We start from the raw sequence: 72,089 nt of genomic DNA, 5'->3' as shown, positions 1-72,089 counted from the left end.
ATGAAGCCCTGCTGGCTGGCCTGCGCATCGCGCACAAATTCGGAGTTAAAAAGCTAGAGGCCCATGTTGATTCATACTTGGTAGCAGCACAGGTCAATGGCCTTTATGATGCCAAGGAGAACACCATGCCTCTGTATCTAGAGCAGGCGAAAAAGCTCATCGAGCAATTTGACTGCTTCAGAATCATTCATATTCCGCGCAGTGAAAACAAATCTGCCGACGCGCTGAGCAAGATGGCATCAACCAGCTTTGATCACTTTGGCAAAGATGTCAGGGTAGAAGTAATGAGCAACCCGTCGGTGGGAGCGAAGTCTGTCCTTGTAACTCATACAACCCCTTCATCATGGATAACTCCAGTAATGGAATTCTTGAAGGAGGGAAAAGTACCGGACGATCGCGCACAGGCGAGGAAGATAAGACACAAGTCGCAGAACTATGAACTGCTTGATGGTACACTATATCGACGCTCTTATCTTGGACCGCTCATGAAATGCCTAGATGCTGAGGAAGCAAGCTACGTGATCAGAGAGATACACGAAGGAATCTGTGGAATACATGCTGGCCCGCGCATGGTGATTACCAAGGCAATGAGCGCAGGTTACTATTGGCTAGGCATGTACTTGGACGCTTTAAAAGAGATCCAAAAATGCAAAGCGTGTCAGAGCTATGCGCCAAACACCATGCGGCCAAAGAACAACTTGATTCCGGTGACCTCCGCATGGCCTTTTCACAAATGGGCCATCGATATTGTGGGCCCCCTACCGCAAGCGCAAGGGCGAGTAAAATTTTTGGTAGTGGCAGTAGACTATTTCACAAAATGGGTTGAAGCCAAGCCACTAGCAAAAATCACAGCCGAAGCGATGAAGCAGTTTATCTGGAGCCACATCATATGCCGTTTTGGCTTGCCCATGGAAATTGTGAGTGATAATGGCAAGCAATTCACTGACAGGAAGATATCCAGCTGGCTTAAGGAATTGCGCATCAACCAAATCTTCACTTCAGTATACCACCCTCAAGGGAATGGCCAAGTGGAGCGCGCGAACCAAAGCTTGCTAAATGGGCTGAAGAAAAGGTTGGAGGGAGAATCCCATTCTTGGGTCGAAGAGCTACCTAATGTCCTGTGGGCACACAGGACATTAAGCAAAACCAGCAATGGCGAATCCCCGTTTAGCCTAACCTATGGAACGGAGGCTATGATTCCAGCAGAAATTGGGTGCCCATCCCATAGAGTGCTCATGATGAACAAGATTGATAACGAGCGCGAAAGGAGGTTGGATCTCAACTTACTTGAAGGGCGCAGAGAGGCGGCTATCATCAGTGAAGCCAAGTACAAGAAAAAACTGGAAAAATATTACAATCAGCGCGTGAAAGAATGCCACTTCAAGAAGAATGATTTTGTCCTTCGAAACAATGAAGCTAGCCGCGCGATACCCCCGGGAAAGATGTCCCCCAATTGGGAGGGACCTTATCAAGTCTCGGAAGAATTGGGAAAAGGCGCATACGCTTTAAAAGATTTGAATGGAAAGAAGATCCCGCGCGCATGGAACGCGGCACAGCTTAGAAAATGTTTCATGTAAAATTTGTAATCAAGGCTTTTTAAGTCATTATGAATAATGATACGCGCTATCTTCTCTTAATGTGGATTCTACTACCTTTTGCATACATGTTTCACACTTCCCTTTATTAATTTTGAGCAATATGACAACATTGTATTGACATCAAAACAAAATAAAACGAAGTAAAACATACATGCGCGAGCTTCAAGCTCAAACGCGTTAATGAGTCTTAACTCTAAAACGTCAGGGCCTTAGCCCAATAATATGAGCCTTAGCTCAGGGCCTTAGCCCAATAATGTGAGCCTTAGCTCAAATCACTCAACATCCATCCTACATGATGCGCAGCCTGACCATAAAAATACCTAACCACAACTAAGGCAAAGCACATGCCAAAACATAGTTGTTAAGGTCTCAGGTCGAGGTCGCGCATGAAATTGTAATGGATATCTGAGTAACACATACTGACACGTAAAGGCTAAAAAACTCATAATTCCCTATAATAAATGCGCGATAACGTCGCGCAAAAGAGGAATAATGAAGCGCCAAAGCACGTGTCAACATAGTCAGGATATTGCAAAATCACTTACAATATGACAAGGATTAAGTATAATAATTTCCTTACAACCTTGTTCTTATTTCAACGTGCAAGCATATCTTATATTCAACAAGCAAACATGCAATTTAAAGAGATGAATGGGGAATGCGCAAGATGCGAATAAGGGAAAAACAAAGTTTCATTCCAAAGCATTGAAATTTACAAGTTCACAAGATGATGAGATACAAAACTACAAATAAAAAACAAAAAAAAAAAAAACATGAAGGGTTTCTCAAGTCTCCACGTCGACGTCAACCTCTTCATCGTCCTCATCACCGCCCTCAGCATCTAGCGCAGCCCACTCCTCGTCATCTCCAAACTGACCATAGTCAAGATGTTCGTCCTGAATGGAGTCGCCTTCTGTCACAATAGTGTCAGGAGCGGGTCCTTTGGCCACGCCAGAGCCGCTAGCAGGGGCAGCATTCCCCGCGCCATCATCGCCGCCACCAGCCCCTTCGCACTCGTCAAGTAATTTCTTTAGCGCGCCGAGATCGGGCTGGTCAGCAAGCGCGGATATCTGCAAATCATAAGGAAAAATATGAGTACAAAAAGACTTGGAAAATAAGTCAAGGTAATCTCATTAAGGTTAAAATACCTGCGCAAGGATGGGAATGGGAGTATTCAAATACTTCTCCCCCATCTCGGCCATGTCCGCGCAGGCAGCGTCGCTCTGATAAGGGTAGTCGGATGGGTTCTTCTTCAGCATGCCATATTCATAGCCATCCTTAAACCCTTCAGCTCGACCCACCAAGCGCGCGGCAGCGTTGCAATCCATCACAAGGGCCTGAAACTCGTCTGAGTATTTCATCGCGTAAGCGCAACGAGTCATGCCCTGTGAGATTAGCCATTGGCGATCCTGCGCGAGGGAAGCAACATACGTCTCAAGAGCAGGAATCTGAGAGTTTAACAACTCAACAGTTTCCTTAGTCTGTTTCAGCTCCTCTTTGTCGGACGCTGCTGCCGCCAAGTATTCTTCCTTTTCCGCTCGCGCAACATCTAGTGCTTCCTGGCTAGACGCTGCCGTCACCAAGGCTTCATCTTTCTCGGCCCGCGCGGCCTCCAGCTCCTTCTTCAGGCGCGCAACCTCACTCTCCAATGATGATTTGTCAGTTATAGACTGAACAAAGCTTGGTCACGCGCCTCCGCGTCCAGCTCCAAGTCGCGCACTCTACGCGCGTACTTGGCCGCGTCCACCTCGGCCGCCTGTATCTTCTCCCGCGCTGCCTGTAGCTCAAGCCCGCGCTTCACGAAGGCGGTGTTGGCACTTGCTCTGTTCTCGCTGAGCTCTGCTTGGAGTTTCTCAGCTCTCTCTCGAGCATCAGAAAGATTCCAAGCAGACACTTTAGCCTCTTGCTTGGCTTCCGCAAGAGCATCACGTACCTTTACGTAATCATAGCGAAGCTCTTGGGAGGCAGCAAAGAAAGCCGACCCAGAAAACAGATGATCGTTGAGCAAGTCATCGCGAGCGCGGTGCTCCTGAAACCTCCTTTCAGCTGGAGGCACAGAATGAGCCCAGAAGTCCTCCCACACACCCATGGACTGAAATGAGCTGTCCTCAGTAATATTCCATCTCGGGCGGTAAATGTGATCGGCTTCCTGCAAACACAAAGTAATGATCTAAGTCATCAAAACACTAATATGGAAGTCCGTGCAGCGGAGCAAAAACGAACTTATACCTGCGGGGATGAAGCAGAAAAGTCAGCGCCAGGCCCACGAGAAGACGGCGCCGCGAAACCTCGTGGCGCTGCAGGGCTGGCACGGCCGCTGTCGGAGCCTTCAGCTTCAACCTCCTCATACTCCTCTGAAACAGGCCTTTTCTCCTACGACCTAGAACCAAAATCAGTATCGCGAGGAGGGCTGCGCGCAGGAGGAGGTGAGGGAGGTCTCGACGCCGCCAGGTCGGCGCGTAAAACGGCCTCCTGCTCCTTAGTAATCCCGATGAGGGGAGATTCAGCGCTTGCAGGAGCAGGAGCAGAATCAACGGCGCTGGCACCGGCGCCGGCAGTGCCGCCAGCAGCTTGTACGCCAGCAATGACTCCTATGAAAAAATCAACAAAAAGAAATGGTTCATGACTTGATCTAAAAGAAAAAAGTCAGAAAATAAAAGCGCAATACATACCTTGGTGCAACTCCGTTCGCGAGTCAAACATCGCCATGAAGTCCATTCTCCCCTTTTTTGAGGGTAAAACAGGGGACTTCGAAGCGACCTCCGGTGCAGGCTCGGCACCTTGTTGCGCCTGAGGTTGATCCACCAAGGTCGCCGGCTCTACAAACATTTGAGTGAGCAAAGATTCATTAGTAATTCTATCAGAATCGCGCTCATAGAACCATAAAGGATAAGCAAAGTATACCTGTCGAAGAGGAAACGGCAGGCGCAACGCCGCTCCCCTTTTCCGCCGCGCGAAGGGAGGAGGTAGTGACACCATACCTCGTGTGGACAGGAGGTCTGCCCACTTTTTGAGGCAGGGAAGACAAGGAAAACTTGGTGGTAAACACCTGGGTTTTCTCAAGTCCCTTCGCCTGAGTAGGAGGATCCTGAACAACAGGGGCATCATCTTTCTTCTGTTTCTTACTGGCCCCTGCGCCAGTTTTCCCTTTAGCCTTACGCTTTAGTTGGGGCGCCTCAGCCTCCTCCTCCTCCTCCTCTTCCGCGATCTCCAGCTCGTAGTTCTCAAGCGCGTCTACAATACACGCAACAGAAAGGTTAGCCAAATCTGGTATTATAAAGGCATAAGCATAAGTACAAAGGCTTACCAGGCGCATCGCTGTCAAAGAGAAATCCCAGATCAACAGGGATGAACATGTCATCGAAGCGATCGGGGAAGCCAACCTCCCCAGCGCCCAGCGCGACGGAGCCACCCTCCATATGCTCATCATAGGCGGCGTGGACATACTCCTTGCTGACTGCACAACACAAGTCAAATGATATCAGCAAAACGAATTATATTCGCGCAGAAGTAAGGCAATGAGATTAACTTACACAAGCCGTCAACTTGGATAACGGGCTCACTCGCGCTGTCGGCCCACCTCCTGCTCATACCAACCCCCACCAGCGCCTCCTCGCAAATGTTCTTGGCGGGGGATGGTTCGGCAGTCAACTTTTTTACCCAGGCGCCAGTTGGGTTCTTGAAGACGCCCACATCCGCAGGCGCAGAAGAGATCACGCGCATGGTCATGCGGATGGGGATCACACCAGCCCTGATATAGAAAAATCTCTCAGACCAGTCATGAAGGCTCTTGAATGAAACAGTGCAGCACTTGACCTTCTGACTGCGAGGAATAAATGAGAACCAAGAATCTTGGATCTTGGGCTTATAAAAAAACTGAAAGCGCCGAGGGGTGGGCTACTCGCGCTGAGATTTGCACATGAACTCAAAGTGAGTCATGTGCACGAGTCCAAACGGATGGACTTGGGATATATGAATCCCATAAAACCTAAGCAGCGCACCCACAAACCTTGTCATCGGGAGACGAAGGTTGCAGTGGGTGAAAAAATGACAGTAAAGGGATATATAGCCGGTAGGCGGGTCCGCCGCCGTTTGCCCGGCCGCCGGCAACATGCAGCCATACTCAGGGAGAAAACCCTGAGAGGCGATAAGGCTGTCAAAATCGGACTGCCTCAGTTTACAGGGGATCTCATCCCACTTCTTCACTGCCTTGGTTTTCCCCACGTCCTCCGATGAGGCCTCAGCAGCCCTCTTCCCCTTGCCGGTCTTCTTCAACGTATACATTACTAATGATTTCACACGGCGATGGCTGGGGGAGGTTGTGTTGTCTGAGCTATCAGACATACAACTGTAAAATCGGACAAAGGATGCTTCTGAAGAACAGAGATCTGGAAGCAGAAGATAGACAATCGGAATAGAAAGAAAAGCTCTGAATAAACAACAAAGAAGATGAAGGATAAAAAACTCAAAAGGGCTGGCTTTTATAGGCCCAGGAGAGAGAAAAATTGGTGCTGATCGGACTTCACGCGCCCCCACTCGCAGGTGTAAGCCAACGTGAGCGCGACACGTGTCCCTGACACTATGTGAGGGGACACGAAAAGAAACTATACAGGTGCTGCCAGAGTTCACGCGCCACCACTCGCAGGTACGGACCAACGCGAGCGCGACACGTGTTCCTGACACTATGTGAGGGGACATGAAAGGCAACTGTAGCACCTCGAGCACACGAAAGGTCTGACACGTCTCCATCACTGACGCATGTTAGCAACAACCAACCACGTACAGGGACGATTCGTTTTCAACAAAAAGGATAATGAGTAATAAGAAGAAAAAGACAAACCCCTACTAAAAGAGCAAACTATTAAGTCTAATATCTATCTTACCTCGCTCGCGCGAGACAAGACACACATTAGACTGGGGGGGCTTGAAGAGGTATGTACCCGCCTCAACACCGAGCGAGGCGGGTCAACCCACAAGATATAGACAAGAGGCTTGAAATCAAGACATTATGAAGGCACAAAGCCAAAACCTATGCGCATGGCGCATATCACATATGCTCACGCATATCACATATGCTCATGCATCACATGCTCATGCATCACATGCTCAGGCATCACATATGCTCAGGCATCACATATGCTCAGGCATCACATATGCTCACGCATCACATATGCTCACGCATCACATATGCTCACGCATATCACATCTGAAAGTGGCGCATCCGCGCGTGGCGCATATCACATGCTTGAGCATATCACATCTGCGCATGAAACATCTGCGCGTGAGAATAAAGAGAAGACATCGCGCATCCTCAGGATAGGCGCATATCACACATGCACATAATCAACCTCGTCCTTATCCAAATTAGGGTAAGGACAACCTTGATTGTGCACGTCAGACAACCTTCCAGAAGGTATCTTTTTAAGGAATAAGAATATGCTGATGTTGACAGCTGCCAATGAAAGGTGGACAACTCAGCAAAACCCATGTGCAACTAACCAATGAAAAAGCACCAGGTGTCCCAAGGACACGTGGCGCGAAGCTATAGGAGGAGGCCAAAAAGGCCCTAATTGGGTCTGAGCCCAATCATTGGAAACCCTAGCACTATAAATACCACATCAACTCCACAAGGAGAGGCACATCCTATTACAGAGTATTCAGCTATATTAAGCAATACACTCCAATTTCCTTACTCTCATATTATTATCTTCTCCTACAAACTCTTATTCTCACACCGGAGGGTTACCCCAAAGAGAACCCCTCTGTCCCTTTCTGAGGGGTAAGTTTACGGTGCTGTTCATTTTGTAGGTGGAAGAACCCAGATCCCAGAGAACCATCGGTGAAATAGCATAATCACACCCGTGGAAAGTAGATCGTCTACCAGTGAGTCGATCCACGTTTCTTCAGGAATTGATTGAGGTAAATGGATGCAGCCTTTCTGCATATAGTTCTGCAGTGGAAATTCAGAAAGAGCAAGAAAGTGAAGGAAACTATATCTTGAAAGTCCATGGAAAACAAAACTATTAAGGCACGTATGTTAAGGTTATGTGATTGAAATCTTCTCATGTAAAACCTTTTGTGGGTGTAAGCTTTTAGGTCATTGAAGTGTGTTTTGTATCTGTCTCAATGCAGTCTCTAGTAAACAAAAGCAGTTTAATTGTAAACTCTATAATCTATATATAAATATAAAACGTTACCTTTGAGCTAAATTTGATGAGGTCCAACCAATGAGTCAAAACACTCAAACACACAAACTGGTGAATAGTATAGGACTGAACTTGCACTTTTCTTGGTTGTATACAGCTTCTGTGTACACGTGAAACAGGAGTGAGAGGACTGGGTTGCTGCTTACAAAATCAAACTTTTTTTTATTTGTTATTTAATATTTAATATATATAGTCTAGTTGCCAAGCTATTGTCACTAGTGAAAGTTAAATAAGGTAGTCTCTTTTATTCAATATATAATTTAGTTAGGATGCGATTGTCACTAGAACATTAAATAAGACAACTGAAGAAACGTGGATCGACTCACTGGTAGACGATCTACTTTCCTCGGGTGTGATTATGCTATTTCACCGATGGTTCTCTGGGATCTGGGTTCTTCCACCTACAAAATGAACAGCACCGTAAACTTACCCCTCAGAAAGGGACAGAGGGGTCCTCTTTGGGGTAACCCTCCGGTGTGAGAATAAGTGTTTGTAAGAGAAGATAATAATATGAGAGTAAGGAATTTGGAGTGTATTGCTTAATATAGCTGAATACTGTGTAATTGGATGCGTCTCCTTGTGGAGTTGATGTGGTATTTATAGTGCTAGGGTTTCCAATGATTGGGCTCAGACCTAATTAAGGCCTTGTTGGCCTCCTCCAATTGCTTTGCGCCACGTGTCCTTGGGACACATGGTGTTTGTTCATTGGTTATAATCACGTGGTAGCACATGGGCTTTGCTGAGTTGTCCACCTTTCATTGGCAGCTGTCAACATCAGCATATTCTTATTCCTTAAAAAGATACCTTCTGGAAGGTTGTCTGACGTGCACAATCAAGGTTGCCCTAATCCTGATTTGGATAAGGACGAGGTTGATTATGTGCATGTGTGATATGCGCCAATCCTGAGGATGCGCGAGGTCTTCTCTTTATTCTCACGCGCAGATGTTTCATGCGCAGATGTGATATGCACGAGCATGTGATATGCGCCACGCGCGGATGCGACACGCGCATATGTGATATGCGTGAGCATATGTGATGCGTGAGCATATGTGATGCCTGAGCGTCTGTGATGCCTGAGCATATGTGATGCCTGAGCATGTGATGCCTGAGCATGTGATGCGTGAGCATGTGATGCCTGAGCATGTGATGCGTGAGCATGAGCATATGTGTTATGCGTGAGCATATGTGATATGCGCCATGCGCATAGGTTTTGGCTTTGTGCCTTCATAATGTCTTGATTTCAAGCCTCAAGTCTATATCTTGTGGGTTGACCCGCCTCGCTCGGTGTTGAGGCGGGTACATACCTCTTCAAGCCCCCCCAGTCTAATGTGTGTCTTGTCTCGCGCGAGCGAGGCAAGATAGATATTAGACTTAACAGTTTGCTCTTTTAGTAGGGTTTTGTCTTTTTCTTCTTATTACTCATCGTTGCGCGAAATTCTATCCTTTTTGTTGCAAACGAATCGTCCCTGTACGTGGTTGGTTGTTGCTGACATGCGTTTGTGATGGAGACGTGTCAGACCTTTCGTGTGCTCGAGGTGCTACAGTTGCCTTTCATGTCCCCTCATATAGTGTCAGGAACACGTGTCGCGCTCGCGTTGGTCAGTAGCTGCGAGTTGTGGCGCGTGAACTCTGGCAGCCGCTGTATCGTTTCTTTTCGTGTCCCCTCACACAGTGTCAGGGACACGTGTCGCGCTCGCGTTGGCTTACACCTGCGAGTGGGGGCGCGTGAAGTCCGATCAGTACCCAAATTTCTCTCTCCTGGGCCTATAAAAGCAAGCCCTTAGAGTTTTTATTCTTCATCTTCTTTGTTGTTTATTCGAAGCTTTCCTTTCTTTCATTCTATTCCGATTAGCTGTCTTCTGCTTCCAGATCTCTGTTCTTCAGATCATCCTTTGCCCGTTTTTACAGTTGTATGTCTGATAGCTCAGACAACACAATCTCCCCTATCCATCGCCGTGTTAAATCGTTAGTAATGTCTACGTTGAAGAAGACCGGCAAGGGGAAGAGGGCTGCTGAGGCCTCATCGGAGGAGGTAGGGAGGACCAAGGCAGTGAAGAAGTGGGATGAGATCCCCTGCAAACTGAGGCAGGCCGATTTTGACAGCCTTATCGCCTCTCAGGGTTTTCTCCCTGAGTATGGCTGCATGTTGCCGGCTGCCGGGCAAACGGCGGCGGACCCGCCCACCGGCTTTATATCCTTGTATTGCCATTTTTTCACCCACTGCAACCTTTGTCTCCCGATGACAAGGTTTGTGGGTGCGCTGCTTAGGTTTTATGGGATTCATATATCCCAAGTCCATCCGTTTGGACTTGTGCGCATGACTCATTTTGAGTTCATGTGCAAATCTCAGCGCGAGGAGCCCACTCCTCGTCGCTTTCAATTTTTTTACAAGCCAAAGATCCAAGATTCTTGGTTCTCCTTCATTCCTCGCAGTCAGAAGGTCAAGTGTTGCACTGTTTCCTTCAAGAGCCTTCATGACTGGTCTGAGAGATTTTTTTTACATTAAGGCTGGTGTGATCCCCATCCGCATGACCATGCGCGCGATCTCTTCTGCGCCTGCGGATGTGGGTGTCTTCAAGAACCCAACTGGCGCCTGGGTAAAAAAGTTGACTGCCGAACCATCCCCCGCCAAGAAAATTTGCGAGGAGGCGCTGGTGGGGGTTGGTATGAGCAGGAGGTGGGCTGACAGCGCGACTGAGCCCGTTATCCAAGTTGACGGCTTATGTAAGTTAATTCAATGCATTACTTCTGCGCGAATATAATTCGTTTTGCTGATATCATTTGACTTGTTTTGTGCAGTCAGCAAGGAGTATGTCCACGCCGCCTATGATGAGCATATGGAGGGTGGCTCCGTCGCGCTGGGCGCTGGGGAGGTTGGCTTCCCCGATCGCTTCGATGACATGTTCATCCCTGTTGATCTGGGATTTCTCTTTGACAGCGATGCGCCTGGTAAGCCTTTGTACTTATTCTTATGCCTTTATAATACCAGATTTGGCTAACCTTTCTGTTGCGCGTATTGTAGACGCGCTTGAGAACTACGAGCTGGAGCTCGCAGAAGAGGAGGAGGAGGAGGCGCCCCAACTAAAGCGTAAGGCTAAAGGGAAAACTGGCGCAGGGGCCAGTAAGAAACAGAAGAAAGATGATGCCCCTGTTGTTCAGGATCCTCCTACTCAGGCGAAGGGACTTGAGAAAACCCAGGGGTTTACCACCAAGTTTTCTCTGTCTTCCCTGCCTCAAAAAGTGGGCAGACATCCTGTCCACACGAGGTATGGTGCCACTACCTCCTCCATTCGCGCGTTGGAAAAGGGAAGCGGCGTTGCGCCTTCGACAGGTATACTTTGCTTATCCTTTGGTTATCTTTTATGGTTCTATGAGCGCGATTCTGATAGAATTACTAATGAATCTTTGCTCACTCAAATGTTTGTAGAGCCGGCGACCTTGGTGGATCAACCTCAAGTGCAACAAGATGCCGAGGCTGCGCCGGAGGTCGCTTCGAAGTCCCCTGTTTTACCGTCGAAAAAGGGTAGAATGGACTTCATGGCGATGTTCGCCTCGCGAACGGAGTTGCGCCAAGGTACGTATTGTGCTTTTATTTTCTGACTTTTTTCTTTTAGATCAAGTCATGAACCATTTCTTTTTGTTGATTTTTTCATAGGAGTCATAGCTGGCGTACAAGCTGCTGGCGGCACTCCTGGCGCCGGTGCCAGCGCCGTTGGTTCCGCTCCTGCTCCTGCAAGCGCTGAATCTCCCCTCATCGGGATTACTAAGGAGCAGGAGGCCGTTTTACGCGCCGACCTGGCGGCGTCGAGACCTCCCTCACCTCTTCCTGCGCACAGCCCTCCTCGCGAGCCTGATTTTGGTTCTAGGTCGCAGGAGAAAAGGCCTGTTTCAGAGGAGGATGAGGACTTTGAAGTTGAAGACTCCGACGGCGGCCGCGCCAGCCCTGCAGCGCCACGAGATTTTCCGGCGCAGCCTTCTCGTGGGGCTGGCGCTGACTTTTCTGCTTCATCCCCGCAGGTATAGGTTCGTTTTTGCTCCGCTGCGCGGACTTCCATATTAGTGTTTTGATGACTTAGATCATTACTTTGTGTTTGCAGGAAGCCGATCACATTTACCGCCCGAGATGGAACATTACTGAGGACAGCTCATTTCAGTCCATGGGTGTGTGTGAGGACTTCTGGGCTCATTCTGTGCCTCTAGCTGAAAGGAGGTTTCAGGAGGGCCGCGCTCGCGATGACTTGCTCAACGATCATCTGTTTGCTGGGTCGGCTTTCTTTGCTGCCTCCCAAGAGATTCGCTATGATTACGTAAAGGTACGTGATGCTCTTGCGGAAGCCAAGCAAGAGGCTAAAGTGTCTGCTTGGCATCTTTCTGATGCTCGAGAGAGAGCTGAGAAGCTCCAAGCAGAGCTCAGTGAGAACAGAGCAAGTGCCAACACCGCCTTCGTGAAGCGCGGGCATGAGCTACAGGCTGCGCGGGAGAAGCTACAGGCTTCCGAGGCGGACGCGGCCAAGTACGCGCGTAGAGTGCGCGACTTGGAGCTGGACGCGGAGGCGCGTGACCAAGCTCTTGTCCAGTCTATAACTGACAAATCATCACTGGAGAGTGAGGTTGCGCGCCTGAAGAAGGAGCTGGCCGCCGCGCAGGCCGAGAAAGATGAAGCCTTGGCGACGGCAGCGTCTAGCCAGGAAGCACTCGAGCTTGCGCGAACGGAAAAGGAAGAAGCCTTGGCGGCAGCAGCGTCCGACAAAGAGGAGCTGAAACAGACTAAGGAAACTGTTGAGTTGTTAAACTCTCAGATTCCTGCTCTTGAGACGTCTGTTGCTTCCCTCGCGCAGGATCGCCAATGGCTAATCTCACAGGGTGTGACTCGTTGCGCCTACGCGATGAAATACTCAGACGAGTTTCAGGCCCTTGTGATGGATTGCAACGCTGCCGCGCGCTTGGTGGGTCGAGCTGAAGGGTTTAAGGATGGCTATGAATATGGCATGCTGAAGAAGAACCCATCCGACTACCCTTATCAGAGCGACGTTGCCTGCGCGGACATGGCCCAGATGGGGGAGAAGTATTTGAATACTCCCATTCCCATCCTTGCGCAGGTATTTTAACCTTAATGAGATTACCTTGACTTATTTTCCAAGTCTTTTTGTACTCATATTTTTCCTTATGATTTGCAGATATCCGCGCTTGCTGACCAGCCCGATCTCGGCGCGCTAAAGAAATTACTTGACGAGTGCGAAGGGGCTGGTGGCGGCGATGATGGCGCGGGGCATGTTGCCCCTGCTAGCGGCTCTGGCGTGGCCAAAGGATCCGCTCCTGACACTATTGTGATAGAAGAATCCATTCAGGACGAACAACTTGACTATGGTCAGTTTGGAGATGACGAGGAGCGGGCTGCGCCAGGTGCTGAGGGCGGTGATGAGGACTATGAAGAGGCTGACGTTGACGTGGAGACTTGAGAAGCCCTTCATGTTTTTTATTTTTATTTGTAGTTTGTATCTCATCATCTTGTAAACTTGTAAATTTCAATGCTTTGGAATGAAATTTTGTTTTTCCCTTCTTCACATCTTGCGCATTCCCCATTCATCTCTTTATATTGCATGTTTGCTTGTTGAATATAAGATATGCTTGCACGTTGAAATAAGAACAAGGTTGTAAGGAAATTATTATACTTAATCCTTGTCATATTGTAAGTGATTTTGCCATATCTTGATTATGTTGACACGTGCCTTGGCGTTTTCATTATTCCTCTTTTGCGCGACGTTATCTCGCATTTATTATATGGAATTATGAGTTTTTTAGCCTTTACGTGTCAGTATGTGTTACTCAGATATCCATTACAATTTCATGCGCTACCTCGACCTGAGACCTTAACAACTATGTTTTGGCATTTGCTTTGCCTTAGTTGTGCTTAGGTATTTTTATGGTCAGGCTGCGCAGTATGTAGGATGGATGTTGAGTGATTTTGAGCTAAGGCTCACATTATTGGGCTAAGGCCCTGAGCTAAGGCTCATATTATTGGGCTAAGGCCCTGACGTTTTAGAGTTAAGACTCGTTAACGCGTTTGAGCTTGAAGCTCGCGCATGTATGTTTTACTTCGTTTTATTTCGTTTTGATGTCAATACAATGTTGTCATATTGCTCAAAATTAATAAAGGGAAGTGTGAAACATGTATGCAAAAGGTAATAGAATCCACATTAAGAGAAGATAGCGCGTATCATTATTCATAATGGCTTAAAAAGCCTTGATTACAAACTTGACAATTTTTACATGAAACATTTTCTAAGCTGTGCCGCGTTCCATGCGCGCGGGATCTTCTTTCCATTCAAATCTTTTAAAGCATATGCGCCTTTTCCCAATTCTTCCGAGACTTGATAAGGTCCCTCCCAATTGGGGGACATCTTTCCCGGGGGTATCGCGCGGCTAGCTTCATTGTTTCGAAGGACAAAATCATTCTTCTTGAAGTGGCATTCTTTCACGCGCTGATTGTAATATTTTTCCAGTTTTTTCTTGTACTTGGCTTCACTGATGATAGCCGCCTCTCTGCGCCCTTCAAGTAAGTTGAGATCCAACCTCCTTTCGTGCTCGTTATCAATCTTGTTCATCATGAGCACTCTATGGGATGGGCATCCAATTTCTGCTGGAATCATAGCCTCCGTTCCATAGGTTAGGCTGAACGGGGATTCGCCATTGCTGGTTTTGCTTAATGTCCTGTGTGCCCACAGGACATTAGGTAGTTCTTCGACCCAAGAATGGGATTCTCCCTCCAACCTTTTCTTCAGCCCATTTAACAAACTTTGAGTCGCGCGCTCCACTTGGCCATTCCCCTGAGGGTGGTATACCGAAGTGAAGATTTGGTTGATGCGCAATTCCTTGAGCCAGTTGGATATCTTCCTGTCAGTGAATTGTTTGCCATTATCGCTCACAATTTCCATGGGCAAGCCAAAACGGCATATGATGTGGCTCCAGATAAACTGCTTCATCGCTTCGGCTGTGATTTTTACTAGTGGCTTGGCTTCAACCCATTTTGTAAAATAGTCTACTGCCACTACCAAAAATTTTACTCGCCCTTGCGCTTGCGGTAGGGGACCCACAATATCGATTGCCCATTTGTGGAAAGGCCATGCGGAGGTCACCGGAATCAAGTTGTTCTTTGGCCGCATGGTGTTTGGCGCATAGCTCTGACACGCTTTGCATTTTTGGATCTCTTTTAAAGCGTCCAAGTACATGCCTGGCCAATAGTAACCTGCGCTCATTGCCTTGGTAACCACCATGCGCGGGCCAGCATGTATTCCACAGATTCCTTCGTGTATCTCTCTGATCACGTAGCTTGCTTCCTCAGCATCTAGGCATTTCATGAGCGGTCCAAGATAAGAGCGTCGATATAGTGTACCATCATGCAGTTCATAGTTCTGCGACTTGTGTGTTATCTTCCTCGCCTGTGCGCGATCGTCCGGTACTTTTCCCTCCTTCAAGAATTCCATTACTGGAGTTATCCATGATGAAGGGGTTGTATGAGTTACAAGGACAGACTTCGCTCCCACCGACGGGTTGCTCAATACTTCCACCCTGACATCTTTGCCAAAGTGATCGAAGCTGGTTGATGCCATCTTGCTCAGCGCGTCAGCAGACTTGTTTTCGCTGCGCGGGATATGAATGATTCTGAAGCAGTCAAATTGCTCGATGAGCTTTTTCGCCTGCTCTAGATACAGAGGCATGGTGTTCTCCTTGGCATCATAAAGGCCATTGACCTGTGCTGCTACCAAGTATAAATCAACATGGGCCTCTAGGTTTTTAACTCTGAATTTGTGCGCGATGCGCAGGCCAGCCAGCAAGGCTTCATACTCAGCTTCATTGTTGGTGCTCTTGAAGTCCAACCTGATGGCGTAAGTATATTCATGATTCTCTGGATCCACCAGCTTGAGGCCTGCGCCGGATCCTTCGTTGTTTGAAGCTCCGTCGGTGAATAATCTCCACACATTTTCTTCATCATTGGCTCGCGGAGGGTCTACCTCGCGCTGAGCCTCTTCAATTTTTCCTTCGGGGACTTCTGCAATGAAATCAGCCAAGACTTGTCCCTTTATTGCTGGACGGGGCTTATAGGCGATCGTGTGCTCTCCTAATTCCAGCGCCCATTTTGTTAGCCTTCCCGAGAGCGCGGGGCGCCGCAAGACTTGCTGGATGTTGTAACCAGTCAGAACTTCAATGGGATGACCATTGAAATATCTATGAAGCTTGCGCGACGCGTGTGTTAGTGACAAAACTAACTTTTCCATGATGGAGTAGCGCGTCTCAGGATCTGTCAGCACCCGACTCACATAGTATATTGGCGTTTGGATTCCCTTGCGATCCACCAACAATACTGCGCCGATGGCGCGCTCTCCTGCTGATAGGTACAATGTCAAAATTTCACCAGGAAGTGGAGCTGTGAGCGCGGGCAGATTTATCAAACATTCTTTTATCTCATTGAAAGCTTGCTCGGCCTCAGGAGTCCATTTGAATTGGCTTTTCTTTAAGCAATTTCTCAATGTGTTGACAAAGGGGGTAGATTTGCTTGCATGGTTCGCTAGGAACCTGTTGATTGAAACCAATCTACCATTCAGCTTCTGAACTTCTTTCATGGTGGATGGCGAGGGCATGTCAAGGATGGCCTCCACCTTCTCAGGGTTCACCTTGAAACCATCCTTGGTGACCATTACACCTAGAAATTTTCCCTCTTGTACGCCGAAAGTGCATTTGCTCGGATAGAGCTTCATGTTAACTTCCTTTAGGCGCCCAAGGGTTTCTTCGATGTCTTTGAGCATTTGTTTTTCCTCCCTGCTTTTGATCACCAAATCATCCACATAGACTTCTAGGTTTCTTCCAATTTGCTCGCTGAAAACGGCATCCATAAGTCTTTGGTATGTGGCTCCCGCATTCTTCAAACCAAAGGGCATTTTTGTGTAACAAAAAACACCCTTGTCGGTTCTGAAGGCGGTCTTGTCCTCGTCTTGTGGTGCCATTTGAATCTGGTGATAGCCCTTGTAGGCATCCAGGAAACATTTGAGCTTGAATGGCGCCACGGAGTCCACCTTTGCGTCGATGTTTGGGAGGGGGTAACAATCTTTTGGGCACGCTTTGTTGAGGTCCTTGAAGTCAATGCACATCCTCCACGACCCGTTACTTTTCTTTACCATCACAGGATTGGCTACCCATGTCTGGTATCGTATCGGGCGGATGATGTTTGCGCGCAATAGATCCTCAACCTGCTCATTCATGGCCCTCGCCTTCTCATCCCCCATGACTCTCTTCTTTTGAGCAATTGGCTCTACAGACTTGAACGTGTTGAGAGAATGTTGCGCCAGGTCTAGCGGAACCCCAGTCATATCAGAGTGTTGCCACGCGAAGACCGACATAAATGCTGTGAGCAATCTTTTCATTCTCAACCTCGTGTCGTCTGATATCGTAGCGCCAATTGTGATTGTTTGCTCCGGGAATTTTGGGTTGAGAATCCATTCCTCTGGCGCGTTGTCTGCCATTGGAAGTTTCATTCTCCCTTCCCGCGGAGTACTTGTCACTGCACACAAATGATCTCGGTATACAAAAGTTACACCTGTTGGTGTTGGGAACCCCAACGCGCCGTGCGCTGGCGACGGTATGGCGTTGAATTGGGCAATCGTTCCCCTACCCAAGATCATATTGTGGCATGAAGTGGTGGGCAAGACCAAGAAGTTGACAACTTCGGCTCGCTTGTGTTTTTCATCCCCCATGGTTAGTTCAAATTGTATTTGACCTAGGGGATGAATGATTTCATTTGAAACACCAGAGATTGGTGCATTCACAATTTCAAGCCTTGCTTGGTCTGCCGGATCCAGTTTCCTGAAACATTGCTCATACATGATGTCTGATTCGCTGCCAGTGTCCACCAGGACTTTTGACACTTCATAATGAGCAATGTGTGTAGTGATGACAAGAGGACTGCTGATGGAAGGGCCTCCCCTGATTCTTGGGAAGATGACTTGTTGCTCGCGCCAATCTCCTTGGATTTGCGCGCTTCTCTTTCTTGATATTTGCCCTTGCCTTCCTCCCTCGGCTACACAGATTCTTTTGTACTTTTTGCTGGCTGAGGCTCCTTCTGATTGTTCATTTTCTGGTCTTGAGTTTTTTACCAGGTGAGCCAGCTTGCCTGATTTCACATCTTTTTCAATTGCATCCTTCAAGTGGTGGCATGCATCAGTGTTGTGTCCTGTGGACTTGTGAAACTCACAGTACTTGCCACTGTCTGATGGTCCCTTGTAGTGTAGTGGCTTGGGGCTTTTGAACTGGACATTCTCAGTGCTTAACACCTGTGAAGGCGTTTTAGTGAGGGGAGTCCATATTCTTGGCAGAGGTCTGTTAGGATCTCTGCCGCCTTCCCTCTTGTCACCCTCCCCGCGATTACGAACGTCTTTTTGGGGCTGGGGTGAGCTTGGTTGCGCCTGCTTTTCTGCGGAAGAAAAACTGGTTGGTTGCAACCTGGACCATACAGAGCTCTGTTTGCCCCTCCTTTCGTTGCTGCGCGGTGTCTCAGCTTGATGCGCTCTTTCTCTTGCCCTATCTTGGGCAATTTGTTTTTCATTTCTCGCGAATACTCGCGATGCTTCCATTAGTTTTGCCCAAGTGGTTGGCATGCCATCTCTGCTTACGAGAGCTCGGCGGAGTTGATCACTGCGCGCGCCTTGTAAAAAGGCCACGCGCAAGAGTTGCTCAGTGATAACTCCGATTGCCAGAGACTCCTGATTGAAACGAGTTATGTAGTCTTCAATCGTTTCATCATTCCTGCGCACGCAGTGCATGATGTCATCAGGGTCGCGCGTGTGTCTGCGCTGCTGTACGAAGTGGGCTTGGAACTTTTCCAATAGTTCCTCGAACCCATCGATTTGCCCAGTCGGCAAGCTCTCGAACCAGACACGCGCCGCGCCCGTGAGGCAGCGAGCAAACATGTGACACCATGTTGGCATCGTCCAGCTTTCTAGGTTTCCAGTGTTGTAAAAACCTTGTAAGAAATCGTCTGGATCTGTTGTGCCGTCATATTTGCCCAAACCACTTGGCATCTTGGTTTTGTGCTGAATGGGGGCCTTCGCGATGCGCTCAGTGAATTTTGAATGTTTCACCAAGATGGCTGGCCTGTACGGTGTGGTTACGTCCACTTGCCCTCTAACTGGTGGGCTGTACGGTATGTGCAGATCCAGATCGGCTTTGGCTCCAGGCGCCATGTTCACATGCGCGCGGAGCTGTGAGCCTCCTGCATGAGTATCTCGCGTCTTCCTCATGCTGTGCACTTCTTCATCACTAAACTCAGTGTGTGCAGTGTGAACAGAATGACCATCTTCCGGCGCGCGCGCCCTTTTTGTTCCATGAACGTTTTGCTTGTCAAACGCTAACCTTTGTGTTAAGTCGGCTGACTTTTTGTGTTTGACCAGCTCATTGTACTTGTCCATTAGACGTCGTTGCTCGTTTATGAGCCATTCTTTGGGGTCATTGGTTTCATCTTCTGGACCCATTGGTCCTTTTTGTTTCGCGCCGGTAAGATTTTGTAACGTGAGATCGTCTGGAGGAGTTTCAGTCTGGCCATGAGGAGTTGTGATGAAGGGACGGTTACTGGTGGCGCGCGTAGAATCACGCGGCACCCTCAGAAACTGTTGTCCCTCATTAACATCCTCACGTTCAATATCCTCCAGAATTTGATCAACGTTACGAACGCCAGAAACCATGGTGAAAATTTGTTTTTTTTTTAGAGATCTGATGAGATCTTGTTGCCGTTGTAACAGGTGATGGCGCCAATGAAGAAACGTAGATCGACTCACTGGTAGACGATCTACTTTCCTCGGGTGTGATTATGCTATTTCACCGATGGTTCTCTGGGATCTGGGTTCTTCCACCTACAAAATGAACAGCACCGTAAACTTACCCCTCAAAAAGGGACAGAGGGGTCCTCTTTGGGGTAACCCTCCGGTGTGAGAATAAGTGTTTGTAAGAGAAGATAATAATATGAGAGTAAGGAATTTGGAGTGTATTGCTTAATATAGCTGAATACTGTGTAATTGGATGCGTCTCCTTGTGGAGTTGATGTGGTATTTATAGTGCTAGGGTTTCCAATGATTGGGCTCAGACCTAATTAAGGCCTTGTTGGCCTCCTCCAATTGCTTTGCGCCACGTGTCCTTGGGACACCTGGTGCTTTTTCATTGGTTATAATCACGTGGTAGCACATGGGCTTTGCTGAGTTGTCCACCTTTCATTGGCAGCTGTCAACATCAGCATATTATTATTCCTTAAAAAGATACCTTCTGGAAGGTTGTCTGACGTGCACAATCAAGCTTGCCCTAATCCTGATTTGGATAAGGACGAGGTTGATTATGTGCATGTGTGATATGCGCCAATCCTGAGGATGCGCGAGGTCTTCTCTTTATTCTCACGCGCAGATGTTTCATGCGCAGATGTGATATGCACGAGCATGTGATATGCGCCACGCGCGGATGCGCCACGCGCATATGTGATATGCGTGAGCATATGTGATGCGTGAGCATATGTGATGCCTGAGCGTCTGTGATGCCTGAGCGTCTGTGATGCCTGAGCATATGTGATGCGTGAGCATGTGATGCGTGAGCATATGTGATATGCGCCATGCGCATAGGTTTTGGCTTTGTGCCTTCATAATGTCTTGATTTCAAGCCTCTTGTCTATATCTTGTGGGTTGACCCGCCTCGCTCGGTGTTGAGGCGGGTACATACCTCTTCAACAACTGTTTTATTTTAATGTGACTCATAAATATCTAAGAAAACTTAATAGTAAAAAATTATTTACAAATCATTTAGGTTTGAAGGAATATATATTGTTGGACGGTCAAAATGAGACGTGATATCTATAATTTTATAAGAAATGACATGGATATCAGTGAGATCAATATTTGACTAGATTGAAGCCATCAGTCTTCATTCACTTGTATGTTGGTTAGTAGTTTCTTCCACGGCGACTATCTGGTTACGACCATCACTATCGCAGGTGAGTTCTTATGGATCCGATCAAACATGTTGTTGCACATGTTAGGATTTAAGAACCGTTATATATGCATGTCATCTAGTTCAATCTTTCCTATAATAACAACTATATATAATATGGCAACTGTACTAGCTAGTACCACTTTGGTAGGCTGCATGTTGGATTTTGCAATCCGTGGTATATTCAAAGTGACGATATTTGTTGAACTTTGTTACAATAGTTGTTGTTTTTTTCTTTTTCTTTTTAAAGATTTGTAACCAGTATCATTTATGAACTTCAGTTATATATAGCCTTACTTTTGAGAAGCTTTGGGTACATATTTTATTGATCACTCTGAGAAACAAATTGGATTGCCCTAAATGAGGGACATAACAATAAAATCATAAATCTTAAGCTTCCTACACCTATGATTTTAGTATCCAAAAATGAACCTTTTATCATATGAGTAGTTTGAATAAGTCACACATTGGAATACGCCACACACATGCCGTTGGCAATTAACCATTCAAATCAATAAGTTATTTGGTGGTTGGCGGGTTTAGCCAAAGTCTCAAATCGATTGTTAGGTATTTTTGGGGATTTCACTACATGAGATAGCGGATGCCGTCCAAGCTTGTCACGTCTCATCATTTTCCCATGCACCACCGACCGTACTCCAAAAAACAATTGATTCTTCCTATCTTCACTAAACCATCAAAAAAACTCTCAAATCAATTAACTTGGAATGCTTGCTCTGTGTTCCGCAACAGTTGGAAAAAGAGGTGTTTCACGGGCGATCCAGATCACTACCAAAGTTTTCAAACAAATATTCCTAGAATCATGGCTAATGCTCTTGGTCTTCAAGTAAAGCAGCTAATTAAGCATATGGCTAATCATGTCTTAGGTAGCGAAAAAGAACTAGCATCCAAGAGAATTTGGATGGGATCAAGAATCACCTTAGAGACAAGATGGTAGGGTATGAAAATGAGCAAGTAGTGGTTTTACTAAAAGAAAAGAAAGACGTTGTGGCTAGCAAGGATTGGTATAATGAAGCTTGGGGTAAGAATAACAGAAGAAGACTGGATGAGTTGGTATTTATTTGTGAGCAACTATGCAGCATTACATATAGCTCACATGTAGAGGATGAAGAAGCAGTGGTGGGCTTTCATAATGAGGTAAGCAGCTTCAGATTGTCTCAATTACAGGAATGGCTGGGCTTGGAAAGACGACTTTAGCGAGAACACTGTACAACCATGAACTGATTAAGTATATATTCGACTTTCGAGCGTGGACGTGTGTTTCTCAAGTGTATCTAAAGAAGGACTTGTTACTCAGCATATTGAGTCTTTTATCCATGATCTTGCAGACGAATTTTACGAAATGAGTGAGCGACAGTTGGGGGAGAAGTTATATAGAAGATTAAAGCGTCGAAAATATTTGGTGATCTTCGATGATATCTGGGATTACAGGATCTGGAACGACCTCAAAATGTATTTTCCAGATGACAAAACCGGAAGCAGAGTAATATTTACCAGCCGTGGCACGGATGGTAGTTTACATGTACAATCAGCAAGACCTGCTCATGTTTTACGTCTTCGTACAGAACAGGAAAGCTGTGACATATTTCAGAAGAAGGTGTTTAGAACTGGAGTATGCCCTTGCGAATTGGGAGAATTTGGATGGATGATAGTAAAAAAATGTAAAGGTTTGCCTCTTGCAATTGTCATAGATGCCGGTTTACTGAAAAATAAATTCTCTAACACCTGTTGGGAGCAAATTGCTACAACTCTACGTTCATTTATGGTTAGTGATCCGAGACAATACATAGACTCTCTAGCTTTAAGCTACAATCATTTGCCGCCTTACTTAAGACCATGTTTTCTCTTTTTTGGGGCATTTCCTGAGGACTATGAAGTCCCAGTAACAAAGCTGATTTGGCTATGGATTGCTCAAGGACTCATACATGAAACTGGAAGCAGAAAGTTGGAGGATACCTCAGAGGATTTTTTGATGGATTTGGTCAAGAGAAGTTTGGTGATGACTCCCAGGATAAAGGCTGGCGGGAAAGTTAAAACATGCTGCGTCCATGACCTATTGCGTGATTTTTGCTTAAGAAAAGCCGAGGAAGAAAACTTTATGTCTAACAATTATAGGTATGAACACGTGTTTCTGCATGAACTTACTAGATCAAGAATTACTAATCAAAATTTGCAGGTATGGCTTGCTGTCATTGGAGCTAGGAAAATTCCTTCAAGAGGGTGGATTAATTCGTATGGACACATACGCCTTCCTTAGGATTTTGGATGTGGAGTCCATCCTTATCTCCATATTCCCTCTAGAAGCAGTACAAATGGTTAATCTGAGATACTTGGCCATTCAAGCACATGATGGAAATCTACACGCGTCAATATCTAACCTTGTCTACCTACAAATGCTCATAATATCCTCAAAGAAGAATATTGTTGTGCCAAAAACCATATGGAATATGTTAAACCTAAGGCACCTATATATCAAATCTGGGGAAAACCTTATGGAGGAGCCTATTTTTGAACAAGTGGCAGGGAGTGATGATTATTATCATCATCCCAGTGCGTTGGCTAGCCTTCAAACGTTATCGCAGGTAAGTCCGCGATCCTGCCATAATATATTTTCAAGGACTCCCAATATTAGGAAGCTTGGGTTTTGTGGACCATTAATAACATCCCTAGGCGATCTAGAATTTCCAAATTTAGGCCCACTGGCAAACCTTCAAAAATTGAAGTTACTTAATACATTTCTATACCCTGAAGCAACGAGATCCTGCAATCCAATCATGTTTCCTGAAAAGCTTAAGAATTAACGTTGTCAAATACTGGCATGGATTGGAAAGAGATGTGGACCTTCGCATGGTTGCCTAACCTAGAGGTTCTAAAGTTGAAATTTCAAGCATGCATTGGAGTGAGATGGGAGGTAGGGGACGCTGAGTTTCAGAAATTAAAGGTTTTTAAATTGCAAGATCTGGACATAAAGCAATGGAGTTGTTCAAGAGATAATTTCCCAAGACTGCAATGTTTGGTAGCTCATCGTTGTCTAAAACTCGTCAGCATCCCGCCAGCTATCGGGAGGATTTTACCATTGGAGGTGATTGAGATAAATGGATGCAGACATTCTGCTCATATATATGCGATTACAATTCAGAGGGAGCAAGAGAGTGAAGGAAACTATTTCTTGAAAGTCCACTCGATAGATGACATCCCCAATTAAAAATTTTGAAAGATATTCGTATCACTCAGAAGGAATTAAGTGACTGGTTGACAGAATGAAATGAAATACTTTGGCATAATATCAAATCCTATTTGGTTTGCAAAATTGTCAAGGAATCAGTATGTAAATTATGGCGAATAACATAATTGTTCTCTGCTATACACTTGAACTTTGTAAACGTTCTTCTGCTTTATAATTATATTATATCATTAATGTTGCTACCAAGATATTCTTATGAAATCTGTACAGTACAGTTTAACAATTATACAAAGTTATTTGCAAATTTATATTGTATGATATATTATTGATTATGGAGCTAGTAATGATTGTTTGGTAGTCATTTAATGATTCTATTAAGAGGTCACATCCAGTGGCGGATTTAGACCATAATATCAGGGGTAACGTTTAAATTTTTTTTTTACCGTATTTCATATAATGTAAATGGATTTTTTTACCGTATATCATACAGTAATCGATTTTTTACGATATTTTATACAATTGTTTTTTTTTAACTTGCCTTTGGACCAATATTATCATTTTCTTGTAATTTTTCTTTAACAAGATTGTTAACAAGACTTCGTTGTTTTATCTTCCAAGTTTCCTAATTTTAGAAGGGATAAAATTTAAATCATAAATCTATAATTAATTTCAATTTAAACATAAACTCTAAATCTCTAATCAATTACACTTTTCAATTTATATTATCCGAATATCCAGCAAACACTAATCAATCATTCAATTGTTACCAATGGGGTGGTGCTCCATTGTCAAAGGGAAAGACTTTAAATCACTTGGGTTTGGAGGGGAGGTCTTGGGTTCAAATCCTAAAGACAACAAAAATTCAAAGAAGTTCACTGTTAAAAAAATCATTTAATTGTCAATAAACGATTCGAAATTAACAATTTATATTTATATTAACAAATAAACAATTACAATTTTAAGTAGAAGTAGAAGAATACTTAAATTGAACAAGTAAAATTTAAATTGTGGACGAGGGAGTGAGGGATTGAAGGAGCACCAATCGTTGGCTATTCGGCTGCAACATGCAGGGGGTGGGACAGTGTGGGGTGGAAGCCACAAATGAATGAAACTTTGTTTTGTTAAATGTTGATGTTCGACATAAACCAAACGTTTAAACATAAAGGAAAAAAACAAATGGTTTTATTTAGTTTGTGCTTAAATTTGGTTGGGCTTTAATTGGTTTCGTCTTTTAATCTGGTTGGGCTTTAAACAAACAGGGATAACGTTATATTTTTTCCAGGGGTATCGAAATACGAAAAAAAAGACCAAAACATATAAAATTTGTACTACCGGCGAAAAGTTAAGGGATAGCGGAGGCTACCCCTGGTTATATGCCAGGTCCGCCTCTGGTCACATCTAAATCGGTCTTAAGTAAAATATGTTTGTATATAAAAAGACACCTCTTAATGATTAATGAAACCTTTTAAGTCTTAATGGTTAAGTTTCAAAGAAATTATAAATGATTCAAATGTTACCTCTTAACTATTTAGTTATTTTCATAATTAACATAGTATTACCAAAAAAAATCCCGAATATCCCACACTCCCACCCGTTTTTGGGTTGATTGGGTTATAGTGGGTTCAATTGAGATGGCACAAGAATACCTATTAGTGGTATGAATTGAACTAGGAGGGCCCCTTACACCAAAAAAGTTTGACCCGTGCAATTTTCAACCCGTTTGATTAAGTTCAGAAGTGTATACTCTACATTATATGTAATTAAATTTAGAGTGAATTACTTAAAATGGACTATTTTTTTTTTGAATATTAATTGTTTATTGGATTACATCGAAACAGAAGGCAAGCGGGCAACAAGCTGCGCCGTTACCCCTTTTTGAATCGCAAAACCCAATCTTTTAAAAACTATATTTGCTGATCTTGGAGTCATAACATTACCACGCATAACATTACAACTTCAGGCGCAAGGAAACCAAAAGTGTCAAAAGCAAAAGGAATAAATACATGTTGGTTGTCAAGACACGCCTATTCATGTTTAGAGTTAATGGCAATTTTCGTCCTTCAGGTTTGCTACTTTCGCAACTTCAGTCCAAAGTTTGAAATTTTGTCAATTTAGTCATTATAGTTTTAAACATTAGTCAATTATGTCTCCTCGTCTAACGGCGTCCAACTATATCATTAGTTTAAGGGGTATTTTTGTTTTTCTCCTGTTTATTTTTAGTTAATGATCATTTTCGTCCCTGTGGTTTGATACTTTTGCTACTTCAGTCCAAAGTTTGAAATTTTTTCAATTTTATGTTAAATTTAATTCAGTTTTTTTTACTACTTTTGCTACTTCAGCCCATGATGAAATTCATTGGTAAAGTGGTCAGGGTAATTTCAAAACCGAACTATACTGAAAAACTAAAATAGTTTCTCTGATTAATACATAATAGTTAGGGTTTAGAGATTAACATATCGTAGCAAACATCTGGGTGGAAATCAACATCAGGAGGTCGAATATCCCGCATTTCCATGTTTGCTCAAGAAATCGATGCACTAAATCGCATGTGTGTTCTTCAAATCATGGTATTGTTCTTGAATTCGTCAAATTCAACCCTAGAGTTGTTGTCGATTTGAAGAATTCAAGAACAACACCACGATTTGAAGAACACACATGCGATCTAGTGTATCGATTTCTTGAGTAAACATGAAAATGCGGGATATTCGACCTTCTGATGTGGATTTTGACCAAGATGTTTGCTACAATATGTTCATCTTTAAACCCTAACTATTATGCATTAACCAGAGAAACGATTTTAGTTTTATCGGTATAGTATGGTTTCAGGGAATTACCTTGGCCACTACAGGGGGGAGTTTAGGAAATGTCTAGAAACTAAATACGAGGGGGGGTATAACTATTGTTGTCGACAGAGTAAATGCAGACCTGTTTTGGTTAATGCTCGATGGCTTCGAGCTTGGATTATGCTCTTAGGGGTTATAGACAAAAAAAACTGAATTAAATTAAACATAAAATTGTCAAAATTTCAAATTTTGGACTGAAGTAGCAAAAGTATCAAACCACAGAGACGAAAATGACCATTAACTAAAAATAAGCAGGAGAAAGACAAAAATACCCCTTAAACTAACGGCATAGTTGGATGCCGTTAGACGAGGGGACGTAATTGGCTAATGTTTAAAACTATAAGGACTAAATTGATAAAATTTCAAACTTTGGACTGAAGTGTCGAAAGTAGTAAACCACATAGACGAAAATGGCCATTAACTCTTAAATTTATAACAAAAAAATATATAGATAAATATAAATATATACCGTTAATTTATATTTTATAATAAAAAATATATAATATAAATTAAAAAAATTATATATATATGTGTGTGTGTGTATGTATATGAGAAAATTAACGTGCTAACTGTGACATCAATAATGTAATTACTTACACAATTATATAATTACGCTACTTGCATATATAATTGTATCATGTGTTGATATATAATTACACTATTTGATTCACATAGTTAGTACGTTAATTTAATTTATATTTGATTCAAATCCTACACACACACACACACACACACATATATATATATTATGAGCGAGATCAAATGAAAACTCCTCGATCTTAAAAAGAAAACTTAAAAACTCTTAAAGAATTATTTTTAACGATTTTTTTGTAGTTTCTTTTTTCCCCTATTATTCTTATATGTTGATATTGATAAAAAAAACAACTCCTCTTGTCAGTAACTTCGTCGGTATGGGTGTATTGCATAGAGTACAATACTGTTGCACATACTTGATACACACTATTGTATATATGCAATATAAGACTAACGCACACATCGAATACACACTAATACGTATGTGTAATACAACACTAATGCACATATTCACTACATCGACTTTTATTTTTATTATTTTTTTATATATAATACAGCATTACTACACATACGCAATACACAAATATTAAATATATACAATTAAACACTATTGAACATAAAAATACATAGTATTGCACATGTGTAATACAACAATATTGCAAAGTAATACATATGTGTACTACATCGACTTTTTTATTATTTTTATTTTTTTATTTTTTTCCGGTGAATAATAACAAAATATAAGAAGAAAGGAAGAAATAAAATTTGATTTTTTTTTTATTTTTAATTAAACATAATCTTTTTAAAGTTTTTAAGTTTTTTCTCTAAAAATGACTTTTCGTTTGATACTCTTCCTATATATAATTGAACAGATTAATATTGTTTTTCATTTTATTACTTTTTATATGTTTCTGCATGACCCTTTACACTATAATTAAGATTACATGCCTAATAATTTTATTTTCCCTAAATAACTTGTATTGGTTAACTTATAAAAAAACTAAATACGTTATGCATAGTTGTGATTAATTTTTTTCTCTTAGCATTCGATCCGGTACCATACCGGTATAATACGAACGACAAACTAAACGATGCAGGCCGAACACCGCTGGTTCCATTGCCAATATTAACAAAAACCGATATCGATATTCGTTTTTATAGTTTTTGATCGATGTAAAACACATGTCGATATTCTTTTGGGCATATTCTAACTTTATTTATTGGGTTACCCAAGATAACTTTTGTGTGATCAAGCCATATATTGTAAATAAACTTGATTATTTTGTAGTACACAAAAGCTTTTACCTAACCGAACTAGTGCTCCCAAACATTAGTAACCAATACCAAGCGTATTTTTTGATGGTGTTTGGTTTCGATATGAGTTTGGTTTTAAAACTTTTTGATATTTTATTACTGTCGGTACCGTATTCTCTGTCATATAGTGTGAGAAATTCCACCAGTTAAATAAAAAATAAATAATAGAATTTTGAAAGAGTATAATGGATATTAGGGAGTATTATATATGTGGCCAGATAGAAAGTCTTCCGTCTTCCCTGACTTGAATCCTGGTAAGCAGTTTCTTGACTTTCTTTCAAAAGTAAGGAAGTGAGTACTTCAATCACAGATGCTGTTGCAAATCTAAGGTTTTAAGCACCACTTTCTATGCATGTTAGATTTTACAATTCCAATTTTAAAATTCATCATATTTTCTTGAACCAGGAACACGACAAATCATGCAAAACAAATGATATATATGATTTTAATATTATATGCTTTTATAAGTGAGATCAAGTAAAAATACAATTTTAGTAAGATATGCTTTTATAGATAATTAAATCAATAAAAAACATCAATCTTAATCTTCCTAGACCTTTGACTATAGTATTAAGAAAAAAAATATGTATATGAGTAGTTTGAACAAGTCCAAGATCTAATCATAACAGCTAGACGAAAGTAATTAATTTTGACATATTCCTCAGATCAAGAAAGAGCCATGGCTGATGCTCTTGGTCTATACATAAAGCAAGCAATTCAGCACTATGTGACATTTAATCTCTCATGTGGCCAAAAAGCACTAGATTCCAAGAGAATGATGACTGAAGCTTTTGATGGCCTCATGAATCACCTCAGAGATATGATGGCAGGGTATGAAAATGAGGAAGTGCTAGCTTTAATGAAAGAAATGGAAGGCCTAGTGGCTAGCGAAGATTGGTATTGGCATATCGGAGACAGACATAGCTTACTTATAAATCCGTCATGGAGTATTAATTTAAAAACAAGATTCGATATGATGCTAGTTATTTGTGAACAACTCTGTAACAGCAGATATAATTTGGATGTTGAGAAAGAAGAAGATGCGGTGGGATTTGTTGAAGAAGTAGAAACACTACTTGATCAACTTGCTGGAACTTCTATAAAGCAGTTCCAGATTATCTCAATTACAGGAACGGCTGGGCTTGGAAAGACGACTTTGGCTAGAAAACTATACAACCATGAATTGATCAAGTTTATGTTTGACTTCCGAGCATGGATTCCTGTTTCTCAAGCGTATCAAAATAAGGACTTGTTACTCAGCATATTAAGCTTCTTTATACATGATCTTACACATGAATTTCACAAAATGAGAGAGCAACAGTTAGGGGAAAGGTTATACAGAACACTAAAGGGTCATAAGTACTTGGTGGTTTTGGATGACATCTGGGATTGTAGCGTCTGGAGCGATCTCAAGATGTATTTTCCAGATGACAAAACCGGAAGTCGAGTTCTATTTACTAGCCGACACATAGACTTGACTTTACATGTACCATCAGCAAGACCTGGCCATAATTTACGTCTTCGTACTGAAGTTGAAAGTTGGAACATTTTTGAGAAGAAGGTGTTTAGAATGGGAATATGCCCTGCTGGATTGGTGGATTCAGGACGAGTGATAAACAGAAAGTGTGAAGGTTTGCCTCTTGTAATTGTTATAGCTTCTGGTTTAGTTAAAAATAATCTTTCTACTACATGGTGGAAAGAAATTGCTGCAAGTCTATGTTCATTTATGGTCAGTGATCCAATAAAGTATATGCACTCGCTGGATTTAAGCTATGACTATTTGCCTCCTCACTTAAAACCGTGTTTTCTCTTTCTTGGAGCATTTCCTGAGGACTATGAAGTCCCAGTGAAAAAGCTGATTTGGCTATGGATTGCTCAGGGATTAATACAAGAAACCGGAAGCAGAATGTTGGAAGATGTTGCAGAGGATTTCTTGATGGATTTAATCAAGAGAAGCCTACTGATGGCATCCAGAATAAAGTCTGATGGCCAGGTTAAAACATGTCGCATCCATGACTTATTGCCTGATTTTTGCTTGAGAAAAGAGGAAGAAAGTTTTCTGTCAAGCAATTATAGGTATGAATAAGTTTCCGCATGAAATTTCTAAATTAAAACTTACTAACCAAAAATTGCAGGTATGGCATGCTCTCATCAACGCTATGCTTTCCATTGGAGCTAGGAAAATCTCTACAAGAGGGTGGATCAATTCATTTCGACACATACAAATTCCTTAAGATTTTGGATCTAGAGTCTATCAATATCTCCTTATTCCCCTTAGACATTGTACAGTTGGTTAATCTGAGATACCTGTCCATTCAAGAACACGATGGAAGTCCCCCTGCGTCAATATCAAACCTTGTGAACCTACAGATGCTCATAATTTCCTCAAGGAAGAATATTGTTGTACCAAAGACCGTATGGAGTATGGTAAATCTAAGGCACCTATACATCAAATCTGGGGAAAACCTTATGGAGGAGCCTTGCAATTTACTACAAGTGACAGGGAGGGATGGACCTGGCGCATCGGCTAACTTTCAAACCTTATCACAAGTAAGTCCTCGATCTTGCTGCAATATAATTTCAAGGACTCCCAATCTTAAAAACCTTGGGTTTTGTGGACCATTAATATCAAGCCTAGGAGAATTGGAATTTCCAAATTTGGGCTCTCTGGAGCACCTTCAAAATTTGAAATTACTCAATACATTTCCATTCCCGGAAGCAACGAGATCATGCAATCCTATTATGTTTCCCGGAAGTCTTAAGAAATTGACATTATCAAATACGGGCTTGGATTGGGAAGAGATGTGTGTCTTCTCCTTTCTGCCTAACCTTGAGAGTTTAAAATTAAAATTTCATTCATGCATTGGAGAAAGATGGGAGGCAGGGGATGTAGAGTTTAAGAGACTCAAGGTCTTGAAGTTGCATGATATGGACATAAAGCATTGGGTTTGTTCAAGGGATAATTTCCCAAGACTACAACGTTTGGTGGTTCATCGTTGTATAAAACTTGACCGTGTCCCACCGACTCTCGGGAATATTTTTACACTGGAGGTGATTGAGGTAAGTGCATGCAGCCTATCTGCATATAGTTCTGCGGTGGAGATTCAAAAAGAGCAAGAGAGTGAAGGGAGCTATTTCTTGAAAGTTCACGGAAAAGAAAATTCTTAAGGTACTTGTGGTAGGATTATGTGATTGAAATCCTAATTAGACAATTTTTGTGCGTTTTTAAGGTTAAAAGTATGTATTTATTTTTCGTTTGTCTTATTGCTTTCTGTTGAAAATAAAAACTGTTTAAAACTTTGTATCAATATAAACCATAGCCTTTGAAGTTTGAACTAGATTTGATTAACTCCGAGTGATCATGTGTATCTGTTTTAGGCTATCCTGTATGGAAGCCGCATCACCGCAATTGGTAATGTGACTGCCACAAGGGTCACACAATGGTGAGGTTTGCTTGGAGATCTCCACATATCGGTGATCTTGGCATGTTCTTGATCGTGTGCCCTCTGATTCAAGGATGGCGACATATTTTTGTTCTTGGACCCTGTAAATAACACAATCGAATATTATAATGCAATGAACTAGAGATATTAATTAAACTGCAAACATGATTAACTTGTTTGTAGTAATGCCAATTACAAACTAATCCCAATACAACCTAATAGGAACGACACATCGATTTGGATAACACCAGTTGATGTTTAACTACTTCTTGTAGTGATCAAGATAACCGCCAACAACCAACCCGATAAACATGACATTCATGTTACTAATGCCTATCCGATCGATCCAATGGCCTAAGGCCCAAACGAAATAAAAACAATCCCAAAGTAAACATAAACCCAATAGTTCAAGTACTAGACCCATATAACAAACATAGTAAAAACAAAGCAAATAAACAAACGAGCTCACGAACTAAATGAATTAACGGGTCACATTCTCCCCTAAAAACTCTACTCTAAAAAAATGGTAAATTGAAAACCAAAGATGGATAGTTATTAGTGATCGATGAAGACAACAGATGGAAAGTTGTAACTAATGAAGACGAATAAAATTGAAAATCCAATCGATTTAGTCAGGAAACCAAAATTTATAAGGAGGGTTAGAAATGAATCATGATCCGAGTGTCATGTAAAACGGGTATATTGATTTAGTCAGGAAAACAAAATTTATAAGGAGGGTTAGAAATGTGACAACTGTTCACATATTTGCTCATTTATTAATAGATATATGTACGGATATAGATTGATCCCTTAAATATATTGAACGGCATATTTTAATAAAAATCACAATATAAGATAGGCTTTAAATAAGGATTCCACATCTACACGTTTAGGTATTTAAAAGATTACACTAAAACTGTCAAGTTTATGAAACGAGAGTCCAACTATTATATGGTTTTGTTAAAATGAAATTTTGCTAGCCTAAAAGGTTAAATTACCGCATTTTTATAAAATAAATTAGTAATTAATTAAATAAATGAGTAAATGACCATAACAGTTTTTATAAAATATAAGTGGTGGCCTGTACTTATGCTGGTCTGGTCCGCTCCAGACAACTTTCAACTCATTCCACACACCCTTCACATGTTATTTGGATCATCAATTTTCACTTACTACCTCTCATTTTATATTTATATATATTATCTGACTTTATTTGTTAAAAAGTGTCTATGCAAAAAGTGCAAATGCCTAAAACTCTGGTGGCATAAGTCTGAAGAATCAAGGCCAAAGTACAAAGAACAATTAATTAATAATATATAATATAATTATACATTAATAAATGGTGTCTTGTTGACTTTTGTGCTAGTGCGTAGTTTCTTCTGCAGCAACAATCAGTTCAGATAATATTCATCAATCATCATCGTTATCGGAGGTGAGTTCTTATATATGTACGTATGTCGTCTAGTTTAGTTCTCTGAAAGGAATAGCGTAACTCTACTAGTATACTTTGTTGGATTTTACGATCAGTATGTTAATAAGATTAGCTTGCAGAAGTGAAGTAATTAAAAATTTTCTTGAAGATTTGTAAGTAGTTTTATTAATAAAATCAAATTCTGTAAAGCCCTTATTGTTAGAAACATACGGTACGTATGTGACATTGGGACTGATAGGCCTTTGATTGTAGGATAACAAAAATGAAATGCCGGTGTACTGGCAGGGGCAGACCTAGCTCTTCATCAGGGGTAGCCTTCGCTACCCCTCAACTTTTCGTCGACGGTGTAAAAAATTATTTTTTTGGGTAGGTTTCGGTATTTCGTTACACCTGAAAAAAAAATACGACGTTACCTCTATTTGTTTAAAGCTCAACCAATTTAAAAGTTCAACCAAAGAAAAGCCCAACCAAAGTTTAAAACCTAAACCAATTAAAACCCATTAACCATTTTCAAAAATAATACTCGTTGTTTGGAAATTGGAAACTAGCCATACATCAAACAACATTGCACCGGACACCACCACTCGACACCATTTTGTTCCTTTTTAATATGGTTTGTTTGAAAATATGTCTGGTTTAAATCCTTGCAATTCATTTTCTGTGTTTGATATATCTAAGATAGTGTCATTTTATGAGATGCGTCTGAATGATTTTAGTAATGAAGAAAAATGGTTTACTTTGGGTGATGATCTTACGACATTTATCACACTTTAAAGAAAGATGATAAATTTGCAAAATAGGTGAATGTGTTACCTTGCTCGTGTAATGGTGGAAACGGGAAAACACGCCACTTTTCCTTTGGTTTATCGAATACTGAAGTTAGCGTTGGTTTTACCAATTGCAACTGCAACCGTTAAAAGATCTTTTTTCTAAAATGAAACTTATCAAGATAGATTTGTGCAACAGAATGGGTGATGAGTATTTGAACAATGCTTTAATTTGTGCGGTCAAAATGTGATAAAGTAAAAAAGATGATGTAATGTATCGATTTCAAACTTTCAAAAACCGAATAGGAGAAATATGCATCCTATGTGTTTAAATTTATTTATTATATATCGTGTTTCTATTTTAGTTCTGTTTACATCAAGGGTGGCTATGAGGCAGGGCAGGTGGTCGACCGATTCTGGCCTGACACCCCGATTGGCCTTAATTTTTATTTTTTTAATTATATATATATATATATTAAAAAATATATATTTTTAATGTTTAAACCCAATTACTCAACTAATTTAAGGGCCAATTTTTTTCGGCCTTCGGCCTAAAAATTTCACGATTCTTAGAGACGGCCCTGATTTACATTGTGTGAAATACAGTAAAAAAATTTTTTTTGAACATTAGCCATGAAATTGATGTCGAGATCCGCCACTGTGTATAGGTGAAGAATTTGTACATCAGATAGCTAATCACATTTCGTTGACGGTCGGTTGAATCATTTAACTTTGAATGCTTGGTCTATGTTCCATGGCAGATGGATGAAGAGGAGTTTCGCTGCCAATCAAGATAATCACTAGCCTGAAATAGTTATCATATTAGCAGGGAAACAATGGCTGATGCTCTCGGTCATCTTGTAAAGCAATTAACCGGACATGAGGCATTTAGCCTCTTTAAGGAGGGAGACATACCCGATTCCAAGGAAATGATGACCGCATCTTTTGATGATCTTATGAATCACCTCAGAGACATGATGGGCGGGTATGAAAGCGAGGAAGTGCTGGCTTTACTGAAAGAAATGGAAGGTGTGGTTGCTAAAAAAGGAAACTTGGATAAGATAATAGTTGTATGTGAACAACTCTGTAATATAAGATATAACTCAAATGTAGAGGAAGAAAAGGCTGTGGTGGGATTTGATAAAGAAATAGAAACACTACTTGATCAACTTACTGCAACTTCCGCAAAGCAGCTCCAGATCATCTCAATTACAGGAATGGCTGGGCTTGGAAAGATGACTTTGGCTAGAACACTATACAACCATGAGTTAGTGAAGTATATGTTTGACTTTCGATCGTGGATTACTGTTTCTCAAGTTTATCTTAAAAAAGATTTGTTGCTTGGCATATTAAGCTCTTTTAGCAATGTTCTTACTGACGAATTTTACGAAATGAACGAGCACCAGCTGGGGGAAAAGTTGTACAGAAAATTAAAGGGCCGTAAATATTTGGTGGTTTTTGATGATATCTGGGATTGTAGGGTTTGGAATGATCTCAAAATGTATTTTCCAGATGACAAAACCAGAAGCCGAGTAGTATTTACTAGCAGTGGCATTGACGTGAGTTTACATGTACAGGCAGCAAAGCCTGCTCATATTTTACGTTGTCGTACTCGACTTGAAAGTTGGCGCATATTACAGAAGAAAGCGTTTAGAATGGGAATATGCCCTGATGGATTGGTGCATTCTGGACGGGTGATAATTAGAAAATGTGAAGGTTTGCCTCTTGCAATTGTTATCGCTTCTGGTATACTGAAAAATAATCTTTCAACCATCTGGTGGGAGGAAATTTCTGCAAGTCTACGCTCGTTTATGGTTAGTGATCCAAGACAGTACATAGACTCGCTGGCTTTAAGCTACAACCATTTGCCTCTTCAATTAAGACGGTGCTTTCTCTTTTTTGGAGCATTTCCTGAGGACTATGAAGTCCCAGTGACAAAGCTGATTTGGTTATGGATTGCTCAAGGATTAATACATGAAAGCGGAAGCAGAATGTTGGAGGATGTTGCAGAGAATTTCTTGATGGATTTAATTAAGAGAAGCCTGCTGATGATTTCTAGAATAAAATCTAACAGGCAATTTAAAACATGCCGCATCCATGACTTATTGCGTGATTTTTGTTTGAGAAAAGCAGAGGAGGAAAATTATCTGTCTAACAATGATAGGTATGAACACATGTTTCTGCATGAACTTGCTATATTAAGAATTACTGATCAAAATTTGTAGGTATGGCATGCTCTCATCAACGCCGTGCTATCCATTGATGCTAGGAAAATCTATACAAGAGGGTGGATCAGTTCACATTGACACCTACAAACTTCTAAAGATTTTGGATCTAGAACATATTCGAATATCCTCTTTCCCCTTAGATGCGGTACAGATGGTTAATCTGAGATACCTGGCCATTCAAGCACACGATGGAAGTCCCCCTGCGTCAATATCAAACCTTGTGAGCCTACAAGTTCTCATAATATCTTCAAGGAAGAACATTGTTGTGCCAAAAACCATATGGAATATGGTTAATCTAAGGCACCTATACATTAAGTCTGGGGAAAACCTTTTGGAGGAGCCTAGTTTTCTACAAGTTCCAGAGAAGGATGGGCCCTGTGCATTGACTAGCTTTCAAACATTATCACAAGTAAGTCCTCGATCTTGCCACAATATCTTTTCAAGGACTCCCAATCTTAGGAAGCTCGGGTTTTGTGGACCTTTAATATCAAGCCTAGGTGATCTGGAATTTCCAAATTTAGGCGCTTTAGAGCACCTTCAAAAATTGAAGTTACTCAATACATTTCCACACCCTGAAGAAACGAGATCGTGCAATCCTAGTATGTTTCCCGAGAATCTCAAGAATCTGACATTATCAAATACTGGCATGGATTGGGAAGAGATGTGGACCTTCTCCTTGCTACCTAACCTTGAAATTTTAAAATTAAAACTTCAAGCATGCATTGGAGAATTATGGGAGACAGGGGATGCAGAATTTCGGCAACTCAAGGTCTTGAAATTGCATGATCTGGATATAAAGCAATGGGTTTGTTCAAGGGATAATTTCCCAAGACTACAATGTTTGGTGGTTCATCGCTGCATAAAATTTGACAGCGTTCCAGCAACTCTTGGGATGAGTTTTACATTGCAGGTGATTGAAGTAAACGGATGCAGCCTTTCGGCTTATAGATCTGCAGTAAAAATTCAAAATGAGCAAGAGAGTGTAGGAAACTATCTCTTGAAAGTTCACGGAAAAGAAAATTCTAAGGAGGTTATGTGATTGAGATGTGTGTGGGTCTAGGTTTTAAGGTTAGAAGTGTGTGTTTTTTATTTGTTTTGTTGCTTTTGGTTGAAAATAAAAGCAGTTTGAAAACTTTGTATCATTATAAAACATTACCTTTGAACTACGTTTGATTAACTCCGAGCAACAGGTATCGTTTTCAGTTTTCCCCATAATGGGCATACGAATAAACTTGAGAACTACGTCTATAACAATATATGAACCGGAACTTGTTAACTCTTCAAGCAGACTTATCCCTAGCCTTTTTTAAAAAGGTGCTCAAAAGGTCACATTATGAAGCTTTGGTTTATATATGCGCCTCCATGAAGTGCGCGATTATGATAAAGAAGTTTGATGTCTTTCATTTTGCTATATTGTGTTTTAAATATTAGAAGCTCATATCTCAGCATTATATGTACTCTTTATCATCCATTAAAATCTACATTTGCATAAACTCGTTTGCATACAATCTGTGTTTGCATAAACTCTGTTCAAAAGATGTCTTAGAATTTGGTGGAGGGATGGCTGGTGGGAGCTATATAAGAAACATGATGTTGTAGTATGGTTTAGCGAATGGTCGCTCTCCTCGTGGTTAATTGTCTCACAAGTGAGTCTCAAAAGACGATATAAGTCTGTAACACACTAGCGTTGAAGTGAAACAACTATATCGATTTAAATGATGGCGAAGAGTACAAACTTGAAAATTTTTGGATCCAACTTAGTGATGTGAGATTGTGAGGTTGAGTGTCTCCTCATACGCATTTGAAGTAGGACGAATTGAGGTTTGGCGCGCTCACAGCAAGAGAGCCATCTATACACTTTCTAAAGTGATATGTTTATATACCATTTAAGACAATATATACAAATACAAGTGTTTGTGTTTTGTCCACATATAATATGCCAAAATATCTATATAACAAAATTATAAATATAACAGCTTTTATAAACCATAATAATATATTTGATGACATTGAAAAAAAAGTATTTTATTTTTATATTCTATTCTATAATGTATCATTTTAAGTGGTGGTCTGTACTTATGCTGGTCTGGACACCGTTCCAGACAACTTTCAACTCATTCCAACACGCCCTTCACATGAGACAATCATTCAACCTCTTATAATTTGATCAATTTTCGCTTACCACCCCTCACTTAGTCACTTTATACTTATATATACTATCTTACTTTATTTTGCCTTCAATAAATTAGAAATTTTGGCCCACAACGAATGTTACTTCTATGTACAAATATTAACCATAAAAAAACCTTTGAATGCAATTAAATTAAAGTATACTAATATAGTAGATAATCAAATGATAATCATTATTAATTTATTGATTTTCAGTCACATGTTCATACAGTGGGGGATCTAGACCATAATATCAGGGGTAACGTTTAAAAATTTTTTTTTACCGTATTTCATATAATGTAAACGGATTTTTTTACCGTATATCATACAGTAACCGATTTTTTTACGATACTTTATACAATTGTTTTTTTTTAACTTGCCTTTGGACCAATATCATCATTTTCTTGTAATTTTTCTTTAACAAGATTGTTAGCAAGACTTCGTTGTTTCATCTTTCAAGTTTCCTAATTTTAGAAGGAATAAAATTTAAATCATAAATCTATAATTAATTTCAATTTAAACATAAACTCTAAATCTCTAATCAATTACACTTTCCAATTTATATTATCCGAATATCCAGCAAACACTAATCAATCATTCAATTGTTACCAATGGGGTGGTGCTCCATTGTCAAAGGGAAAGACTTTAAATCACTTGGGTTTGGAGGGGAGGTCTTGGGTTCAAATCCTAAAGACAACAAAAATTCAAAGAAGTTCACTGTTAAAAAAATCATTTAATTGTCAATAAACGATTCGAAATTAACAATTTATATTTATATTAACAAATAAACAATTACAATTTTAAGTAGAAGTAGAAGAATACTTAAATTGAACAAGTAAAATTTAAATTGTGGACGAGGGAGTGAGGGATTGAAGGAGCACCAATCGTTGGCTATTCGGCTGCAACATGCAGGGGGTGGGACAGTGTGGGGTGGAAGCCACAAATGAATGAAACTTTGTTTTGTTAAATGTTGATGTTCGACATAAACCAAACGTTTAAACATAAAGGAAAAAAATAAATGGTTTTATTTAGTTTGTGCTTAAATTTGGTTAGGCAAATTGGTTTCGTCTTTTAATTTGGTTGGGCTTTAAACAAACAGGGGTAACGTTATATTTTTTCCAGGGGTATCGAAATACGAAAACCGACCAAAACATATAAAATTTGTACTACCGGCGAAAAGTTGAAGGACAGCGAAGACTACCCCTGGTTATATGTTAGGTCCGCCTCTGTGTTCATATCCCTTAGTAAATAGTCTTCAACATATTTACTTTTTACATAAGATATAAAAAATATGAAGATACAAATTCACACATTTTGGTATTCGTCGAATTCCTGAATAAAATGTAAGTTTTTGTAAGAAAAAACATGAACTAGACTTCATAATTGTACTCAATGGATAAGAGTTTTAAGAGAAATTTACAATACCAGATAGTACGTATACAGTTTCAGATAGTATGTATACAGTTTCGTTACAGTTAAAACGTGTTCAATATTTTGAATATTCATTCAATTCAATTATATGTAAGTGAGAAGTTTTACTTTCTATGCATACTTAACAATAAACAGAAGTATCACAAATATATATATATATATATATATATATATATATATATATATATTAATTTAATTTGATTTCTACACCAAATAATGAAAAAAAAATATTGTCTACAATAATAGAATATCAAAATTACGAATTTCCTAAACTGGCCCCATAAAACCGCAATATATCATTGATTTCATCAATTCACTTGTGTAACGATGATTCTAATATTATCCAGCATCTTGTTATATCATTCAAATCTTAAAAACGTTATCCACAACCTTTCCTATAAACATTTGATTACCTAGATTAAACTTTATAAAATTTTTTTTATAAGTTGACCTTTTATTTATTAAAAGAATAAGTTCTTTTTAGGCTAACAAACAGAGAATTGTCTATATACTCTGTAAGAGTGATCCAATGACAAAAGGCCACCGCCAGCTGGCCCAACCCTGAGTCTCCATTAAAAACTTAGATTTCCTAGTTCCCGCTAGGGATGAGCTCGATACCGTGTACCGACTAGTACCGGTACCGATAGCGAACATACCGATCCCGAAAATTACAAAATCTTGGTACCGGTACCGAACCGAAATATTTGGTTCGGTACCGGTATTGAAGGTAAAAATTCGGGAAATACCATTGCCGTACCGATCCTGAAACTCAAAACTTTGGTACGGTCACCGTACTGGTTCGGATACCGAATTTGCTCATCCAAAATTCCCACAACTTCATCACATTAGAAAGGACGTTAAAAGAAGAATAAGTTAGGGGACAAAATCGTATCAAACCTAAAGACAGAGGCTAAATTAAAAAGTAAATAAATAAATAAATTTGGTTGTAAAAGATACACCTTTGAATTGAAAATCAAATCACATTCTTCTCCCTCCTGTTCGCACGTTTGCCGGCTATCCAAAATCCAAACAAACCCTCCAACAAATTCAAACACAAACCCATTATTATTCTTTCAAATCTTGCAATAACCCCCAAAAAAGCACCTTAATTGGTCCCTTTTTCGAATTCTTGAAAGATCTCACCGGCCGGCGGTTTATCGCCGGAAAACGGTGTTTCCGTCGATGGGTAGGGCTTTAATCGACATGTATAACAATGAATTGTTGATGGTGTCTTTACAAAACGTGTATGATTGGTGGGATGCGTTTAATAATTCGTCAATTTCGCAAGATTGGACTTGTATCATTCTTGCTGGCCTGTACGGCGTCGTTTCGGTTGTGGCTTTGGTGAGTTTGCATTTAATTTGATTTATAATATTGGGTTTTGTTATGTTTAATTGTTTATGATTTTATGTCAATTTTGGTTGAAAGTTGATGTTGTGATCAATGGTTTTTAGGGGTTCTAGATTATGTATAATATAGGGTTTGAGATAGCTAGGGGCATGTTCAATATGCAATTAGTTTGATGAATGAATGTTAGAGAACTATTTGCGGTTAGGGGTGTAAACGAGCTGACCCGGTTGTGAGCTACTCGAGATTGGCTCGTTAAAAGCTCAAATCGAGCTGAGCATGAGCTTTTATTAAACGAGCTCGAGCATAAGCTTCGTATATCTAGCTTGAGCCGGTGCTTGAGACTAGATGAACTTTTTATTTAGATGGATTTTATTTTATATATTTGAGTAGTAAATGTTATTATATATAAACATGTGTTAAACTAAATTAATAATAAGCAATATATAATATGTTATATATAAAAGTTGTAAATATAAATATATATGTAACTATTTATAAAAATTAAAAATATATAGAAAAATAATAAACAGACCGAGCTCGAGCCTAAGTTTTGTATATCAAGCTTGAGTTGGTTCGCGAGCCTGGATGAGTGTTTTATTTATATGGTTTTTATTTAATATATTTGAATAGTAACTGTTGTTATATATAAACATGTGTTAAGCTAATTAAATAATATGCAATATGTTATATATAAAAGTTATTTATAAATATATATGTAACTATTTATAAAAATATATAAATAAATAATAAATGGGCTGAGCTCGAGCTTGATAAACTACCCATGAACTGAGCTTGAGCTTTAGAAGTACAACTTTATACGAGCTGAGGTTGAGCCTAAACACGCTTTGGTTCTGCTCTGTTCATTTACACCCCTATTTGCGGTTGTATATGATTACATGCTGTTTTGTATATTCCATTTAAAATAGTAAGTGTTTATGTGTTTCTCTGTTTTATACTTGATAATTGGATTATTTTGCCTAATAATAGGGTCAGAATGTTGATTTTTGGTCATTTGTAACAATTGCAGGTACAATTAATCAGGATACAACTTAGAGTTCCGGAGTACGGTTGGACCACCCAAAAAGTTTTTCATCTTCTTAACGTATTGGTCAACGGGGGTAAGTATATTTTGTTATATTATTTGTTCACAAAGGTATAGTTTGTTAAATTGTCTCCCGTTTTCTTATCGTAAATATATCATTACTGCAGTTAGATGTTGCATCTTTGCATTCCATCATGATGTTCAACAGTTAAAGCCAGAGGTTAGCAACATTCTTAGCTCATCAATTAGTTAAATATATAAAATATTTGGTTTCTTAACAGATGATATTTTTATGTTTTTTGTTGACAGATTGTCCAACATGTTTTGCTTGATGTTTCAAGTCTTGCATTTTTCACTACCTATGCTCTTTTAGTTTTATTCTGGGCTGAAATTTACTATCAGGTTTTTATCTTTTTTTTATATTTTTTTATATATTAATTAGCTCATTTTTTAATGTTTTACACATTTGACAATTGACAGGCACGAGCAGTCTCAACTGACAGTCTCCGACCAACTTTCTATGTGATAAACGGAATCATCTATGCAATTCAGGTGAGGAGGTTACTGACTTTATTTATATAAAATATGAACGGGTTAACTGACTTTATTAGTTGTTAACAGATAGTTTTATGGTTGGCAATTTGGTGGAAGCCTATGCCTGCACTAGTGGTCCTCTCCAAGATGTTCTTTGCAGGTCTTCTATCATTTATAATATATTTTAATAATTCTACTTTTTTTTATTATTGTAATGATTCTCACATGTATATTATTTTCACAGGTGTGTCCTTATTTGCAGCCCTAGGTTTTCTTCTTTATGGAGGAAGGTACATATAATACATTGTTCTGTTTTTTTTCATATTGTTAGTTCTGAAATAAACGTCTCTATATATATGTGTCTGCATGCACGCATGAGTATTAGTTAGTCATTTGGATGGTTAACAAATTCTTGAAATATCTTATGATTGGGTGTCGTTTAATTTTCATATAGGCTCTTTTTAATGTTGAAGCGGTTTCCTGTGGAATCAAAAGGGCGGCGGAAAAAGTTACATGAGGTATATTTTTCATAATGTTTTGTTAATTTTGCACATTTTACTAACCGTGTAAATATTTATTATATTGTTTCTGTAGGTTGGCTATGTGACAACAATCTGCTTCACGTGTTTCCTTTTTAGATGTATTATGGTGAGGTCCCTCAGTTCCTTAAAGTGATGCCTGTCCATATATAGATTATGATATTGTTGTATGACATATATCAATCTTTTGGTGTTTATGTTTTTTTAATTCTAATTTTTGTGTTATGTTTTTGGACCGGGATGCTAGATGTGCTTTAATGCATTTGATGAAGCTGCTAACCTGGATTTGATGGAGCATCCTGTCTTGAACTTCATATACTACTTGGTAAGGAAATGTATTTTTTGTTTTTAGAATAGAAATATGTATTTTATAATATATTAAAAATTTTGGGGTCTCACAAATATATGTAATTTCTAACTATTTACCCTTTGATAGTTGGTGGAGATATTACCGTCGTCTCTAGTCCTCATTATTCTGAGGAAATTGCCATCTAAGCGAGTTGTGACACCATACCACCCTATTCACTGAAAAGAGGGTTCATGATAGAGGATATTTAATTGATTTCTTGTGAGTGGTGTTGGTGTTTCTGCTCGATGTCGAAAATTACAAAGGGGACGGAAAGAAAGAATGTAGAAGCAGAGTAAACGGGTCGAAAGACTAAAACCTTTGGGAACCATGGTTTGTGACATATGTTTGTTTTATTGATTTGTATTTGTTGTGAAATATGTTTGTTATAATAGAATATGTTCTAAAGTATCTCATTAATTTAAGGGTAAAATATAGAGTGTTATATGTGAAGTGCAAGAAAATTGGACATCTAACAGTAAATTAAAATCAAATATCCATCTTAATTTAAAAGAATCACAAAAATTTGGCTAAATATTTTTTGAGTTAATTGCTTGGTTGATTTTGCAGAATCATTGAAACCTAAAGAGAAGATTGACTTTTGTAATTAAGCTAGTAGGGGCGGGGGTGTAAAACCATTAGAAAAGGTAACCTTGAAACATTAATTGAACCCGTGTGTTGGTGGGGGTGTTGGATCTGTGTTTGTGGTGGGATTGTTAAACCGAACTAAAAGTAGATGTAAAAACGTATAATCACAGCCGTCTGTTGTGGTGTGTTAACATGTGAAAAACAAACCGAAACATAAAACATAGAAAAGAATAACTAAGTCGCCTTATGACCGAAAAGTTGAACGGGAAAGATTGACATAAGATCGTTGAACAACACACGCGAATTGTAACGTGTAAAATTGTAAAATTTATACTAAAACATTAAATGAAAATTTTGTAAAAGATGAAAAGTATTGGAGAACAAAGTTGAAAAGAAAAGTATTGAGGTTTTGTGACAAACTTGAAAAAAATGAAAAGTATAAGAACTAAAGATAAAATATGAAAACTTTAGGGTAAAAAGTAAAAATTGAAAAAAAAAAACTTAATACACAATGTACAAATTTAGGGGATAGATCATGCAAGAAGTGATTTTATAGCGAGAAGTGCGAGAAGTAAATGATGACCCCTGATTATGTTTGATTTATGGCACACAATTAACATGGCAATGTTGTAATTTTGTGGTTCCTCATTTTAATGGATTTTAAGACAAAAGGATATGTTAGGTGCTGTTTGTTTTTTTAGAGGTAAAATGTCTGCAGTCTGCGGACCACATCTGCAGACATCTGTAGCAGAAGAGGTGGACCAAACCTCTGCACTCTGCAAGAAGAAGACTGTTTGTTTTTTAACGTCTGCAGAGTACTAAAACTTTCAATATAAGCTCTATACCAAAAACACAAATTATCCAGCGACAATTAATAATATATAAATCCAAATTTTATACATCAGAACTAGCAAATTATAAAACTTACATTAACAATTTTCTACGTGAATGTTTTTTCCTCCAAAAGTTTCTTCAATTGTTTTCGAAAGTAGATAGTTCATACATAATGAATGAAACGAGCCAAAACTCGAGCTTAAAACAACTCACAAGCCGATGACATAAACCTAAACTTTCTACGAACCTTTTTCAACTAAAAACTTTCTATAGACTTTTTATAATCCTTAACTTTCTACAAACTTTTTTCAACTAAAAACTAATAATACTTGAACAATTATGTAAAATTATAATCGAACAAACAAAAAAAAACTAATCAATTAACAACTCAATTGAACAAATCAATTAACAAGAATTCAATTAACAAAACTTAATAACTTAATTGATATCTGATGGAAATAATGAGTTTAGAAGATGTTAGAAGACTATGGTCCAAGTCTGCACCAAGAAGAGGGTGCGCAGACGTTTTTTTAATGAAATGTCTTCGAAAAAACAAACAGTCTGCAGAGGGCAATGTCTGCGTGTGGTCTGCGCGCTGCAGATAAAAGAGGCCAGGAAGATCTTTTATAAAAAAAACAAACACCACCAGTCTTTTGCATAGTAGAAAATTTTAAAACTCTTCTTATCATAATTAATATTTAAACTTTTAGCCACCATCTTCTCTCAACATTAATTATTCCAAAATTATTAAAATCATCAATGCTAACAAAATAATACACCACTGTCAATCATTTGGAATCCAATTGATGTAGGTTAAAGTTTTTAATAATTCATAATATAGATTGCTTAAATAGTAAGGCTCAAGCTCCTAAAATGGGGTAGTATACTCAATTTTTTTAATAATTGACCTTGACAATTAGTAATTTGGTTTCGATTTTGACTTCTAGAAATATGTGTGGGCTGTTAAAAATATTAGGTAGGTTTATGTTAATTTTCTTATGCTCTTACATATAATTTGGTTACGTTTATGTAGTTACGTTAATTAGGTAATTTGGTTATGCCCATTTACATGATCTTGTTTTGCCCATACATATAATTTTGTGTGTTTATGTTAATATAGTTTTCTGATACGGATAATCTGGTTATGATAATACATTTAAATAGTTTATTTGTGTAGGTTGTTCATATTTTGTGTAAGTATATGCTAATATGTTTCTTTAAATATATAACTGTGTAGGTTGTTCGTAATTTGTGTAGGTATACGTTAATTTGGTTCTCCAAATATATATGCATTGTGTAGGTTGTTAAAATATTGTGTAGGTGTATGTTAATTTGGTTCTCCAAATATATATACATTGTGTAGGTTGTTAAAAGATTGTGCAGGTATATGTTAATTTGGTTCTCCATATATATATACATTGGCTAAAATGACTTCTCGCACTTCTCCTCTAAAATTACTTCTAAAATGAGCCAAAACCTATATATATATATATAGGGTGGAGTTATAATAAGAAGTTAAATGCTTCTAAGAAGTGTAGGAAGGGATCTGGTGCGTTGGATGGAGTAATCTAGTGGCTGGGAATTGAGGTGTGTTATTTCCTTGGTGTGTTTTTTTTTATATTTGATAATTTAAGTGTGGTAGGGGTAGTATAGTCTTTTTAGAATTGTTGGACATGCAAACCTGCAAGTGTTTTTGTTTAGAAACTCCTACTTTTATGCCTATGATTTGATTATAGTTATTCTCTCTCTAATATCTTCTAAAAGTTGAATTATATTCTGACGGGAATCACATAGTCAATTGTTTCTCGATTTTGCATCTCAGACGACGACAATGGATATCAAATCACCAATGAAGGCCGTCGATGGTTCTAATAATCTTCAAGGTGTGTCTATAGTTGTGATTAGTCAATGTGTTTTCCGTCAGTCGATCATCCCCAATTTCTAGGGTTTGATTCTTTTTAATTGAAGGTCTGAGACGCTGTGTTTTGAACATGTGATGTGTGCGTCGATGTGTTTTGGTGTGTGATGGTTACTCTGTTATGATTTTGAGTTGTGTTTTATAGTGTGTCAATGTGTTATTTTGGTGTGTGATTACTCTATTCTGATTGTGTTGTTGGGGTTCCCATGAGTACAAATTTTTTTATTTAGGTGGGTGTCTTCTTACTCGGTGTGTTATTATGGGTCGCAATGAATGTTTATTATGTTGGGTGATTAAGTTGGGTTATAGGTAATAATAAGTTAAGTGTGTTTTTGTAGTTTGATACGTTATAGTCACGGTAATGATGTAACTTTTGCATGTCATCAACCAGCTTGTTTATGATATGGTCGTGCGCAATGTTGATGTCTCGAACAACACGATATACATCAGTACTTTTGTCTATGTTGGGCTCGTCAAAACCAATAGACCGCATAGGGCTGTTAGACATAGCGTCTTTTGTCCACCTACGATTGATGTACTGTTTGGGAAATACCCTGATATCCAAAATGTGGAGCACTTTAAAAATGTGACGACACAGTAAACCGAATTGCTCGAACCTCTTACAGCTACAATAAACAGTGATGTCTTCGTTGCGAATCATAACCTACCATGACGAACAATGTATAGTTATTTAAAGTGTAAAAAGATATGATAAACACAGTAAACCTAGCAACGATGTTGAATTAAAGAAAACCGGAAACATATATAATAAAGAACGAATATTGAAAATCCTATATACCTCGTGAAAAGAAGCAGGCAAGTGTAGAAAGTCACGAATATTGAATTTCAAAAAGTCATCGACGGGTACGTAACACATGGAAGTGCAATTGTGAAGAGCAACTTTTATTTCCAATTGGAAATCAAAAAAATGGTTCTCGTATACATTTCAGCTGCTTGTTTCTCAAGTGTGTAGTTACTCCATATCTCGGCTGCTATATATCTACAATCATGATCGTTCTTACGATGCTTATGTCTCTGATGATCTAATGCAGTCTCGAAATGGGCCAGAAACTCAACCAAAGTGCAACGTGGGTTACAAAACTTGCCAAAAAAATGATTCTTGCTCTCTGATCTGGATGAAGTACGCATCAGACCAGACATGGTTTCTTCACGATAGTAAGCAGGAATCCATGACTCTCTAATGTGGAATATGTCTTTTAGCCAAGTGTGGTCGTTTAACTAAAAGTCATCCATTATTGAAGCCCACTCTTTTTCAAACACTTCAGGTGTTATTGAGTCGGTCCAAACAATATCACACAATCGAGTCTTAAAATCTGTGGTGTTGCAAAGGCCGGATCCAATCTGAAATAATATAATGGCATAATATAACACAATCAACAAACTATATACAGTAACAATACACAACATAAACAAAAAAAAGTTCTCTCATACCTTCCCGAACAACTTATCCATAATATGCCACATGCAGAGCCGATGCCTAGAATTAGGAAAAACGTCTCCAATTGCACGTTTCATGGCGGGATCTTGGTTAGTTACAACAACTGCTGGTGCAAAACCAAAAGCCTTCTTAAAACAACTCAGCAACCAAGTGTAAGATTCTGCGGTTTCCGATCCAAGCAACGCCGCACCAAGGGTAACATTCCTATTATGGTTGTCAATTCCAGTAAATGGAACAAAAATCAAGTTATACCTGTAAAACAAATGAATGAATAAATAAAACACAAAAAAGACATAGCATTTTTGGTTGTCAATAATATTACTTGTTATGACGATATGTTGCATCAAATGAAACATCACCAAAGACGTAGAAATTCATCTTGGCTCGCTCGTCGGCCCAAAATAAACCCTTTAACGCCCCGTCTGCTGTAGTTGAATAATCACATGAGAAATTGGGACAAAAATCTTTCTTCACCATAAGACGTTGAACAGCCATCTCAACATCGTAGTCTCCAATATATAAGTTGATACTTCTTTTGTAGTTTTTGTAGTCAGACTTGGTTGTGCCTACTTTATCAAACCCACCATACATGGTCCTCATAATGTTGAAAGCTTTTACCGGACCAATGTTAATATTAGCAAGATCATCTAACATCTTTTTGTGGGTAAAAGTAAGCTCGCGAGCAGAAGTCAAGAAGTGGATATCGTCTTCATCAACAAATGGATGATTGTGTGCTTCACCAAAATATTTGACCCTATACTTGCCGTTGGCCGTTAAAATTAACCTTATTTGGGCTTCACAATTTGTTCTTTGTGATGGCCTCCTACGTTGTTTTTTCCCTTTGAATTCTTCACTTAAGATGTCCACTTCCTTAAGAGTTCTTGAGCCTTCCTTAGTGCAAACAAAATACTTCAAAAGAACAACATTTGTGTCCACCCACTGTGTTCCTTTCCTGATAGAAAAACCGCCAGCTAAGCGTATCTTTTGTAAAAAGACTCTACGGCTTGCAGATTTTCAAAGTGCATTCCTTCGTTAGGTTTTATTGACGCAGACACTAGTTATAATTGAGATACGTGCTGAATTCCAACTTCCTTGTACGCGGGTGGATCTATAATCGGATATAACAAACCATAAAAAGTTATAATTGAAGGTAAAAACAATTAAGTTCCACAACACAGAGCCCACACAAGACATTGATATTTAAAAACATACATTTAAAACAAGAAAAAACCATAAACAAAATGACAACATACGAATACTAAAATACACACAGATGACGAGAATGTATTTAATCTGAAATTTTATACGTAGAAAGAAAAACACAGTTACAAGGAGACAAAATCAAAAGTGTTATAGCATCTTAATATTACCTAAATTTGTAAAACACACCAACTGATACAAAATATTTGCATTGGTTACAATCACACAATTTATACGTAGAAATAAAAAAACACAGTTACAAGGTGATAAAATGACTTGGATTGGTATTTTGACAAAGTAGATGTTCAACATTTAAGGGGAGTGAAAAACACATCATCGTATAACAGACTGTAACTGTTGACAATCGTGTGAAAGGATGACAAAATAACCATAACACCTAAAAAAATGATACACATCGAAAACAATTTAAAAAACTCCTTCTTTACACCATTAATGGATATCGACACAGGGTAGAAAGGAAGAACAAATATGATGATTATATAACATGAAATAAAAATTAAATGTGGTTAACGTATTCAAGTTTACCTAATTCATCAACATCCTTGAAATTACTCATGTTGAAGATGAAGAATGATGGTACGATCGGCGATGGATTAATGAAGAATGATGATACGATCGGCGATGGAATAATGAGAAAAAAGAAGGATGACTTACGTATGGTTGTTGTATATGATGCGTTTTTTTTTGTTAATGATTTCATAAAATATTATGATTACTATAATTAATAAATTATTGTAACTGATTGTGATTAATATAAAGGAAATTAACATAATTAAAAACATTTGGTTGATTACAATCTTGCCCTTGACTGGATATTTTGATCTAATAGTTGAAAACACTTCTTACACTTCCTAGGATAATTCTACTTCTTATTTTAACCTTTCTCTATATATATATGATCAGGATCATGTGAGAACTTTTTGGAAATTGAGAACTGTGAGAACCATTTAAACCACAAAAAAACCCAAAAATAAAAACAATCATAAAACAAAAAAGAACACAAAAATAAAAAAACTAAAAAAACCAAAGTTCTTATTTATCATCCCGGTTTCTAAAAAAACGTAAAAAAAAAAGTTATCGGTTTAGCTAAATTATACATATATGTACATATTATACATATATGTATAATTTAGCTAAACCGATAACTTTTTTTTTACGTTTTTTTAGAAACCGGGATGATAAATAAGAACTTTGGTTTTTTTACGTTTTCTTATTTACGTTTTTTTTAGTTTTTTTTCCTATACACATATGTATAATTTAAGGTAAATGATAATATGCATATGTGTACATTATGTAACTAGAGATTAAATGAAAGTATACATATGTGTATAGGTATAATACGAATTAAAAAGAAAAAAAATTTCGGTTTTTTTTAATGAAACGGGAATGAAATATAAGAATTTTGGTTTTTTTACTTTTTTAAAATTTTCGTTTTTTTTTGTTTTATAATTTTTAAAAAATTTTTTAGAGATTCTTTTTAGTGGTCTAAAATGGTTCTCAAAGTTCTTAATTTGTCAATGATTCTCTTAGGATCCTCTATATATATATATATATAAAAGTAGAGCGTGATTTAGTTATTATATAAAGTTTTGTGATAATACATTAATACAAAATAGATGCCTAAAGTAATTCTTTATCTCATAATGGATCTCCTCTAAATACAACTTAGCGTCATAAGTTTATTTTCGAATTTCAAACCGATGTTTTAGGGCTTTTGATCGGAAGGATACGAGTTGACTAATATAAAAATTATCTCGAAATGGTGATCCAAACAACGAAACACTTAATCACGATCGTTTCTTATTTGTATACATTCCATAAATCATTATTTTTATATAATTTTTTTAGGATATTTTAACAATAGTTTTCATATTAAATAACATTTATCTTCATAACTATAATCAGGCACAAATTTAAAGTACACATTTCATGCTCATATATCAAAAAAAAAAATTTGTTTTCATATAGTGACACATTTTTTGAAAATAAAAGAGATATCTATATTTTTTAGCTATAAAGCATTTTAGATGGACAAATCAGTAATTTAAGAATTTTCAGACGTTGCTTACATTTAATGCCGTTAAAATTGATTACTAGGTCATCGGCCGACAACTTTCAACTCATCCGGCGACGTTACAATTGATCTTCAGACGAACGTTACCATAACCTTCAACTGCAATAAATATTATTGAAATCCCAATTGTTCATCCATTATGGTCAGTAATTTCATTAACTCATCGGGGACCCTTCCTATCCCCATTGATTAATGAAATCCCAATCACTAATGCTACCATAAATCATCAAATAGTAGACTGCTCTGTTCAGTAGTAAGTACTAATCATCGTCATGCAAGTACTACACTTTGTTTGTGCATTGTTGATTGATTTCGTTGTTGCTATTGGGGGATTTTCCACTGTAATTTTGGTTAAGTATTGATGGTGTATTTTTTATTTTCATTGTAGCTTCGAAATGTTGTGAGGCTAATACTGGACCTGAACCTGAGTCGGATTCAAAATTCACCATCTAAATACATATATAGGTGAGAAGCTAATACAAAAGCCATAGCTTGATTTTGAATCATAAAAGAAATCATGCATGGGTCAAATCTGAAATAGTCGAATTGGTCAAATATGACATAATCAAATGGGTCATATATGAAACGTTTCAAATAGATCAAATCTGAAATGTGTGAAACGACTCAAATCGGCTTTATGACCACTGTTGTTTCCCATGATCTTGTTTGCGAGTTTGGCAGACGTCTTCTAAATCCGTAACCTTTATTAGTATAGTATCATTTTTCATTTATCTATATGTTTGGTTATTTACAACGATTGTAGATTTTAATGGCTAATTCCATTTTTTTAGTGATTAGGGATGGCAAAAAGAGTTGGAACAAAAATTGGCATGATACTACAGATTGTATGACATGATTTCAGGGTCCGTGTTTTGTTCGGGCCTTCGGGGATTCTACTGGTCAACAGTTTTGGCATTGGATTCATTGCTCAATTCGGTTCTGCTGGACTCGGGTTAGGTTCTAGAAACTTGTAACCATAGCAGTGCTCAATTTTTGTTAATTTACTTTTTTTGGTTATATAAATTTACTATTTTTGTGTATCGTAAAATATCATGAATATAATTTTTGCTATTATACTAAAATGCTGGTACCACTATAAACCCAATCGCCACCTGACAGAATACGCATTGCAGGTCATTGCATTTGTAGGGTTCATGAATCGAAGGCTTTAAATTCCAAAAGACATGGATAAGAGGAAGGCGTGCATGGCTTATTTTAATCTGGGATTAACCATGGTTACTTCTTTGGAAACAAATAAGTTTGGATGTCCTGCTGCTGCTGTGTTAATGTGAGTTTAATTTTAGCTTCAATGCTTGCAAACATATTTTGATTTGTGATTTAAAAGCCAACTAATTAGCATTGTTGGCCCGCCCATGTCTGGTGTTGGCAACCACACATGGAAACTCTTGTGGGAACCCATAACTGTTAAAAATTATATGCATATATTATATTAACAAATGTAAACTAACGAACATAAATAAACACAAATGACCGAACATTGAGGATCATAAATGAATGAAAGAGGCATGCTCATGTTTATTTTATTTAACTAAATTAACAAACCTTCTTGCTAATGTTCGTTTGCTTATAATGTTATCGAGCCGGGCTGGCGAATATCTTAAAAAATGGTCTGATACATTTAAAAACGCACAGTTAGATTTAAAAAAATATTTGAGAACAATAGCATCTGCCAAGTTGGATTTAAATATTTTGTGTTAATTCATGTTATGATTGGTGGAATGGATTTTTTTTTTGCAGTTGTTTGTGTTGGCTTGAATTGGATCGAATCTGATACGACATGGTAACTTTTAAATTAAAAGTTTTGATGTGTATATAGGCAACAACAAATAGTGAAACGCATTTTTTAAATTTTGTTCTAAATGAGAATGGCATATAGCCCGGCTGCACAGTTTTCCTTATGTTTTTCTAATGGTCACTACACCTTGTGGGTGTTCATTGCCTCCTCAAAATCTTGAATCTTGATATTTCAGGTCAAAAGTATGAGACCTTGATATTGCTCACATAGTTTTTTGGTGTCAATTGAGGTGTGCCATGACATTTTCTATCGGGATGTAGGAGTTGATTTTTACGTTTGACCCAGGTATTGCTAGGAGTTGGTTTTTACGTTTGCCACTTTTTTGTTCTCTATATTTCTTACTTTTTAGGATTTGTGCATAGGGTTTTTCCATCTTTCTGTCTCATTTTCTAAAATAGATTAAAACTTTTTAGCATATTGAAGAGTTGTAGTTAATAATAGTAATATTTAGCTGCCCAGATGTTTTCGAATGATTATTCTAAGAATGATTGCCATTACCCTCAAGTTACAATGTGGTTTTTTTTTGCTAATTTTAACTCATTTTTTATGGTTTTTAATTTGGGGATAAAACGTATATCCTCACTGTGTTTTGTTATATATATATTTTTTGACCCATAGTGTGTTTTATGTAAACTGTCTTCTTTACTATGTTATTGTGAATTCAATCTCTCCTGGCGGCTATGGTTTTTTGTTCTGTATAATATTTTTCATGAATACAACTCAACAAATCTAACAGTGGGTTTTATTGATCAATTGTGGGATATTTATGATGAAGCTTATTTAAGTTTTCCCTCAAATGTAATGATCTAACATGAATAAATCAATAAGGTGGAGTCGGTGTCTTGATACTGCAGAGTTGATGTGGGTTTAAAGCTGTAGAGAAGCTCGAAAAGTCTTCCCTGGGTCAAGACTATGCATCCAGCCCTACATCAGTTGAACTAAAATGACATAAATGCTTAGTATATCTCCTTTTGTACAAATGAGATTCTGAATTAAAAGGTTATCCTTTCAGTTTTGACATTCTATGTAATATGTCTGGCCTTCGTTTCAAAGCTTGAATATGGATTCGTCTCGGTTATATACCACTGTAAGTTTTTCCTGCTCTATTTGGCAAACTGGAGTACACTACAAGTATGCTATTCTGATCTTTTTATTGTTAGATTAGCATGAATTTTCCCATGATTGGTTTCCAGTGCAACTTCACTAGACTGCTATGGCAGACTATGTTTTCAAGTATGTTTGTATGTTGGTATTAACTTCACATGAATTCCTTATATTTGTGATCATAGTATTGCACATTCTTTGATTGTTATGCACTTGTGTTTGAATTGACATGTGTTTATCCATGCTTGTCTCGCTATCATAAGAGGGGTCAACAGATCTTGCCTCGGATAAGCTACCTTGTCAGTTCTGAGAGTGATTTGGGTTTACACTATGAGTACGACGTAAGTGAACTTTTCTTAAAAAACAGTGTCCTGCATTTTTTGAACTTCGTATTTTAGTATTTCTTTAAACTTTGATCCTAAATGTGATCTAATAATTATTTCAATTTTTAATATGTAATGATATATTCTGAATGAGTGATTTGCAAGTTATTGACTTATCAGGCAACAACAAATGTAAACGGTCTTTCCTATCGACTTCCAAATCAACGATACTCCTGTGTTTGCTCCATCCTCTATACTCAAGTAAGTTTCCAAGTAAACTACAATCGTACCGAAATAAAACTAAAAATCCTAAACAGTTGAACAGAAGTGAAACCAAAATCAAAATGAAATCTCCACTCCAACATGGCAACATAGGCCATTGGTTCTGGGGTTTAGCTACTTTTATTGCCTCCTTTCTTTGTAAAATGACTTGGTTTTTATTAACGTCAAATTACATTTTTTCCATTCAAATCGAGATTATATGAACAATTCGTGTACAGGTACAATGAAACCATCAACTTCATAACGTCAAAGTAATATATAGTTGACGTAGGAACCAATAATAGATGGAATTAATGTACTAGAGATCGTTTTAAACCATGAACGAGATGACTGGTAATACACAAGAAAATTGAATCTAACATAAGTCGGGACACCCGCCGCAATATATGAATCTATAATATATATAAACAAAAGCCTTTAAAAACTCTTTGATTGCTCCATAAATTCTCTCAAGCCACCAGATTGCTTTATTTGTAAATGGAGGCTTTTCATGCATTTGACCCAAATTCATGGGTATGGGTCTCACCAAACCCAGATAGCTCTTAAAAACGGGTTATAACATCTCATTAAAAATTAAGCGGGTCATGGGCCATCAAATCCAGATAGCATTTAAACGGGTTATAACATATTATTTATTTGTTAAACCATTTCATCATCAAACCCTAATTGAGTGTTTGGGATTTCTTATTTTTTCCTTCTTGTAACTTATTAACTTTTATAAGTTAAAAAGGTGTTGGATAATGTGACTTTTTTAAGTTTTTAAAGAAGGAAAAAGGAGGTTTTGATAAGTTTGGAGGGAGTAGCTTATCAAAAACAACCTATACAAGTCAAAAGGAGGTGCAAATAAGGAATCCCAAACATAACCTAAGTATATTATTAACTTTTTTAAAATAAAGAAATTTAAAATCCAAAAAATAAATATTAAAGAACGAAAAATATAAAACAACCCCCGTAATACAGGGGATAAAACCTAGTACAATATATATGCGTAAAGGAGTTCTCTATTTTCATATTTATAGTATAAACAATTAGATATACTTAATAAAATAGTTACATTTCGTATTAAGTAATTTTTTTATGTTGTTTTGTTATTACTTTACTAATTATCCAAGTTGATATTTTTATTTTAATTTCTCTTTCTACCTTTTTTTTTTTTTGGTATTCAACCAACCAAACATAAAAATAAGGAAAACTTAATTATTGAGGCAACACCAATATAATACAAAGACCTAGTAAACTAAACACAAGCCAAACGACGAGAAACATGTTAGATATCTTCTTAGCATGGTTTTGTGCAGATACAATGGAGTTTGCCACCATCAGTCGACACCTTCCACTATCAAACCCCTCAGTTTTGCACACAATACTACAGTTTGTTGTCACTCAAGCAGTCGCCCTTGAACTTCTTGCTCTGGGACTCGCATGCCCCAGCATCCACCGCCATTGGACCACTCAGTTCTGTTAAATACAAATGTTCGTAACTAATGTTAGCAATGATCATATACAAAATCATCATGTTCATAAACATTAAATATATTTTTTAAGATATCGACTAGGTGAATTAATTACCGTTTGCTGTTAGAACCACAACAACAAGCAACAATGTTGCAAATAGCTTCATGGAATGGCTCATCTTCACCTAGAGGGAGAGAGAGAGATCAAGAGAGAGAGAGTGTGTGAGAGAGAGTTGTGATGGTGAATAGCATGAGCGTAAGGTATTTATATAGAATTAATTTTGGAACTATAAACTATATTTTTAATAAAACTAAATAGTTTCATTTTTTTGGTAGATTACACCAAATGACTGGCAATAGACCTCTATTAAAAACACGCTTAGCGTCGTTAAGTTTAATTCCGAATTACAAATTGATGTTTTAGAGTTTTTTATCAGAAGAAGAATATGAGTCTAATAATGTAAACTTATCTCGAAATAGTCAAACGACAAAACTGTGTTTCAATTCGTGTGTTTGAATTTCCAATTAACACAAATCAAGCCATTTGAATCACCATTTCGATATAAGTTTAAATTAGTCTAATCGTGCATTTCTTCCGATCAAAAGCCCTAAAACATTGGTTTAAAATTCGGAAAACCACTTCACGACGTTAAGTGTTTCAAAACAGAGGTCCATTGAGAAAAAAATAATAGAAAGGTTGGACTGTTGGCATAAATTTTTAAAGGTTAGATTATTATCGATCAACACACAAAAGGTGGGATTATTTATTTTTACTTTGCCAAAAAAATATTCTTAATGAAATTGCAGCTCTAAGAGTGAAGAAATCTTAACAAACTATATGGGTTTCTACAAACTTATAAGTTCTAATCAATTTGAAAACAATTATGTTTGTTATGATGGGACTATAAGCATATGTAATGTCATGCGCGCATTGTGATTATATAAATGGTTAGCCATATTGTGATGTATGGTTATGTGTTATGGAAAGAAACAGAGAAATGAATATGACTACAAGACTAGTTAAGTTAATGATGATTTGGAGCAGATTCATCTATTATGCCACCCCTTTTCATGCTAGGGTGTAAGTTACGTCAATAAGTGCACATGTCTCCTAGTTTTTTTGTGTTTTGTTGAAAACTGAACTAGCAATTTTTATATTATTTACAGAATTCTACCAAAAGTTATGTAAAATCAAAACCAATTTGAAAATGATGTACTAAAAGGCCTGTTCTTGGCATAAACCACTTTCTAAATATAATAAAATAAAAACTCTTTCTTTTTCTTGAATTATATTTCTCTCTTATATTCTTCGCACTTTGCGAATATTCTTCGCACTTTGCGAATCACGGTTGTTTATTATATTTAGACATTCCATGAATCATTATTTTTATCTCACTTTTTTGAGAGATTTTAACAATAGTTTTCATATTAAATAATATTTTACCTTTAAAACTATAAACAACAACAAATTTGATCTAATTATTTCATGTTCATATATAAAAATAATGTTTTCCTATAATGACTAATTTTTTTGAAAATAAAAAAGATAATTAACCAAAATATGATATGATATATATATAATAGTTGACGTGATTTAGTTTGAGTTTTATGATAATGCATGAATACAATATAGATGCGTAAACTTATTCTCTATTTTCATATTTGTAGTATAAATAATTACATATACTTAATAAAATAATTATTTTTCTTATTCATATTAAATAATATTTTATGTTACTTTTCTTATTACTATACTATAATCTAAGTTTATCCTTTTCTTTATACTAATCTTTAACTTTTTTTTTTCAGAAACTAACCATACATAAACATAAGGAAAACTTGATCATTAAGGCAACGCTGATATAGTACAAAGACCTAGTAAGCTACACAGAAACCAAATAAACGAGAGAGGTGAAATGATCAACATGCATCTCAAATTAGATTTTTACAAAGAAATGAAAAGAAAAAAAAAATAATTTTAGGTTTATATAATGACAAAAAGGCACGCACAAAAAAACAAATAAATAGTTAGGAATGAGATAAAGAGTGGCTGAGCATGTGACCTTAAAAACTTTAAAAGGAAGTTAGTCATGTGCTGTAATCAACCAAAAAGTTAAAATATTTACTTTTATTAAAAATATAGTTTATAGTTCCAAAATTAAGTCTTTATAAATACCTCCATACGGTCGTGCTATTTACCATCACAATTTTTACCCTCTCTCTCTCTCTTTCTAGATGAAGATGAACCCTTCCATGAAGATGTTTGCAACAATGTTGCTCTTTTATTGTGGTTCTAACGGCAAACGGTAATTTATTCACCTGGTCGATAACTTTAAATATATATGTAATATCTATGAACATGATGATTTTGTATATGATCATTACTAACATTAGTTACAAGCATTTGTGTTTAACAGAACTGGGTAGTCCGATGGTGGTGGATGCCGGGACATGCGAGTCTCAAAGCCACAAGTTCAAGGGTGATTGCTTGAGCGACAACAATTGTAGTCTTGTGTGCAAAACTGAGGGGTTTAATAGTGGAAGGTGTCGAAGTGATGGTGGTAAACTCCATTGTATGTGCACAAAACCGTGTTAAGAAGATTTATAACATGTTTGTCGTTGTCTTGCTTTTTAAGCTTGGCCTTTTCATTTTTCATCCTCACACGTACTGGACTGCTTAATGCTAAAAAAAAGTGTGTTATTTCTAAATTAAATATAAATCGATAATAAATTAACAATATACCACCTTTTATTAACATAAAAATAATAAAATACAAATGAAAATCTTATATCACATTGATTATGATTCGGTTTAGTTTCCTCGCTTGGATTTCCGTAATAATTCTATATATTCTTCTTATACTTCTTGTAAACATGTAAGAATATTCTTATTTAAATTGTAGCGTAAAAATATTTTAAATATAAATAGGCAAATTGGAAAAAAAGAATCTCACATTTTATAAATTATAATCTCACTTTTAAAAATCTCAGTCAGCGGTCCAACCTTTTGACTAATTTTCTATTAGTAGACCTCTCTTAAAAAAACGCTTACCATCGTTAAGTTTTTTCCGAATTTAAAACCGATATTTTAGGGCTTTTGATCGAAAAAAAATACGAGCCGAATAATGTAAGCCTTATCTTGAAACGGTGATTCAAACGACGAAACTTTGTTTCAATTCGTGTTTTTGAATTTTCAATTAACACAAATAAAGTCATTTGAATCACTGTTTCGATATAAATTTAGATTAGTCGAATCATGAGTTTCTTCCAATCAAAAGCCCTAAAACATTGGTTTGAAATTCGGAAAAACACTTAACGACGTTAAGTGTTTCAAAACAGAGGTCCATTGAGAATAAAAAATAATTGAAAGGTTGGACTGTTGGCATAAATTTTTAAATGTTAGATTATTATCAATCAACACACAAAAGGTGAGATTATTTATTTTTAATTTGCCAGGAAAATATTCTTAATGAGATTGCAGCTCAAGAGTGAAGAAATTTTAACAAACTATATGAGTTTCTACAAACTTATAAGTTCTTATCAATTTGAAGACAATTATGTTTATTATGATGGGACTATAAGCATATAAATGTCATGCGCATTGTGATTATATAAATGTTTAGCCATATTGTGATGTATGGTTATGTGTTATGGAAAGAAACAAAGAAATGAATATGACTACAAGACTATATAAGTTTCTACAAACTTATAAGTTCTTATCAATTTGAAGACAATTATGTTTATTATGATGGGACTATAAGCATATGTAATGTCATGCGCATTGTGATTATATAAATGGTTAGCCATATTGTGATGTATGGTTATGTGTTATGGAAAGAAACAGAGAAATGAATATGACTACAAGACTAGTTAAGTTAATGACGATTTGGAGCAGAGTCGTCAATTATGCCACCCCTTATCATGCTAGGGTGTAAGCTACGTCAATAAGTGCACATGTCTACTAGTTTTTTTGTGTTTTATTGAAAACTAAACTTGCAATTTTTATATTATTTACAGAATTCTACCAAAAGTTATGTAAAATCAAAACAAATTTGAAAATGATATACTAAAAGACCTTTTCTTAGACATAAACCACTTTCTAAATATAATAAAATAAAAGCTCTTTCTTTTTCTTGAATTATATTTCTCTCTTATATTCTTCGCACTTTGTGAATCACGGTCGTTTATTATATTTACACATTCCATGAATCATTAATTTTATATCACTTTTTTGGGAGAGTTTAACAATAGTTTTCATACTTATTTTACCTTTAAAACTATAAACAAGAACAAATTTGATTTACTTATTTCATGTTCATATATAAAAAAAATGTTTTCCTATAATGACTAATATTTTGAAAATAAAATAGATAATTAACCTATATATATATATATGATATTTTGACGTGATTTAGTTTGAGTTTTATGATAATACGTGAATACAATATAGTTGCGCAAAGTGATTCTCTAGATTCATTATTGTAGTATAAATAATTACATATACTTAATAAAATAATTATTTTTCTTAGTCGTATTAAATAATATTTTATGTTATTTTTCTTATTACTATACTAATTATCTAAGATTACCTTTTTCTTTCAATTTTTCTTTCTACTAATCTTCAACTTTTTTTTTCTTTCAGAAACCAGTCATACATAAACTTAAGAAAAAACTTGATCATTGAGGCAACACCTATACACTACAAAGACCTGGCAAGCTAAACACAAGTCAAACGACGACAAACATGTTATAAATCTCCTTAACACGGTTTTGTGCACATACAATGGAGTTTACCACCATCAGTTCAACACCTTCCATTATTAAACCCCTCAGTTTTGCACACAAGACTACAATTGTTGTCGCTCAAGCAATCGCCCTTGAACTTGTGGCTTTGAGACTCGCATGTCCCGGCATCCACCACCATCGGACCACCCAGTTCTGTTAAACACAAATGTTTGTAACTAATGTTAGTAATGATCATATACAAAATCATCATGTTCAAAGATATTACATATATATTTAAATTATCGACCAGTGATTAAATTACCATTTGCCGTTAGAACCACAATGAAAAGCAATATTGTTGCAAACATCTTCATGGAAGGGTTCATCTTCACCTAGAGAGAGAGAGAGTGAGAGTGTGTGTGTGTGAGAGAGAGAGAGAGAGAGAGAGAGAGAGAGAGTTGCGATGGTAAATAGCATAAGCGTATGGAGGTATTTATATAGACTTAATTTTAAAACTATAAACTATATTTTTAATAAAACTAAATAGTTTAATTTTTTGTTAGATTACACCACATGACTAGCTTCTTTTTAAAGTCACATGCTCAGTCGCTCTTTATCTCTTTCCTACCTATTTATTTGGTTTTTGTGCGTGCTTTTTATGTCGTTATATAAACCCAAAATTATTTTTTTTTTCTTTTCATTTCTTTGTAAAAATCAAATTTGAGTTACATGTGATCCTTTCACCTCTGTCGTTTATTTGCTTTTTAAGCTCCGTATTTTCATTTTTCATCCTTACATGTAGTGTGCTGCTTAATGCTAAAAAAAGTGTATTATTTCTAAATTTTATAGAAATGGATAATAATTGTTTATAAATTAACAATATACCACCTTTTATTAACATAAAATAATAAAATACAAATGAAAATCTTATATCACATTGATTATGATTCTGTTTAGTTTTCTCGCGTGGATTTCCTTAATAATTCTATATATTCTTCTTATACTTTTTGTAATCATATAAGAATATTCTTAATGTAAAAATATTTTTTAAAAAAAAAGCAAATTGGAAATAAAGAATCTCAAATTTTGTATATTATAATCTCACCTTTAAAAGTCAGCAGTCCAACCTTTTGACTAATTTTCTATCAATAGACCTCTGTTAAAAAAAACGCTTACCGTCGTTAAGTCTTTTTCGAATTTAAAACCGATATTTATGGGCTTTTTATCGGAAAAAAATACCAGTCGAATAAAGTAAAACTTATCTCGAAATAGTGATCCAAGCGACGAAACTGTGTTTCAATTCGTCTGTTTGAATTTTCAATTTACACAAATAAAATCATTGTCACACCCCGACTTAGGGCCTAGGCGTGTGACTTATAAGTTGGTACATGTTTTGTAAATATATCAGAGTTTAAGGTTGTAAAGCAGAAGACTTGGTTAAAATATTATTATATTCGAAAGACGGGATTTTAAAACACCCACTGATTTGTACAAAAGTGTTTGGATAACAAAACCATGATTTACATTATTTTAATAATAAAACATTCATTGAGCCATCAGATCATCTAACGGCTAGCCATCATCTCTAAACACCTACTTGTAACATTTCGGATTTTTCGTATTTGTTTAAACCGATTCGAGAATGTAATTATGATCTTTTGAACTATTTAAAACTTGTATTTATTGATATTTAACTTGGTTTAACTTATTTTATAATTTCATAACTTTCATTTATGCCAAATAGTTCTTAAAAACATTTAAATCAGTTAAAACGGCTAAAAATCGCATTTATAAAAGTACAGGGACTATTTTTGACCCAAATATCGAAACTTATGCCCCAAGATAAGTTATATAATATTATAACATGTCCATTTTCTTACCTTAAATATTAAAAACGAATTTTTATTATTAATTGGTTCGATTTTGTTATTAATTGATTATTTTGTTTCCTAATTCGTTTTTAGCATGCAAATCACTTATTTTAGACATTAATTGGGTGAATTAAGTTCCAAGAAAACTAATAAAACTAAAATACAAGTCCATATACATAACCCCTTGATCAAAAACGAAATTTACTGCTTATAACATTGATTTAATCATTAAAGGCACATTCGGTTCTTAAACGAGTAAGTTGTTATATCTAGATCGATTTAGTGTATCCTATATAAACATATCATTATTTCTCTACCACAAATTATCCCTAAACCCTAAAACACTACTCTCAGCCGTCACCCTCCTCTGACCCTCCTCAAATTCTTCGGTTTTTGCTTATTGGTTGAAGATACGCTCATAACCGGTTGACTTTGCATACGTATGGACTTTTGACTCATCATTTCTGTTGATTCTTTGTCACACCCTGACTAGCACAATGCGGAAGCGTAAAACGGGAATGTAACAGACACCTCTGGTATCAACACATTGTTTATAAAGAAACATTACAAACTAATTTACATTATATTACATTTCTTCGTTCTATCATTGTTTTACAGTCTAGGTGGTACAAACAAAACTAGTTCGTTAACTAAACGTTCTTACTACTAACATCCTTGCCTCTATTCACATAGCATCAACCGCACACCTTAGGCAAATAACAGATCACCAAATCATTCCAAACGGGTCAACTACTAGAGTTTGTGAGTTTCACAAGTTTCAGGAAAACAGTAATGAGTATTCACAAGTTAACACTTGTAATGATGAAATAAGTATGTATGCATGTAAATTATGTATGTGATGTAATTATGCTAAGCTACAGTGAAGCCTGGACTGTTCGTGCTGCGTGCCACCATTTCCCACGCTCAATCAACCACTGTGGCCCCTTTCCGACCACATCATGCCCCGGTAGCTATGTCTAACACTGCATAGCTGGTTCGTAAAAATATGGACATGTGCAAACGGGATAATGTCTCAGCAACCGTGCTGGCCCCGCCTGGGTTTGTCAAACCAATAGTACTATTCACAAGCCACCGGCTCGAAGTTAATCACTGTAATCGTGGCGACTTTCGTGTGTTAGCAGATAATTCACATCATCACATGTTTCAGATAAGTATATAGATATAAGCAAACATGCTTTTCACCCCAAAAGTCCGTAAAACAGTTTAAAAGTGGGGTCATGAAACTCACGGTTTAGTAGATATTCAGTACTGTATCAGCTCGTGGTTTGTTCGGTCCGCTATCAGTAGTTCCTATAATCAATATTATAATAATATTAATATTTTAATATTATTATAATCTCAATCCTAATCTGGGCTGTATAACTAATCTGGGTGTAGCTGGAACGCCCAGAAAGTGGCAATAGGCTTAGGTTGTGATGTTGTTCAATATCTAATACTTAAAACCGAACTTGGCTCAGATTCTCGTTTTCCCAGCTGGACCAAGTTGCTCGTTCACGCGTTCAGAAAACAGTTATGGGAAAATAAGCTTGAGTAAATGTATTGGTTATTAACATGATTAAGGTATAAAGAAAGATCACATTCTGGGGTCCCGGATTAGCCACGGGGCCCGTTTCCGTTTATTCAGTTTGATTTAAGAAGGAACGCGCACAATCCATCCGGATTGTCCAGGTTTTTCATAGAAAAGTTCGTTTTTACTTAATTAGTTCAAAAATATGATTTTTGATTACTCTTGGTGCTTTGATATTTTCGCAGGTTCGTTAGTCGCGAACTTGCCGTTTTTTATAAAAACGGAATTTGTTTAATATTCAAATTAGCATAATTAATTAACCGTTAATTATTAAATTATGAAAATTTAATCACTTATCAATTAAAATATGTATATTTTAATAAAAGTATTTCTGGAATTTATTTACTGATTTATTAATTTATAAAAATTCATTTTATCAGCTATATTTCGCTTGAAAATCGTCCGTTTACCCCAAACAATTTTCAAAAATTCCAAAAAAATTCTTGACTGCTAAAATCATGTCCCAAATCAACCTGTATCAATTCCAGAATGTAAAAAGCTCGTGCGATATTCTTTTCGGCCCAATTTCGGCTATAAAAATTCACATGAACGCAAATAAACAAAACACCTTTAAACTTCTCCAAATGATCCCAAAATTCATATGTGATCAAAACACATCAAATCTGAGTTCCCAGAAAATTTTCATAATTTTTGAAGTATTTTAGCTATTTTTCCCAAATAAACGTCCCAATTCGGTAATAAATTCGCCAAATATTCTCGGATGGTCGAAAAATTACCAAATTTTAACAGAGACTCATTGACATGGTCCCTGATGTCCCTGAAAAATTTCAAGTCTTAAAAATATGCACATCACAACCTTAACCTAGATAGCCCGTAAGCGAGTGTTTCGGCATTACCTTAGCGGGTTTGGCTCGTTTCCGACTTTTTAATCAAGTTTTCAGGTTCTTGTGCTTCTAAGCAAGCTAGGTACAAGTCCTATATCACAAACCAAACAATATTTCATCAACATAACAGCCCTTAACTTAGGGTTTCGGCTAGTGCACAAAAACGAACTTTTGAACCGTAAAAACGTTGTTTCAACCCTTTAATCCGTGTTTATGGCAAAAAAAAACTATTAAAACAGGTTCCTTACCATGTGTATGATCAAAACATGTTTGTGGACCATTTTTAGGATTTATACACGGTTAGGAATGATTTTTAGTAACCAAGACATGTTTTTATGGTATTAAACGAGTTTAAACAAGTACAAAAGCTACTTATTTAAGCTTTTTACCTTAGGGTTTGAATGTTTTTGGCTGGAGCAGAACTTATGTCCAGAGTTTTCAAGAAAATGAGGTTGAAAATATCTTGGATCTAGTTTATATGTGAAAGAACAAAAAGGGGGGGCTGCTGTTTGCGATCGGAGCTTCATGGGCCCACCTTGGGCCCATTTTGGCCCAAGTTTCTGATTTCTCAAGTCCAAATACGAAAAGACCGATCCAAATTAAGTTCGGGTTCGGTTTTTGGCGCGAAAAACTTATCGGGTGCGTTAAACAGCGCGAAAACAAGTGTTTTTCGGCTAGTTTTGTGTAAAATTATAAAAACATACTATATGTTTGTAAAAATCAAAAATATTTTCACGCATCGCTTAAAACATTTCAAATAAGTGTTTGGAAAGTCTTTTTCGGCTTAACGGATGATACAATGCTTGGTTTGTAACTATCTTTCGCGTTTAAATCTATAGCGGGTAGTTAAACGAGCATATTTTCGTTTAACTTGTTTGCTATCAAACTAAGGCCATATTTCTAATGTTTTAGCTTGTATAGATCGTATATCACTTATAGATGGCCCCCCGAGATATCTGGGTCATAACCCAACCCGTTCGATTAATCGTTCGTTTGTTACTCAAAAGGCGTTTATTTGCTTAATCGGTAATTACGTACTGAGGTGTACCTTGTTTTGGCTCAAATGTCACATTCTTTCAATTTCCGGGTAAGTTGTAAACATAGAAATCATTCATATATATTCCCTAGTCAATAAGCTTCAATCAATTTCGGTGGTTGAAGGGTGTTTACTGGTCAAATTGTTTAAAACTCGTTAAGGGATAAAACAGTCAACTAGTTTGACTTAAAGTTTTCTCATACTTCTGATCGGATTCAATGTTCGGTCCAGAAGACTTTTATTCTCATAACGAAATTTTAAGGCTACTGACCAAAACCTGACTTCCGAATCGCTGTTCGGATTCTGGTCAGTACTAGCTCGCTTAAACGTTTAATTTAACATAACTAGAGTTCTACTCATCCGTTTGGATTGATTCCAGGGGCATTAAGTTCGTTTTTATTTATAGTTCATATCACTAAGTTTCAGGTTCTGATCAGTTATCTCTTTTGACGCGTATTGGACAACTCGCTTATCCGTTTACTCGTTTATTCTTAATTAAACTCGCTTGCCTTTAAACTGTCACACCCCGATCTAGGGCCTAGGAGTGTGACCAACAGTTGGTACCTGTTTTGTAAATATATCAGAGTAGCAGGTTTATTTTAGCGGAAGTCTTAAATATTAAAATATTAATTTACATTATCAAAATTACTCGGGAATTAAACACCCGAGTTTTTAGGTTTACAACATCGTGATATTAATATTACAAGGATTTAAAATATTCAAAACGAGCCATCTCGAGCGATCCTCTAATGACTCCCATCCTTGTATATCATCTATTATCATTTAGTTACCTGCACGGGTGGAAAAAACACGTCAGCTATATGCTGGTGAAACGTTGACTCTATAAGATATTTATAACAGTCGTTAAATACAAATATAGTTTTCTGTTTCACAATCTAAGCAGGAATGCCTGTCCATTCCCGGGATTTGTACCACTGCCCTACACACACAATTCAAAGGTTTCCCGAGCATATAGCCCCTGTTCGGAGACAACCTTTTCCTAGGCTATATAACCCTGTTGGAGAACCGGTTATGACTGACTTGGTTTTGTATGCCAATTATCATTTATGTTTGGATCCAGACACATGTGTATTCGGTCTGAGTTGCTTTTTATTATCTATTTTGTATTGTAACGATTTTAGAGATTATATCTCATGCAAACATTTATTAGACTCTTTGTAATAAACAACCAGTCTATTACAAGAGTAAAATTAGTTCAGACAGTAAAAGGTTAATGTGTTCACCTTATATTATCAGTAGAAAATATCAACCTCCTTAGCTTCAGTATGCTATTAACCTATATTCATAATAGGTATGCATAAGTACCTAGTTGGTATAAATCAGCAGACTTTAAGTCTGTTACAGTTTCAGCAGACTCGAGGTCTGATCAGCAGACTTAATGTCTGATTCAGTTCAGCAGACTCGAGGTCTGATCAGTAGACTTGAAATCTGATTCAGTTCAGCAGACTTGCGGTCTGATCAGCAGACTATTAAGTTTGACCTAACCTTAGTTTAGTTATAGTCGTTTTGTGAAAATACTTTGGATTTACATATGACGTTTGGAATAGCACGCTTTGGCCTAATAAAGGATATCACGTTGGAAAACTTCTCCAGGTAAGCAAACGAGTCCCGCGGTTGATTGGGATTTGTACGAATTGCTTTCCTTAGGCAAGAAGAGTCTACTAATGATACCCCCCTTCCAGTTACTACATGCCCGTCAAAATAATACTTTTGATAACATTACTTCACGTGGAAGCAACGTCTTTGCTTTATAAAACATTACTTGAAAAAATAATTACAGTTTAACGACTATACCCTTAACTAAGCTATATCTTATGTATTTAAAGTAACTAGTAAAGTAACTTAACCTTAATTCTACCTTAATCGGCTCGACGGAACTTAAGAACTAAAGAAATCAGCAGCACTTCGACTTGCACTTCGTTTTCAAGATTAACAGCTCGTTCGGCAGCGTAACAACACCCGATTCTTTGCTAGAACAGCCTCGGAACTACCAAAACTCTCTTGGCACGACTTCCTAGGTTATGTGTGTGAGAAAAGTGTGAAAATGGGATGAAAACGACTGAGCTCGTGGCTGCCCTATTTATACCCATTTTTGTGCATCTTCGCGATACGCGAAGATGTTTGCCTGAGCATCTTCGCGATACGCGAAGTTACTTAAGTTGTAACACCCCGACCGAAGGCGGATTATACATCGGGGCGCCACATATTGCTTCATTACTCGCGACACTATTGGTGTCAATATTTATTAATACACATTTTATCGCGCACGCGCAGCGGGGAAAATAAAGAACATAAATCAACATAAATCAATATATTTATAAAGCATAATATTCAAATAACATAAACTTGTCTTGTTACATTTTAACTCTAGGTCCAAAACAAAAGTAAACATCCTATGTGTCCTCAAGCTTCAAAGCAGCTACTGCAAACCTGAACATGTGTTAAAATAAACGTCAAACACTTGCGTGTTGGTGAGAAATCAAGTTTAATAGATATTCATAGTTAATCATAGATAATCATAGATAATCATAGATAATAACAGTAAATCTGCGCGCAACATATGTTAATCTGGTATCTAACAGGGGTGAAATCAGATTGTGACCAAGCCTTAGATTCATAGCTCATAGTTCAATCCGTACTCCCAATTGAGCACAAAAACAAGAAAACTGTGCAAGTGTAAACAAAAGAGAAAACATAAACGATAGGTTCTCCCGTGTCTACCAATGGATCCATGAGAACTTCGGAATAGGCCGAACAAAGCGGTTAATGATACACACATACAAATAACAGCCAAGTAAATATCCATAACACATGGGATACTGCGCGACTAAAACTTCATAAACAGTTTAAGACTCAGTTTTGTACGAACACATGAACATCCCAAAACATTAAAACAAAAAGGGATTAGGTACGAGATTACTCACTTGATAAAGGTGCGATGTAAGATAATGCAAGAACCAACTCTTAAACAAGCAAAGTTAACCTATAATTAAAGATTATGTTTCAACGATCGGTTTTAGGTCTAGATAATAAGTTAGCATAATTAATGAGTAAATTATTATATATAATATATTACCGGAAAAGCAGGAAGAACAAGGAGGAAGACGGAGGCAAGAGAGGAGGCGGCAGGAGGACAACGGCAGAGAGCAAGAGGGAGGAAGAGATAATAAGTGTAGTGTGTGAAGTGTTAAGAAAATACTACTATTATTTATAGGCAAACCCTAGGGGACATAAACCCTAGAAAAGATCTCCAAAAGTAAAAGAAAAGATAACAGCAAAAAGATTCCAAAAGCAAGATCTCAAAAGATAACAAAAGATATCAAAAGCAAAAAGTAAAAGATCTCAAAAGATAACAAAAGATATCAAAAGCAAAAAGTAAAAGATCTCAAAAGATATGGCAGCAGGAAAAGAGGAAAAGTAAAAGGGGAAAGCTGCCAGGGAACAGTAAAAAGGCATGGGCAGGTCAGATAAAGGTACTGGTCAAGCATGGCAAAAGCAGATCCTCAAAAGATAATGTCAGTTACTTTATCTACCAACCAATGGGGTTGGTACGCATGCAGCGCCGAAAGCAACTATTCAGACATAAAGCAAAGCAGGTCAACAGCTCAAAAGATAAGACAACACAAAAGCAAACGGCTAGATTTAAACAGAACTCAAAGGGTTCAGCGCGAGAAGGCTGTGTGCGCGAGCGCGAAGGCTGGCACAACAATCCTTAGCGCGCTGCGGGAAGAATCACAAATCCATAGCGCACTGCGAGAACATAAATTCCTAGCGCGCCGCGGGAACTACAAATTCTCAGCGTGCTGCGTGAAGAACTAGAATTCTTAGCGCATCGCGGGAAGAACATACGTTCTTAGCGCGCTGCGAGAAGAGTTCTCTTCACGCATTGCAGGAACAAGATGTCTTCACGCAGGCTTCCTTAGCGCGTGGAGCTGCAGACATCCTTAGGCGGGAAGAACCAAAGGACAAGCAAAGAAGAGGGTTCAAGGCTTAAGGGTTAAGCAGGAGGGCGGGATGGCGACAAGACAAAGAGGCGGGACGACAAGAAAGGAAAGGGGAAGAGAGAGGCGGGAAAGAACAAATAAAAATAAATATATTTAGTTTACTCAGTTAAATTTACAAAGATTAATAATAAACTTTAAATCATAAAAAGAAACGGATCAGAGAAACGGGTACCTGGGTCGGGTCGGATTCGGGCAGTTGTCACAGTCTCCCCTACTTTGAGAAATTTCGTCCCGAAATTTAACTCGTAGTAGGTGGCGCAGAGAAAAGGTACGGGTACTTGATCTTCATCTGATCTTCCCTTTCCCAAGTGAACTCGGCTCCGCGCTTGGACTGCCAACGAACTTTAACAATAGGGATGCGACTGCGCTTGGTTTTCTTCACCTCGCGATCCATAATCTCCACGGGCTTCTCAACAAAATGCATAGATTCATCAACTTGAACTTCATCAAGAGGAATGTGAAGGTTCTCGTCAGCTAAACACTTCTTGAGATTGGATACATGGAAAGTTGGATGCACATTACTGAGCGCGAGCGGCAGGTCAAGTTTGTAAGCAACTTTTCCTACACGCGCGAGAATTTTAAATGGACCAACATAACGAGGCGCAAGTTTACCTTTCTTCCCAAAGCGGACAACACCCTTCCAAGGCGACACTTTGAGGAGAACAAGATCACCAACTAGAAATTCGAGAGGCTTCCGCCTGCGATCAGCATAACTCTTCTGTCGGCTTCTGGCAGTCAGCAGACGATCACGGATCTTGGCGATTTTATCGGTTGTCTCTTGAACTAGTTCGGGTCCTGTGATTTGAACTTCACCCACTTCGTTCCAACAAATCGGTGAACGGCACTTTCGACCGTAAAGTGCTTCAAATGGGGCCATACCAATACTAGAATGATAGCTGTTATTATAAGAAAACTCGATCAAAGGTAGGTG

General features: G+C 37.7%; 5 protein-coding genes across 5 annotated transcripts; 4 read left to right on the top strand and 1 right to left on the bottom strand.

Moving 5' to 3' along the window:
• Positions 1-21,769: 21,769 nt before the first annotated feature.
• Positions 21,770-24,044, top strand: LOC143591063 (putative late blight resistance protein homolog R1B-16). The gene is made up of 4 exons (XM_077071380.1): positions 21,770-21,976; positions 22,137-22,954; positions 23,016-23,421; positions 23,979-24,044. The coding sequence occupies exons 1-4, from the start codon at positions 21,770-21,772 to the stop codon at positions 24,042-24,044; spliced, it is 1,497 nt and encodes a 498-aa protein (XP_076927495.1).
• A 5,337-nt stretch (positions 24,045-29,381) lies between these two features.
• Positions 29,382-31,882, top strand: LOC143591062 (putative late blight resistance protein homolog R1B-16). The gene is made up of 2 exons (XM_077071379.1): positions 29,382-30,790; positions 30,850-31,882. The coding sequence occupies exons 1-2, from the start codon at positions 29,394-29,396 to the stop codon at positions 31,880-31,882; spliced, it is 2,430 nt and encodes an 809-aa protein (XP_076927494.1). The 5' UTR covers positions 29,382-29,393.
• Positions 31,883-35,192: 3,310 nt separating this feature from the next.
• LOC143591061 (putative late blight resistance protein homolog R1B-16) lies at positions 35,193-37,623 on the top strand. Its single transcript, XM_077071378.1, has 2 exons — positions 35,193-36,520; positions 36,582-37,623. Exons 1-2 carry the CDS (start codon positions 35,193-35,195, stop codon positions 37,621-37,623), a joined length of 2,370 nt encoding a protein of 789 aa, XP_076927493.1.
• A 3,538-nt stretch (positions 37,624-41,161) lies between these two features.
• LOC143591068 (tobamovirus multiplication protein 3-like) lies at positions 41,162-44,433 on the top strand. The gene is made up of 11 exons (XM_077071383.1): positions 41,162-41,528; positions 42,562-42,652; positions 42,744-42,796; positions 42,886-42,978; positions 43,057-43,128; positions 43,198-43,270; positions 43,355-43,400; positions 43,565-43,628; positions 43,705-43,758; positions 43,897-43,974; positions 44,086-44,433. Exons 1-11 carry the CDS (start codon positions 41,367-41,369, stop codon positions 44,176-44,178), a joined length of 879 nt encoding a protein of 292 aa, XP_076927498.1. The 5' UTR covers positions 41,162-41,366; the 3' UTR covers positions 44,179-44,433.
• A 4,141-nt stretch (positions 44,434-48,574) lies between these two features.
• Positions 48,575-57,247, bottom strand: LOC143591072 (protein FAR1-RELATED SEQUENCE 5-like). Its single transcript, XM_077071388.1, has 5 exons — positions 57,184-57,247; positions 56,985-57,072; positions 49,117-49,746; positions 48,788-49,046; positions 48,575-48,697 (listed from the first exon to the last, which is right to left on the bottom strand). The coding sequence occupies exons 1-5, from the start codon at positions 57,245-57,247 to the stop codon at positions 48,575-48,577; spliced, it is 1,164 nt and encodes a 387-aa protein (XP_076927503.1).
• Between the last annotated feature and the right edge of the window lie 14,842 nt (positions 57,248-72,089).

Source organism: Bidens hawaiensis, unplaced genomic scaffold, assembly GCF_021521415.1.
Source record: "Bidens hawaiensis isolate Kalapana, Puna unplaced genomic scaffold, B.hawaiensis_p1.1 tig00039165_1, whole genome shotgun sequence".
NCBI classification, from domain to species: Eukaryota; Viridiplantae; Streptophyta; class Magnoliopsida; order Asterales; family Asteraceae; genus Bidens; species Bidens hawaiensis.
This window is presented reverse-complemented; position numbering and strand designations above follow the sequence as displayed.

What these genes read in the sequence shown, in the direction of transcription:
- LOC143591063 (XM_077071380.1), top strand. Translation starts at nt 21,770, where the DNA reads ATGGTAGGGTATGAAAATGAGCAAGTAGTGGTTTTACTAAAAGAAAAG. An exon ending in TGGTGGGCTTTCATAATGAG is followed by an intron (nt 21,977 to 22,136) that starts GTAAGCAGCTTC and finishes CTTGTTACTCAG; the next exon opens with CATATTGAGTCTTTTATCCA. An exon ending in TTTATGTCTAACAATTATAG is followed by an intron (nt 22,955 to 23,015) that starts GTATGAACACGT and finishes CAAAATTTGCAG; the next exon opens with GTATGGCTTGCTGTCATTGG.
- LOC143591062 (XM_077071379.1), top strand. Translation starts at nt 29,394, where the DNA reads ATGGCTGATGCTCTTGGTCTATACATAAAGCAAGCAATTCAGCACTAT. An exon ending in TTTCTGTCAAGCAATTATAG is followed by an intron (nt 30,791 to 30,849) that starts GTATGAATAAGT and finishes CAAAAATTGCAG; the next exon opens with GTATGGCATGCTCTCATCAA.
- LOC143591068 (XM_077071383.1), top strand. Translation starts at nt 41,367, where the DNA reads ATGGGTAGGGCTTTAATCGACATGTATAACAATGAATTGTTGATGGTG. An exon ending in TCGTTTCGGTTGTGGCTTTG is followed by an intron (nt 41,529 to 42,561) that starts GTGAGTTTGCAT and finishes TAACAATTGCAG; the next exon opens with GTACAATTAATCAGGATACA. An exon ending in TTCAACAGTTAAAGCCAGAG is followed by an intron (nt 42,797 to 42,885) that starts GTTAGCAACATT and finishes TTTTGTTGACAG; the next exon opens with ATTGTCCAACATGTTTTGCT.
- LOC143591072 (XM_077071388.1), bottom strand. Translation starts at nt 57,247, where the DNA reads ATGAGCCATTCCATGAAGCTATTTGCAACATTGTTGCTTGTTGTTGTG. An exon ending in TGTGGTTCTAACAGCAAACG is followed by an intron (nt 57,073 to 57,183) that starts GTAATTAATTCA and finishes TGTATTTAACAG; the next exon opens with AACTGAGTGGTCCAATGGCG. An exon ending in TGGATAAGTTGTTCGGGAAG is followed by an intron (nt 48,698 to 48,787) that starts GTATGAGAGAAC and finishes ATATTATTTCAG; the next exon opens with ATTGGATCCGGCCTTTGCAA.
- LOC143591061 (XM_077071378.1), top strand. Translation starts at nt 35,193, where the DNA reads ATGGCTGATGCTCTCGGTCATCTTGTAAAGCAATTAACCGGACATGAG. An exon ending in TATCTGTCTAACAATGATAG is followed by an intron (nt 36,521 to 36,581) that starts GTATGAACACAT and finishes CAAAATTTGTAG; the next exon opens with GTATGGCATGCTCTCATCAA.